This window comes from Salvia splendens, chromosome 3 (assembly GCF_004379255.2).
Source record: "Salvia splendens isolate huo1 chromosome 3, SspV2, whole genome shotgun sequence".
Lineage (NCBI taxonomy): Eukaryota > Viridiplantae > Streptophyta > Magnoliopsida > Lamiales > Lamiaceae > Salvia > Salvia splendens.
This window is the reverse complement of record NC_056034.1, coordinates 8,244,809-8,315,810: the sequence shown is the minus strand read 5'-3', so window position 1 is coordinate 8,315,810 and position 71,002 is coordinate 8,244,809. Positions and strand designations below refer to the sequence as shown.

The 71,002-nt window shown below is 36.4% G+C and overlaps 7 protein-coding genes, 1 long non-coding RNA gene and 1 other non-coding gene across 13 annotated transcripts; 5 read left to right on the top strand and 4 right to left on the bottom strand.

Annotated features, from left to right (window-relative positions):
• The first annotated feature begins 3,767 nt into the window (after positions 1-3,767).
• LOC121794709 (protein DETOXIFICATION 30-like) lies at positions 3,768-8,622 on the top strand. The gene is made up of 8 exons (XM_042192996.1): positions 3,768-4,186; positions 4,262-4,803; positions 6,274-6,360; positions 7,577-7,633; positions 7,745-7,983; positions 8,048-8,166; positions 8,246-8,332; positions 8,418-8,622. Exons 1-8 carry the CDS (start codon positions 3,881-3,883, stop codon positions 8,481-8,483), a joined length of 1,503 nt encoding a protein of 500 aa, XP_042048930.1. The 5' UTR covers positions 3,768-3,880; the 3' UTR covers positions 8,484-8,622.
• On the bottom strand, positions 8,621-9,304 carry LOC121794710 (60S ribosomal protein L27a-2). Its single transcript, XM_042192997.1, has one exon. It carries the CDS (start codon positions 9,229-9,231, stop codon positions 8,791-8,793), a length of 441 nt encoding a protein of 146 aa, XP_042048931.1. The 5' UTR covers positions 9,232-9,304; the 3' UTR covers positions 8,621-8,790.
• An 8,568-nt stretch (positions 9,305-17,872) lies between these two features.
• On the bottom strand, positions 17,873-19,958 carry LOC121794708. Its single transcript, XM_042192995.1, has 4 exons — positions 19,384-19,958; positions 18,583-18,735; positions 18,293-18,498; positions 17,873-18,198 (listed from the first exon to the last, which is right to left on the bottom strand). The coding sequence occupies exons 1-4, from the start codon at positions 19,876-19,878 to the stop codon at positions 17,991-17,993; spliced, it is 1,062 nt and encodes a 353-aa protein (XP_042048929.1). The 5' UTR covers positions 19,879-19,958; the 3' UTR covers positions 17,873-17,990.
• Positions 19,959-20,107: 149 nt separating this feature from the next.
• LOC121794707 (ABC transporter B family member 26, chloroplastic-like) lies at positions 20,108-26,494 on the top strand. The gene is made up of 18 exons (XM_042192994.1): positions 20,108-20,918; positions 21,337-21,464; positions 21,676-21,718; positions 21,973-22,017; positions 22,115-22,237; positions 22,312-22,415; positions 22,752-22,806; positions 22,890-22,960; positions 23,310-23,412; positions 23,862-24,072; positions 24,717-24,790; positions 24,931-24,987; positions 25,218-25,292; positions 25,376-25,450; positions 25,527-25,808; positions 25,879-25,943; positions 26,012-26,072; positions 26,150-26,494. The coding sequence occupies exons 1-18, from the start codon at positions 20,475-20,477 to the stop codon at positions 26,228-26,230; spliced, it is 2,097 nt and encodes a 698-aa protein (XP_042048928.1). The 5' UTR covers positions 20,108-20,474; the 3' UTR covers positions 26,231-26,494.
• Positions 26,495-26,903: 409 nt separating this feature from the next.
• LOC121794706 lies at positions 26,904-33,881 on the top strand. Of its 5 annotated transcripts, XM_042192991.1 has the most exons (13): positions 26,904-27,297; positions 28,215-28,263; positions 28,773-29,153; positions 29,587-29,960; positions 30,036-30,224; positions 30,395-30,586; positions 31,078-31,152; positions 31,226-31,292; positions 31,453-32,509; positions 32,599-32,655; positions 33,025-33,099; positions 33,243-33,315; positions 33,399-33,881. In XM_042192991.1, exons 1-12 carry the CDS (start codon positions 26,968-26,970, stop codon positions 33,310-33,312), a joined length of 2,916 nt encoding a protein of 971 aa, XP_042048925.1. In that variant the 5' UTR covers positions 26,904-26,967; the 3' UTR covers positions 33,313-33,315; positions 33,399-33,881. The 5 variants fall into 5 exon arrangements, 4 of the variants coding, with proteins under 4 accessions (XP_042048925.1, XP_042048926.1, XP_042048924.1 ...); XM_042192992.1 differs by having other exon boundaries at positions 28,779-29,153; positions 33,243-33,881; XM_042192990.1 differs by having other exon boundaries at positions 33,243-33,881.
• An 11,245-nt stretch (positions 33,882-45,126) lies between these two features.
• LOC121793945 lies at positions 45,127-47,146 on the bottom strand. The gene is made up of 3 exons (XR_006049199.1): positions 46,807-47,146; positions 45,845-45,939; positions 45,127-45,763 (listed from the first exon to the last, which is right to left on the bottom strand). It is a non-coding gene; the product is annotated as an uncharacterized LOC121793945 (long non-coding RNA).
• Positions 47,147-49,030: 1,884 nt separating this feature from the next.
• Positions 49,031-49,137, bottom strand: LOC121797559. Its single transcript, XR_006049918.1, has one exon. It is a non-coding gene; the product is annotated as a small nucleolar RNA R71 (small nucleolar RNA).
• A 567-nt stretch (positions 49,138-49,704) lies between these two features.
• On the top strand, positions 49,705-50,984 carry LOC121796516. The gene is made up of 3 exons (XM_042195348.1): positions 49,705-50,064; positions 50,113-50,287; positions 50,386-50,984. The coding sequence occupies exons 1-3, from the start codon at positions 49,705-49,707 to the stop codon at positions 50,982-50,984; spliced, it is 1,134 nt and encodes a 377-aa protein (XP_042051282.1).
• A 15,510-nt stretch (positions 50,985-66,494) lies between these two features.
• LOC121793449 lies at positions 66,495-67,509 on the top strand. Its single transcript, XM_042191454.1, has 2 exons — positions 66,495-66,777; positions 66,904-67,509. Exons 1-2 carry the CDS (start codon positions 66,615-66,617, stop codon positions 67,356-67,358), a joined length of 618 nt encoding a protein of 205 aa, XP_042047388.1. The 5' UTR covers positions 66,495-66,614; the 3' UTR covers positions 67,359-67,509.
• Positions 67,510-71,002: the final 3,493 nt, after the last annotated feature.

Sequence of the window (71,002 nt, the reverse complement as noted above, 5' to 3'; positions counted from 1 at the left end):
ATAGAGCTATACATGAAAAATATATTCTAATTCTACCAATATCTTCTTCATTTGATTTTCCATAATCTTTAATTGATTTCCTCCATTATTCTTGCTATAACTTCATCTCTTGATTTTTTTTATTTTCCAATTAATTGTTTTTTCCACTGCAACAATTTTTAGCAATATGTTATGGTTCAATACTTCAATCTATCAGAGAAGTGCTTATGCTACCCACTTTCTGTTAGTATCTTCCGATAAGTATTGACTATAATCATTTACAACTGTTGTTGCCACTCTCGGGCACAATATGTACCATTTTATATATTCAATGATCGGGTTGAGCCATTGAAGGTTCGCCTAACCCTCCATAGTAAGGCGTTTTATGAAAAAAAGTAGTACTATTATTTAAGATAACATCATCCTTTTGCTTACATATTATTTTAATTTTAATATCTTAATAATAATTATTAGTATTATTTTACAAACGACATAAAAATTATAATTTTTTTTGTTTTATTTTGCTTAAATAAATAAAATAAATAAATCAAACTTTTTTTTATTTTTATTCTATAATTTAACAAAGTTGATTACAATTTTTGAGATATTAAAATCAAAATATATGATACAAAACTAAAAGAATAATGCTAAGGCTAGCATATACTCTGAGGTGAATGACATATAAAATATTGCTTGTCTAATGTAATAAGCAAGATTTGGATTGAATTTTATGAATCTAACTATATAAGCATTAAATCAAAGACTATGCATAGGGTTAGATGGTGCAAAGAAAGGAGTTTAGGATAAACTCTTGATATCAATCAGGCAGAAAATGTGGGATTTATTAAAAGAGTAAACTGATCCTGAACATATGTATATTTTACGATTTTGGTCATATACTTTATCTTTTGAATTTTTGCATCCTGAACATTTCAACTCATATCACAATTGGACCTACACTAACAATTCCGTCAATTTTTAAACTGTTTTAACCCGATTTTGATGGTTTTAACAGTCCCATTCGGGTTAAAACCGTTTAAAAATTGACGGAATTGTTAGTGTAGGAGTAGGACCAATTGTGATCCGAGTTGAAATGTTCAGGATGCAAAAATTCAAAAGATAGAGTATATGACCAAAATTATAAAATAGGCATATGTTCATGGACCAGTTTTGGTCTTTACTCTTATTAAAATGATTTGAGGTTATATGGGCTGGGTTAGGCCTTAGGTTTTTAAACGTCGTGATCGTTCAGGCCTATAGTTATTTGTGAATGAAAGAACAAACCCAAGAAATCATATAAACTGTGCAAGTATTGCACTAAGATTATCAACCCATATAACAGTGCACTTTTCATCCTTGATCTTTTAACTCAATGAGGAGGGAATGCATGCCACTAAACTCTAAACTCTAGAGCAACATGCGCCACAACTCCAATACTCAGACTTCAATGCTCTCAGGGACCGAGCCAGAAATTTATACTGAGAGGCGAGAGGCACAAAAATGTACATAGATAAAATTTAAGAGTTTTATGAGGGGAAATTAGTGAAAAATTAAAATAAATAAGTTTTATAGTAAATAATTATTATACTCCCTCCGTCCCACATTACTTGAGGCGTTTCTTTTCGGCACGGGATTTAAGAAAGTTGTGTTTAATGAGTTAAATAAAGTAGAAGAGAGAATAAATTAAGAGAGAGGAGGGAGGGTAAAGTAAAAGAAATAATAAAGTAAGTGTGATTAGATGATTTTTTTTTAGCCAAAAAGAGAAATGACTCAAATAATTTGGGATAACCCAAAATGGAATACGACTCAAGTAACTTGAGACGGAGGGAGTATATATGAGAGGAAATTGGAAGAGGGGCATTTGCCCATTCTAGCTGTATGCTAACTCCGTCCATGAATGCTCGATCTCACACTGACTAAATATCTGTTTTTTAGTAAGTGTAGTATCTACTAGTTGATCACCTTCCGTCAAGGCCAGAGGCCTAAGAGTTATGCTCGATGGCTCTGAGTGGCCATTCATGTGAACATCTTTTTTGTAGTTTTCTTGTTCATGAAGTTCTTGTTAATGTATTGTTAACAAAAATGAGATTGATATCATTGGAGACATTTACTACTAAAAGTTGAATGAGACTCATTTTTATAGACGATGAATCATAAAAAAAAAAGCAAGACTATTGATTGTGCGTTAGTGAAGTATTTTGTTTTTTTTATTAGGGCAAATTGCCTGAAAAATTATGTACTTTAAAAAAAGTTTGGTTTTTCCCATGAACATTAAATGTTGCATGAAAAGTCATGAGCTTTACCCCACTGCTTTGATTTCCCAAGTCGGATTTTCTGGCTAAGTAGTGTGCTGGAGTGTGTTTAAGTTGACGTGGATGATGGCGTGGATGTTGAGTGTGTGATGACATGACAAAACTTTTTTTTTAATTCTCCTAAACCCTTATGCCCAAATTGCCCTAACATAAAAAACGCGAACTTCAGCCCTAAGATCAAAACGCGAACTTCGAACATCCTATCTTCAACACATGAGAATGAAAGCCTAATTTTAATTTAATTCAAAACGCATAAAACGGCGCTCGTTTTATGTATTGCCGACGATTTGCTAAGTCATACCTCCGGCGTGCCACGTTGGATAAGTTTGGGCCGGAAATTTATTGGGTCGAGTTAAATGGAAAATTTACACAGTCCGATAAACTTTTCATGCAACATTTAAAGTTTATGGAAAAACCAAAACTTTTTAAAAGTTTAGGACTCTATAGACAATTTGCTCTTTTTATTATTGCAAAGATCTTAATTGAATACGATATCTCATATGTTTTATTTGTTTTCATTTATTGTTCATGTCAGCTGGTACCCAATCACGCATTAAATGTCTAGTGAAATTCACAGACAGTAATTGGTTGCTTACTGACTCTTGTTTTATTTAGCTGCAGAAATTCCAGGTTAGAGAATAGTACAAAGTAGATTACGTGAAAACTCCTGTCATATAGTAGTATTAACTTATACTACAAGTAATCAAATAATCTAGAATGAAAACATATTAACAAGTGTTCTAATAAAAAAACATAATAACACGTAATTGCACTCGCGTGTAATTTACTTAATTTACCTGGGTTGGTTGTTCTACTAATTTTCTTGGTCTGTGATTATGTGAAGCTGCAATTATATCATTGCAATATTCTTGTATATGAATCAGATGTATATATATATATACCAATCATTTACATGGATGAATAATTATGCTATTTTAGATTTTGAGGCTTCTGTAAAAGTCTAATTAGTACGCACATAACATTGCTAATGCATTTGTGGTGCAAATTATTGCAACCCATTATGGTATTGCATGTGGGTGATTTATATATGCAACTTTTCAATCGGAAAGATGAATTATGTGCTGAAATTATTATATAGTAGTAGAAAATATACTACTCCACTAGTATAGAATATATTCAAGTTTGATATGTGTATTTTGTTTTAAGTACTAGTACTAATATTTATAGAATGGTGTCAAATTTTTTTTTATAAACACATTGATATTCAAGTGAAAAATGACATTAATATTATACGGTGTAATGATGCCTTCAATTTGATGTTGCTGTTACTAATCTGTCAATTAAATATAATTTGCCCATTAGTAGATCATCTAAAATACGAGCTCAATACTGATAATACAGTAATTTATTCTGTGCACTTTGAAACACACCTCATGACATGAGATTAGAAGATCTAATAATAAAGAGGTCCCATAGTTGCTTTTTTTTGGGTTAAACCAAAGGCCCCATAAAAAAATGATAATGCAACTCAACTCATAATAGTTTTTTTTTTTTACTCAACTATTATGTGTTTCACTTAAATACAGTACGTATAGTTCACTCATATTTTCTTCAACTGAGGAAAAAAAATGGAACACTCAGCCAAACAGCCCCTTCTCGAACACCAAGAACCCGGGCCTCCCGTCCTCGATCACTCTTCCGTCGTTGAAGGCGAAGACATTTCTCCTATCACAAGCCCCGGTCAATTCTGCAAGGAGTTCATAGCGGAGTCGAAAAGGCTGTGGTATTTAGCCGGCCCGGCCATCTTCACCTCCGTCTGCCAATACTCGCTCGGCGCCATCACCCAAACCTTCGCCGGCCACGTCGGCACGCTCGATCTGGCTGCCTTCTCCGTCGAGAACTCCGTCATCGCCGGATTATCCTTGGGCGTCATGGTACGTACGTACGTGACCTTAATTAATTAATTTGAATTTCGATTTCGGAAAAATTGAAGGGTTTTGAGATGATAGATGGGGATGGGGAGCGCGCTGGAGACGCTGTGCGGGCAGGCCTACGGCGCGGGGCAGATCGAGATGCTGGGGGTTTATATGCAGAGATCGCTGGTGATTCTGCTGTCGACGGCGTTCCTCCTGATGTTTCTCTACATCTTCGCGACGCCGTTCCTGCTGGCGATCGGGCAGAAGGAGGTGATATCGGTGGCGGCGGGGAGACTTGCGGCGTGGATGATCCCGCAGCTGTATGCCTACGCGATGGTGTTCCCGATGGCGAAGTTTTTGCAGGCGCAGAGCAAGATCATGGCGATGGCGTGGATAGCGGCGGCGGCGCTTGTGCTGCACGTGGCGTTCAGCTGGCTGCTGATGCTGAGGCTCGGGTGGGGGATGGCGGGCGGTGCGGTGGTGCTGAACGCGTCTTGGTGGTTCATTGTGGTGGGGCAGATGGTGTACATATTGAGCGGCACGTGCGGAAGGGCGTGGACGGGTTTCTCATTAGGGGCTTTTCATAACCTGTGGAGCTTCGTCAAATTGTCTGTCGCTTCAGCCATCATGCTCTGGTAACTACTGTAACTCTTTTTGCTTTTTTTATGACATTTTCCAGACCAAAAACTTTTGTTTTCTTGTCGGTTTATAATTTCTTGATTCTATTTTAGCACATCAATTTAGATATGGTATGAGATGAATAAAATTGTACTGTACTACTAATATAAAAATAGAAGAAAAAAATAAAAATAAGAGAATAAAAGAGTAATAGAGAAAAACGTTAATTATCGCTAAAAAAAGAAAATATTTCACTTGACTGGCTTGGCTGAGGGAGTAGGTTCTTTAAATTAAACTTCCTAGTAAGTAGTAACTAGTATCTCCCATCATATTCTTCTCAATAGTTAATATATCAATTTATTTACTTTTTTTAAAAAATTAGAACATGATCTATCGTTTTCTTCATTTTAAATCATTAATAACACTGATTTTAAAATAAACTCATTCTCTGCTTATAACGTTCTAATATTTTTTATTAAAATATATCATACCCATCCATAATCACATGTGATGTGATGCATCAATTGCAGGCCCACTGCCCTGACTTATTACTGAATGTTGGTTTGATAATCGGTTTTGTGAGTAATTACTTGCAAATCTGCACATAATCATTTGAGTGCTTCCCAGTCTCATGAAATTATTCAATTAACGTAAGTATATAACGGAGGGGCAGATCTTACTGCAATGAGCCTGGGTTCGAATCTCACTGTTGTCGTGTAGTTGCTTCCATCTCTCAGGCACAAGTGTGAGGCCTTGGGAGATGGGCTTCTGGTAGCCAGTGGGTTAGGGCCTCACCCTAACGGGCTACTGCGTACTCTGATTGAACCCCCTCACATGATGTCGGGCCAGAGTGTAGGGCAGCCAAGGCGACAGAATCGCCTTTTGCTGCAACAAATCTATTCTTTATTGGTACAATCCAACTACCCTGTCACCGTACATTAATATACATAATAGGCCCACTTCTTCATTTTATCGTTCATCCAACTCATTGGCACTGTATTTAATGACCGCGACTTTTTTTTAAAAAAAATAAATAAATTACTAATGGTTTAAAATTTAAATTTCAGTTCACTAATTCATAATTCAAGTTTAGCTAAACTCTAATTACGTTGCCGTTTTCCGACCGCATTATAGTTGACAATGATTCTACAAAATGTTAAAACATCGGTCTAATATAGGTGTTGATAGTTGAACTATAATGCATAAAGATGTCGCTTAATTAATTTTCGTTTCTTCTTTGTGATTTAGTTCTTCATTTTGTTGTTTAGTTTAATAATGTCCCCAAAGATAACATTTTGTGATAATATAAGGCCCTCCTCTATTTGATTAACTTAGCTCTTTAGTGTGATATTTTGTTATATACTCTTGAAAATTAACCTAGTTACAATTAAAAGTTTAAGTAAACTTTATAGTAATTTATTTTTAGTGCATTAATTAATAATTTGATTTAATGTTACAGTATATTCTAATTTTACTTACTGGCACAGCTTGGAAACATGGTATTTCATGGCGTTGGTGCTCTTTGCCGGATACTTGAAGAATGCAGAAATTGCCGTGGATGCCCTCTCCATATGGTAATAATACCCCTAATTTATTTTTATAAAAGAAAAGGCATGATTTTTTTGTCCGTGCAAAATAATACTTCTCCTATGTTATGTTGAATACATTTTAGACTTTGTTACTCCATCCGTTCCATTCAAGATGTCCACATTCTTGAATGACACATGATTTCAGATGGAGTAGTTGTGTGTGATAAAATAAAGTGGAATAAGTGATTGAATATTTTAATAAAGAAAGATGAGAGATTTATTTCCAAATATAGAAAGTGGACATCTTAAGTGAGACAAACTAAAAAAGAAATATAAACATCTTGAGTGAGACTGAAGGAGTAGTATATATTTTCTCAATCCACAAAAAATAGTCTTTTTTTTAATTTTGCTATATCCACCAAAATTAATCCATGTCTATTTTAAACTTTCGCAATTTAGTACCCTCACATATCTATTTATCTACAACTCATACTTATGTGGCTCACTATTTTACCAATTTTTTTTCTCTTTCTTTATTACTACTATATTTTATAATTGTATCACGAGAACTATTTTTTGGACGAAAAGAGTATTCGATAATGGTGTTCAAATACAGAAATGACATAATGTAAGATAAAATGGACTGCATAATGACTATTAAATGAGAAAATGATTCATGAGATCTTCGTAGTGTCACTTTCTTTGTGCTAATCAATTTATTAATAACCATTCGTTCTCTTTTAATATATGTAAGGACAATATCAGAATAGATAACTAGGGATCTATAAAAACTAGAAGGAATTTGAATAAATAGAGCAACCATTTGGACCACATGATAAAGACCTTGAAAATCTTTTCATCCGGTATTAAAGTCTTTTTTCTTCTTCTTTTTACTAAGTGATTTTTTGACGTTTTCACTAGAAAAGAAATGTACTGCCAAATTAGCTTTTCCTGGTAGTTGAACTTGATTTTTGATCGAGGCGTCTCTGTTGTTTTACATGGAAAATAGTTCTAATATACTTTTAGATTATCACTATAAGCTTGGGAAAAAGGAAATACCCTCTCAAACCCACCAAAATACATTGAAGGTCTGTTTTAGTGTCTTTGCACTTGAAGTAGGGATCCAAATCTATATATTTAGGACAGAAATGAATTGAGTTTTTGAGTCGATAATATTCAAATTTGAGAGCCAAGGAGTGATAATTAAATACCACTTAATTATATACACATGAATTTTATTGTCAAAGCTTATGTTTTGCAGCACAAACATATTGGGGTGGGCAGTCATGGTAGCTTTCGGATTCAATGTAGCAATAAGGTATTCGTTCATCTACAATAATACACATTGTACAAAACAGCACAAGTTCCTTTTTACATTGTAACATTGTCAATTTAATTATAATTGTATATGATGATGGTGTACGAGCAGTGTAAGAGTGTCTAATGAACTGGGGGCTGCGCATCCAAGAATGGCCAAGTTTTCTGTGGTAGTGGTGGTGGTTTCAGCCTTCTTCGTCGGCCTCCTGTTTGCCACGATCCTTCTCGTGTTCCAATATCAATATCCTTCACTATTCTCAAACAGCGAAGAAGTCAAACAAATTGTGTACCAGCTAACGCCATTGCTTTCATTCTGCATTTTCGCCAACAACATTCAACCCGCTATTTCAGGTGAGTTTTATCATGATTCAAGATTTTGAAGAATAATGTAAACATGATGGTTTTGAATCTGCAGGTGTGGCTATTGGAGCTGGATGGCAATCGTTGGTCGCATTCGTTAATATTGGATGCTACTACATATTCGGGATACCATTGGGTCTAATACTAGGCTTCGCACTTGACATGGGCGTTGAGGTTAGTCAGAATTTCAATAAGAAACCAATTTTCAAGTTGGTATTTGGTAAATCGAGTAAAGAAGAGTGTGCATTTTCAGGGAATATGGATTGGAATGGTGATCGGAACAATTGTGCAAACGCTGGCTCTCTTTTTCATTTGTTACCGAACTAATTGGGAGAAAGAGGTATATGTTTTTGTAACTCTACTGTAATTACACCATTCGCACAAAATGTCTCGAAATTTCATTGCTTGGATTTTTCTGCATTTAGGCTTCTGCAGCAGCTGAAAGAATCAATACGTGGGGAGGAGCTAAAACTATCGACGTTGAGAGATGAAGATCCCATGAATTGTTCATTTACCATTCAGGATCGTTTCGTTTGGATTGATTCATCCTAATTAAATACTCCTAGATCTGTTATGCGATTCTATAATTTCAAATCTATCAATCAAATAGTACTATTAGATATGGAAGTATATCAGATCAGATCCGATCCAGAGCAATAAACTAAAGAAGAACATTACGGAAACCAATTCAACAACATCCATCGCAAAAACCCTAAAAGTCCAAAACTTGATCATAAACCACTGAAATTCGAACATTTCTAAAAGTGAAACAATAAAACAGAAATAGAATCAATAACCTTAAGCAGTGAGAAGCACCGCGCCGCCGGCTTCCTTGATCTTCTTCTCCGCCGTTTTGGAGATGAGCTTGGCCTTGACGACTACAGGGAGATTATCGGGCAACATCCCCTTGCCGAGAACCTTGAAATAGCCGAATTGCGTGACGTCGATCAACGGCACGTTTTCCTTGGAGGCCTTGTCTCTGATTTCCTGAGGGATCAGAGAGACGAGCTTGTCGACGTTGACGATGGGGCAGTGGAACTGGTTGCGCAGTTTGTGAAAATAGCGCATACCGACTTTCCCGAAATACCCTGGATGGTACTTGTCGAATAGGATGCGGTGGTGGTGCATCCCGCCGGCGTTTCCGCGACCGCCAGGGTGCTTGCGATGCTTCCCGATGCGGCCGTGCCCCGCGCTCACGTGGCCGCGCTTCTTCCTGTTTTTCCTCAAGCTGGTCGTCATCGATCGCTGATTCTGTGTGAGGAGAAGCAGAAAGAGGGACTTTGTATTCTATGAATGAGGAGGCGGCAGCAGAAATGGAGATTTAAGTGGTTTAGGGTTGGAATTTTGGGCTACTGACGAAGTTAGGGATGGGCTTTTAACCTTGGGCCCTAAATTTCATATTGTACAATAGATTTCGTTTAAGAACGTCTATTATCATTTCATGGTGGTGTCTATATATAGAGTTGTGATCATATAATAACCCTCAAATCACGTAATAACCCTATAATCAAATCTGGACCACACATATTTTCTAATCTTGTGGTTCAGATTCAAACTTAGATTTACTTCATAAAAAAAAGCGCGAGGTAAATATGGCATTTCCCTCATTTAATTTCTGAATTTCGCCAAATATCACGTAAAATGATAAAATGATATATGTTATGATTATTGCATAGAATGATAGTTTTGCCAGATAGAATGATACTATGAGTTGATAAAATGATAATATGTCATTTCCCTCATTTAATTTCTGAATTTCACCAAATATCACGTAAAATGATAAAATGATATATGTTAGTTTATTGCATAGAATGATAGTTATGCCGGAGAGAATGATACTCTGAGTTGATAAAATGCTACTTTTTGACTGACTGATAAAATGATATATGTAAGGTTTATTGCATAGAATGATAGTTTTGCCGGATAGAATGATACTCTGAGTTGATAAAATGATACTTTTGACTGACTAATAAAATGATATATGTTAGGTTTATTACATAGAATGATAGTTTTGCCGGATAGAATGATACTCTAAGTTGATAAAATGATACTTTTGACTGGTAAAATGATAAAATGATATATGTTAGGTTTATTGCGTAGAATGATAGTTTTGTCGGATAGAATGATAATCTGAGTTGATAAAATGATACTTTTGACTGATAAAATGATAAAATGATATATGTTAGGTTTATTGCATAGAATGATAGTTTTGCCGGATAAAATGATACTCTGAGTTGATAAAATGATACTTTTGACTGATAAAATGATAAAATGATAAAATGATATATGTTAGGTTTATTGCATAGAATGATAGTTTTGCCGGATAGAATGATACTCTGAGTTGATAAAATGATACTTTTGACTGATAAAATGATAAAATGATACTTAAATAAGATTTTACGTATTTAAATGAGCGAAATTTGTATATCTTGGGAAATAAGATTTTACGTATAACTGAACCTCATACATACGTGTAACTGAAACTCATACATCTGTATATCATGGGAAATAAGATTTTACGTATTTAAATGAGCGAAATCTAGATACATAAATTTTATCATGAGCGAAATTCAGAAATTAAATAAGCGAAATGACATATTTACACTCTGCGCCTTTTTTATGAAGGAAAGCTAAGTTTGAATCTACACCACGTGATTTTAAAAATGTGTGGTCCAGATTTAGTTATAGGGTTATTACGAAAATTGGAGTTATCATTATATATATATATATATATATATATGGATGTATTCATTTCCTTTTCCTATATTTCCTCCTTTTTCCTTCTTAATATCAGCCATTAGATTAGAGAAATGGACGGTCAAGATCAACATTGGGTAATTAATCCCGTGTTGCATTATTTGTCCTATTTTGTGCATTATGAGGGTACAATAGTAATCTAATAATGGCTGGAAACCGCTACGAATAATGCACCACATGGTCACGAGTAATGCATATAATTGCCTATATAATGCACAATATGTGAACTGCAATGCATACGAACAATATGTGTTGTGTTATGATGTTTGACACACGTTTCTTGTTTCCCCTAAGGGTTTAATAAGCTTAGGGGCTAGGGTATAGTACGTAGACATGTATGTAATCTTCACATGGTAACGAGTAATGGATATAATTGACTATATAATGCACAATTTGTGAACTGCAATGCATACGAACAAGATGTGCTGTGTTATGATGTTTGACACACGTTTCTTGTTTCCCCTAAGGGTTTAATAAGCTTAGGGGCTAGGGTATAGTACGTACGCATTAATAACAAATTATAAAACGATACGAATAATTCACCAAATTGTCACGAGTAATGGATGTTATTAACTATATAATGCACAATATGTGAACTGCAATGCATACGAATAAGATGTACCATGTTATGATGTTTGACACACGTTTCTTGTTTCCCCTAAGGGTTTAATAAAGTTAGGGGCTAGGGTATAGTACGTAGACATTACTAAATGCACGTATGTAATCTTCAATCCGTTGATTAACCCATATACACAATACCTCTAATAATGCATAATATATTGAGATAATGACAATTAACAGCTACATAATGCACTACCTAAACCAAATAATGCACATACGTATATTCCAATAACAACAATTTGTTAGTAATGTCTACGTACTATACCCTAGCCCCTAAGCTTATTAAACCCTTAGGGGAAACAAGAAACATGTGTCAAACATCATAACATGATACATCTTTTTCGTATGCATTGCAGTTCACATATTGTGCATTATATAGTTAATAACATCCATTACTCGTGACAATTTGGTGAATTATTCGTATCGTTTTATAATTTGTTATTAATGCGTACGTACTATACCCTAGCCCCTAAGCTTATTAAACCCTTAGGGGAAACAAGAAACGTGTGTCAAACATCATAACACAGCACATCTTTTCCGTCAAATGTCAATAATAACCCTGTAATGCATACAACCACCTTCTATAATGCAACACGGAACCAGTTTTATAGAATCAATCTGATCCGTTGATGCCTTAGATCTAACGCGTAATATTAAGAAGGAAAAATGATCTAAGATGTGAAAAGGAGAATAACGCTCCCTATATATATATATATATATATATATATATATATATATATATATATATATATATAGGATTGTGATCAAGATAGAACCATTCTTAAACGTAGAACCATTCTTGAACGTAGAACAAATGCCAAACGGAGGTTGTTAGATCTTTTAATCCAATGGTGTTGATTTGCACAGCAACTTCCCATTACAACCAAAACTATTATTAATGGGTGAATGCAGAGAAGTGAAAAAATAAAGCATGCATGGACTCTTCTTCGTTTCATTCATTCTTCCATCAACATGTGAGTTTTTTCACTATATATATATATATATATATATATATATATGGTGCATTATAATGATAACTCCAATTTCCGTAATAACCCTATAACTAAATCTGGACCACACATTTTTAAAATCACGTGGTCTAGATTCAAACTTAGATTTACTTCATAAAAAAAGCTCGGGGGTAAATATGTCATTTCGCCCATGATAAAATTTACGTATCCAAATTTCGCTCATTTAATTTCTGAATTTCGCTCATTTTATCATTTTATCAGTCAGTCAAAAGTATCATTTTATCAACTCAGAGTATCATTCTATCCAGTAAAACTATCATTCTATACAATAAACCTAACATATATCATTTTATCAGTCAGTCAAAAGTATCATTTTATCAACTCAGAGTATCATTCTATCCGGCAAAACTATCATTCTATGCAATAAACCTAACATATATCATTTTATCATTTTATCATTTTATCAGTCAGTCAAAAGTATCATTTTATCAACTCAGAGTATCATTCTATCCGGTAAAACTATCATTCTATGCAATAAACCTAATATAATCGGCACAATACATAATATACAAACCTACAAAGCAGTAAATGTATCATTTTATACTCTCAGAGTATCATTTTTATAAGGTTACTGTCATTTTATCCGCTTAGATTATCTTTTTATTAGGTAAAAGTATCATTTTATAAAACAAAAATGGCATTTCATACACCAAAAATACCTATCATTCTATCGGCTGAAAGTATCATTCTACCCGGCAAAACTATCATTCTATCGGCTAAAAGTATCATTCTATCCGGCAAAACTATCATTTTATGCAGTAAACCTAACATTTATAAGCTAAAAGTATCATTTTATCAACTCAGAGTATCATTCTATCCGGAAAAACTATCATTTTTATAAGGTTTCTGTAATTTTATCCGCTTAGATTATCATTTTATCAGGTAAAAGTATAATTTTATTAAACAAAAATGTCATTTTATACACCAAAAATACCTATCATTCTATCGGCTGAAAGTATCATTCTATCCGGCAAAACTATCATTTTATGCAGTAAACCTAACATTTATAAGCTAAAAGTATCATTTTATCAACTTAGAGTATCATTTTATCCGGCAAAACTATCATTCTATGCAATAAACCTATCATTTTATCATTTTATCAGTTAGTCAAAAGTATCATTTTATCAACTCGGAGTATCATTCTATGCGGCAAAACTATCATTCTATGCAATAAACCTATCATTTTATCAGTCAGTCAAAAGTATCATTTTATTAACTCAGAGTATCATTCTATCCGGTAAAACTATCATTATATGCAATAAACCTATCATTTTATCAGTCAGTCAAAAGTATCATTTTATCAACTCAGAGTATCATTCTATGCAATAAACCAATCATTTTATCATTTTACGTGATATTTGGCGAAATTCAGAAATTAAATGAGGAAAATGACAGTTTTACCCCCGCGCTTTTTTTTATGAAGTAAATCTAAGTTTGAATCTCAAAACTATCATTCTATGCAATAAACCTATCATTTTATCATTTTATCATTTTACGTGATATTTGGCAAAATTCAGAAATTAAATGAGAGAAATGACAGTTTTACCCCCACGTTTTTTTTATGAAGTAAATCTAAGTTTGAATCTCAACCGCATGATTAGAAATATGTGTGGTCCAGATATGGTTATAGGGTTATTACGATATATAGGGGTTATCATATGATCACGACTATATATATATATATATATATATATATATATATATATAGGGATGTATTCATTTCCTTTTCCTATATTTCCTCCTTTTTCCTTCTTAATATCAGCCATTAGATTAGAGAAATGGACGGTCAAGATCAACATTGGGTAATTAATCCCGTGTTGCATTATTTGTCCTATTTTGTGCATTATGAGGGTACAATAGTAATCTAATAATGGCTGGAAACCGCTACGAATAATGCACCACATGGTCACGAGTAATGCATATAATTGCCTATATAATGCACAATATGTGAACTGCAATGCATACGAACAAGATGTGCTGTGTTATGATGTTTGACACACGTTTCTTGTTTCCCCTAAGGGTTTAATAAGCTTAGGGGCTAGGGTATAGTACGTAGACATGTATGTAATCTTCACATGGTAACGAGTAATGAATATAATTGACTATATAATGCACAATTTGTGAACTACAATGCATACGAACAAGATGTGCTGTGTTATGATGTTTGACACACGTTTCTTGTTTCCCCTAAGGGTTTAATAAGCTTAGGGGCTAGGGTATAGTACGTACGCATTAATAACAAATTATAAAACGATACGAATAATTCACCAAATTGTCACGAGTAATGGATGTTATTAACTATATAATGCACAATATGTGAACTGCAATGCATACGAATAAGATGTACCATGTTATGATGTTTGACACACGTTTCTTGTTTCCCCTAAGGGTTTAATAAAGTTAGGGGCTAGGGTATAGTACGTAGACATTACTAAATGCACGTATGTAATCTTCAATCCGATGATTAACCCATATATACACAATACCTCTAATAATGCATAATATATTGAGATAATGACAATTAACAGCTACATAATGCACTACCTAAACCAAATAATGCACATACGTATATTCCAATAACAACAATTTGTTAGTAATGTCTACGTACTATACCCTAGCCCCTAAGCTTATTAAACCCTTAGGGGAAACAAGAAACATGTGTCAAACATCATAACATGGTACATCTTTTTCGTATGCATTGCAGTTCACATATTGTGCATTATATAGTTAATAACATCCATTACTCGTGACAATTTGATGAATTATTCGTATCGTTTTATAATTTGTTATTAATGCGTACGTACTATACCCTAGCCCCTAAGCTTATTAAACCCTTAGGGGAAACAAGAAACGTGTGTCAAACATCATAACACAGCACATCTTGTTCGTATGCATTGCAGTTCACAAATTGTGCATTATATAGTCAATTATATCCATTACTCGTTACCATGTGAAGATTACATACGTGTCTACGTACTATACCCTAGCCCCTATGCTTATTAAACCCTTAGGGGAAACAAGAAACGTGTGTACAAACTTCATAACATGATACATCTTATTCGTATGCATTGCAGTTCACATATTGTGCATTATATAGTCAATTATATGCATTACTCGTGACCATTTGGTGCATTATTCGCAGATACCAAAATGTGGCAGTTACTTTTCCGTCAAATGTCAATAATAACCCTGTAATGCATACAACCACCTTCTATAATGCAACACGGAACCAGTTTTATAGAATCAATCTGATCCGTTGATGCCTTAGATCTAACGCGTAATATTAAGAAGGAAAAAGGATCTAAGATGTGAAAAGGAGAATAACGCTCCCCTATATATATATATATATATATATATGCATTAAAGAACAAAATTAGTATCGTAGATTTGTGCAAAAAAAACTTTTCCGTCTTACAATTGAGTATGGTAGGTTCTAGCGTAAGAGCATCCCCAATCCCGTCCCCAATTTTGGCCCTAAGTCCCCTCCACATCATCATTCCCCTAAATTTGAGCATCAGACATCAACTCCTCTAACCTTGCGGGCCCCATCCCATGCCACAACTATTAAATTGTACTATTAACAACTTACAACCTATTTTACTCGTGAAATTAAAAATGCCTAACATATTCAAACACGAAAAAAGTTGTTCCTCATTCGGAAATAGAAAATTACAACATAGAAATTTAAAAATACAAAAAAATAAATAAAACATAACGTCAATGCTGGAAAATGTTGGTGCGTGTCCAAATTTCTTCAATTAGATCCGCTTGGAGGCGAGTGTGTAGTTCTTATTGGCGCATCGTAGCTAAACGAGCCATGACATTGCACATGTCAGGAGGAACACCATGCACGGGCGGGGCGGTGACAATGTAGCTATTGGCTGTGCTGGAGAGCGGATCGTCGCACCACAAAGTGACATTTTCTCCCTCGTCCTCAACGATCATGTTATGCATTATGATACATGCATACATGATGTCACTGATTAGTGGACAGTGCCAACCACGAGCCGCTCTCTTCACCATAGCCTACTGTGCTTGGAGGACTCCGAATGCACGCTCCACATCTTTCCGAGCCGCCTCTTGCTTTTGGGCTAACAATGCCCTCTTTTCCGTTGTCGGACATGTGATAGTCTTCACGAACACGGGCCATCGAGGGTAGATCCCATCTGCCAGATAGTACCCCATACTGTACCGACAGTGGTTGGCCGTGAACTCTACGTCCGACGCTCGCCCGTCACACAAGTCGTTGAACAATGGAGACTCGTTCAACATATTGAGGTCGTTGTTCGACCCAGTGACACCAAAGTAGGCATGCCAGATCCACAATCGTTGGTCGGCAATGGCCTCCAACACAATCGTTGGATGTGTGCCCTTGTGCCAGCTAGTGTATTGTCCTCTCCAAGCCGTTGGGCAATTCTTCCACTGCCAGTGCATACAGTCGATGCTGCCCAGCATCCCCGTGAAGCCGTGGGTCCGCTCGTGCATGTTCACCAACTTGCTAACGTCATCGGTCGTTGGCTTTCTCAAGTATGTATCCTTGAATGCTTCGACTAGTGCCCGACATAATCTAGCTAGGCAATCGCGTCCAGTTTGCTCGCTCATACGGAGGTACTCATCAAACATATCTGCAGTCGTTCCGTAAGCGAGTTGGTGTAGGGCGAATGTGCATTTCTGCAAAGTCGATATACTTTGCCGCCCAACAGCATCAGTGGTTTGCATGAAATACGAGTCATGAGCTACAACTGCGTTGACGATGCGCAGGAACAAAGGCTCCGCATCCGGAACCGACGACGTAACATCTGATCACTCCATCGAGGATCTCTAGAGAAATAATCTGTGAAAAACCGCAAACCAGCTTGTTCACGGTCTTGGTGGATATACATCTGAGTATGTGGTACCCGAACGTGTTGTTTGTTCCACGCTTGAACAGCAACTTGGCAGCGTTCCACCTCGTTGTTGATTTCTTCTTGGATTGCCGACATCGCCGCCTCTAACATTCGAGCCATTTGAGTTTCGATTGCTCTTTGACCTTCACAGCGAGGAGGCATTTTTTCGAATTTTATAGTGTGAGAGGGAGAGAAATGAAGTTGAATAGATATGAAAATGGATAGAGTGGTATTTATAGATAAATTTTTGAATTTAATAAAAAAAAATTGAATTGCGGCCTTGTCCGACCCGAACCCCATCTAACGCTGGCCGGACCGCATCGCATCCCGTCCCGAGACGCCTAACCCTGAGCCGGGCCGGACCCCGAGCGCGGCCCCGAGATGCTACTGCGTGACCGGTACGGTCCCAGGCCGGAAAACATCATTGTTTAAAGCGCTGGGCTGCAGGCCGGACCGCACTGGGGATGCTCTATGTTTTACAGTTTTGGTCCATAACAAATAATGATAAATTAATAATGAAGTAAAACAAAACAAAACAAAACAAAATATTGAAAGCAGAACGGAGTACAAGTACATGATCAAGCGTAACATAAAAGCATAAATTCCACTATATTACAAACTTAAAGAGTAACAAATCACGTATACATACAGATACAGTGAAACAGTAATACAAGAATGGCATCTGTACAAAATATATAAGGCTTCATCTTTGCAGAAGAAGAGCGGCGCCAACAAGACCTATCCACAGAGTTAAAGAAACCCAGAAAGCACTGTTCTTCTCCAGGCCGACGGGCGGTTTCCACACCATAAAATCCCCCAAATAGTCCTTGTCTGATGGAAGCTGATTACTCGTTGAACCACTCATCCTTTCATCCTTGTCTTTGTTTTTATCACTCCAAGTTGCCGCATAACTGATAATAATGCAGTCAAATGCAATCACAGGTTCATGTATATCAGATATTCTGAGAATATTTCAAGAAATTTTTCATGAATAAAAAGGCTTACCTATCATAAGTAGAACCTATGAGTGGGATTGTTACCATCTCCTCCTGCGATATCTTCAGCTTAGGCGCTTGCAGTATGTAGCGCAGCTCTGCAGCCTGGCGTCGGATGCTGACACTGGGATGTCTCTTTTCCAATTGCTGGTACAGGTCAATGCAGTCTGCGTGGCGGTTATTAGCCTCGTAAGCCATAGCTAACCATATTTGTATCTGATGATGAGAACCAAGGAAAGTTAGTTTAAGAAATGTGGTGGAAAATCTGAAGTTGGATGCTATATAGAGAGCATTACCAACCTCACCGCCAAACAGAGTAGGTCGAGGGATGATTGTGAGGGCGCCTTCAAGAAACTCGATGGCGCGCCCATACATACCCCTTCCGTATGCCTTCTGACCCAAATCGAACATTAACTGAGCTGTTTTCCTTCGTTCTGCTTGCTCCCTTGCTACCTTTAATATACACCCAATTCAAAGCTATTGCAACATAAAGGCAAATACAGTACATTTTACTAAGGTAATGTGCACTAGTATTTAGCTGCTCTATTTGGAGAAGAGAAAAAAGAAATTGACTGAGGTAATAATATTAGTATACAGAAGGATGATAACTATGAGCTGATTATTCTACTTCATTCTCATCCACTGCTCCCTTTAGATAATCAACAATTCGATTGTATAACAAAAAGAATAATACTATTATTCATCCAAGACTCTTCCATCTATCCATTGCTCCCTTTAGATAATAAACAATTAGATTGTACAGCAGATAGAATAATAAGTACTACTACGGAGTATTATTCATCCAAGACTCTTCCATCTTAACATAGTTCATTCACAATTGACTTTCAAGTAAAACAAAAGGCCTCTAAATTCTTCATTCCAACAATCAGCCACGGCACACCAAGTTAATATCATTTATAGTAATCTAATCTAACGAAACCAGTAAGATGAAAGTTCCAGTATTGAAATCTGAAGAAGAAACTACATGAAGTATTTTCAAAGAAAGAATTGGCAAGTAAATCATTACTGTATTATCTGGTGCAGCAAGGTTTTATGAAAAATTGAAACAAAGGATAACGCATACTCTGAAAAAAATCGAACCTTTTCAAGTTCCTTCTTCACTCTCATCCGCTTCTGCTCTTCAGTCTCCTCATCCGGTTCGCCATTACTATCGCCCTCGCCATACTCTTGATCAACTTGGTACTGCAGCTCCTCGGCCTTTTTCTCCAACTCTCTCATTTCTTCGATCTCCTTAACTCTCCTCCTCATCTCCTTCTCCCAGTTGAAACCACCGTCGTCTTCGAGCTCGTCCCCTAAGCCGTTGCCGTTGCCGTTCTCGTCGTCGCTCGAATTCTCGTATTCCACCTCATTCACCTTGGATTGGTTCGATTTCCGCTTGTTCACGTGCTTTTCTCTGTGATCGAACACCGATTCAAACGCCGCGTGGAAATTGGGGTTCTGGTGGAGATCCTTCCTGAAGAGGTTCAATACTGCGTCGGAGGGGAGTGGCCTGGGCCGGCGATCGGGGAGCGCGGTCCGCGGCGGCGACGTGGAGAGGTCCAGGAATGGAGAGACGTTTCCGAGCACTACGGCCATGCCAGCGGCGTCGAGAGGAAGGAAGTTTTGAGATTTATCTGTGTTGCTTTCTGATGGGAGAAGATTTCTGTTGGAAAAATATGGTGGAGATATTTCAGGACCAAGGACGGAAAAGGGCTCGCGGTTTTGGGTTGGCAGCGTGGGATCACAGGGGCAATAACGTCCAGAACAAAAAGAGAGGCGTGGCGCAGTGAGATGCCGTGTGGTGGCGGCTCAGACACGGAGATTCATCATCTCTACGGTTAAAAGTTCAAAACTTTCTGGTAATTTCAAATCTACATTGATATGCTAGTTAGTCTACTATTCGCCGCCCTATACAATTTCAGGATCACGCTAAATTTCTCCAACACGATTTAATTTAAATTCCTACATCAAATACTGATATGTACAGTACTTAATTCTTAGCGTGCACTTCTTTAAGAGAGGCATTGCTTCATTTCATTATTTTCCTTACTTTTGTCTGTACCTGCTGCCATTGTGTGTGCGTTGTCGCAAGGCAACGTGTCCACACAAATTCATCTTTGATTAAATTTAATACCAGAAATCGTTCTTGGAGGACTATTTTCCCACTTGTAATTTCTGATTGAAATTCAGTCATGGCTCTCTCTCTCTGCAACTCCCAACTCCTCCATCCGTTCCCCGTCCAACGGAGGAAGTTTTTAACCAAAATTCATTCCTTAAATCAAAATCTTAATCAAGAAAAACCCCAATTTAAGCGCTTCGCCTCTAGTAGAAGATTCCGCCACATTTCTACTGTGAAATCAGCTTCTGTAAACGGGTACCCAATCACCAAAGAGGATGGGGTTCCTTCCGCCGGCGGTGAGAAAATTGAATTGACTGAGAAGCTGAAGAAATGGGTCAAGTTTGCGCGGGAGATCTTTCCCGGTGGGGATTGGTGGAGGCTTCCGACGGAGGATATTGGAGATGTAATGGTGGCGAAACCCGTGACTGTTTTTCGTGCACTAAAGAAAATGTGGGACTTGATTGCGGAGGATCGATGGGTTATATTTACCGCTTTTGTTACACTCGTCATCACAGCAGTATGTGCAATCTAGTATATTATGTTTTCAATGAACGACTGGTTTTGCTGAGTGTCATTACAAAGATATGTGCTTAAGCTGTGGATGTTAGGTGGGTGAGTTAGTGCGTTAGGCCTTGAAATCGAGTTGAACTTGTTCGTTGTTTTGGTACTCGAATGAGTTGCTTATGCAGTGTTCTCTGTTGCTTGAGTGGAGATGGTCTTAAACAGTTAAGAGTGGCAAGTTTCTCCTTTGCTTATTTGAGTAGTTGATATAAGAATGCTATTATCGTTAAGGTTTTGAAATTTACTTGTTTTCTATTATTCTATACGTATTGTATACGTGCCAAGTTACACCTGTTGTGTTCTTCCATTACCTTCGACATTGTGTCTAATTTGCAGAAGTTTTATCATTGCTGAATTTCGTTGTTTTGGCTCAGCTTTCAGAGATATCGATCCCACATTATCTGACTGCGTCGATATTTTCTGCCCAAAGTAGCACCATTGCCCTGTTCCATCGAAATCTGCGCCTCTTAGTTATGCTGTGCATCACTGCAGCAATATGCAGGTTAAGATCGTTTACGGTCATAAGCTCCCTTCTTCATTAGATACTTGCTCTCACCTTGTTAAATGTCCTTTTTTCCTTCATAGCATATAGGGCAATTGTATAAACTCCACAACACAACATAATTATATATCTTCTGTAACAAAAGTGCTGCACCCTTTTCTGGACTGATATCTACACTACTAATACCTCCGTTTCTGGCTTATACTTGTAGTGGTGTGCGTGGTTGCTTGTTCGGCATTGCTAATATGATCCTTGTGAGTTCCCTCAACTGTATTTTATCTTTCTACAGCTTCTATTCTACAGGAAACTTTGTTGCTTTTTTTATGAATGTTGTATTAATGTATTACTAAGCTAGAGGAAACTTTCCAAATTGTTGATGGAAACCAAATGTAAAGAATGGACATGCACCCCTTCTATTACTCCACTAAGATTTTTAGTTCCTCATTTTGTCAATGTCCTCGTTCTAATCTAGTTATATTGATTACATAGTATAATTTATGTTGTCCAGGTCAAACGAGTGAGGGAAAGACTATACTCAACTCTACTTCTGCAGGTCCATATTTAGCTTTAAATAAATTCAGTTACGCAGCATTAAACCTAATTTGCATGTTGACATCATCATTTGATTTTTTGAATATATCCTTTTGTAGGACATATCTTTTTTTGACTCTGAAACAGTTGGTGATTTGACAAGTAGGCTTGGTTCGGATTGCCAACAAGTATCACGTGTGATAGGAAATGACCTGAATCTGATACTGCGCAATGTTCTTCAGGTTTGTCTGTTTTACATAGAAACGCTTAGTACAGTTGGTCTTTAATATGAGGATCTCATTACTACCCTCTGTAGGGTTCAGGTGCTTTGATCTACTTATTGGTTTTGTCGTTGCCACTTGGACTATGTGTATTGGGCATCTGCGTCTCCCTCTCAACTATTATGCTGATATATGGCCAGTAAGTATCTTCTGCATCCTTTTATTATGTACATCAGATACTTTTATCTAAATTCTCTTGGGATATACGTAGTTATATTTCTCGTCAACTAATAATAAATTTGCTCTGGTAACAAGTTCTAGCCTTCAGCTATATTCTCCTAGATGCAGTAGTAAGTTATGGAATTTTCTTGATATTGGGATGGGTCTGAGATATGGCCTTGTTATTGGATTTGTAGCTGGTTTCTTCAGATCATAGGATTTTTAACTCTTAACAAAAGTTACTCTTTTATTTAGGAGTCCATGTTTTCATCTCTTTTACTTCCATATTATTTAAATTGTTCTCTCTCTTGTATAGGTACCAAAAGAAATCAGCCAAGTTAACTCAAGAGTTTACTGCTTCAGCCAATAATGTAAAACACAAATATTTCTTTTCTGGGTCCACAGCCATGCACTAAAGTTCTCATGGTATATGAATTTCTTTGGAATGATATAGGTTGCCCAAGAGACATTCTCTTTGATGAGAACTGTTCGGGTATATGGTACAGAGCAACAAGAACTTGGAAGGTAAATTTCTTTATTATAGATTTTCTTCATTCTCGAATTCATCTTTGTAATCCTATTCTTAACTAAGTCAAATTTTGTTGGGAGTCTTAATCAGTGTCATCATTTTCTCTCCAATGTCAAAAGTCACAATTGTAGTAAATGGGGTAAATTTAAAAGGGGGGTAAATTAAAAAGGGTGTTTATGTGATTGTGAAAATGAAGGACTAATAACAGTTGGTAAATTAGTTATTCTGGAATCTGGATTCATTTTTTTCTTTTGGTTATCTACACATTATGTAATGTAATGGAGTTCAATAATATCTGCTTTGAAATTAATAAGTTCCCCAATCTTTCATTATCTTGGTGACTAGGTACGAAAGTTGGCTGGAGAAATTAGCTAGCATAAACTTGCGACAGAGTGCAGCTTACGGGTTCTGGAACTTCGGCTTCAACACTCTATACCATGCAACTCAGGTTTAGACAATTTCACAGATAATATAAATGTAATTTTCAGCATTTTGGCTCAGTGTTCAATCTCAATTAAAGTCTGAACGTTTCCTTTTCTATATTCATCATGAACTTCCATAATCCATACATCTTTTTCCACCACTTCTTAGTTTATGTGTCGTGTATCTCAAGTCCCTTTCTGACTTTGGGCCGACTCTTGAAAATGTCTTTGATGAATGAAGTTTTATTGGTTTATCTTTTCTTAACTCCTTTGAAGTTTCCATTTTATTGTTGTAGCTTGTGGGTTTCTCTCCTATAAGATATACGGTATATCTTTATGATTATAAAGTAATAAGGTTCTGATGTAGCATTTGAGTTAGTCAATTGCATTTGATATGAATATTATCTGGATCATCATAGTAGATATCATTTGGGACTAGTAAATTTGACATAAGTTTTCCTGTGTCATGTTGAAGGTCATTGCTGTGGTGATAGGAGGAATGTCCATTCTGAGTGGTCAAATTACAGCGGAGCAACTGACAAAGTTCATTTTATACAGTGAATGGCTAATCTATTCTACATGGTGGGTCGGGGATAATTTATCAAATTTGATGCAGTCTATTGGAGCAAGTGAAAAAGTTTTTCACCTGATAGATCTTTCACCCTGCGATCAGTTTACTGCAAAAGGCATGTACTTTCTCTTAACACATGAGTATTCAACTACCATATCCCCCCACCCCATAAAAAATTTCCATTTAGTTTTAGAATTTTATTTTGGTTTTGCTTTTTAGGCACTGTTTCGTTTGAATTGGCACTACACACTGACTGTGCAGAAGTGTAATGATAATGCAGAGCTCAACATTTAGTAGTTTGAATGAGGATCTAGGCATTTCTTAATCAGTGAATAGTGGAGCAGATGCATAGAGTGCATAGTTTCTTAATAGATGGTGACTTGAGGATTAAGTCCCTCGATATATTTTTATCACGCCGCACAAACTTATATTAATCTTATAAAATCAATGTTTGGACTTTGGTTTGCTTTGTGCTAATGTAATGCATAATACCTGGGATGCCTCAAAAACAGAAAAATCAAAGTTCTCGGAGGATTTGTGTTGCTTTCTGAAGTTGTTGGTGAGATTCTCAGTTTACACCCCTACTCGAAAACATGAACATTAGTGTCACCTGCTCCTAACTTTAGCCTTTAAGATAGAGAAAGATATCACCCGTAAGAACTCCTTTAGACGTCTCACAAACTACACATTCTCCATTGTTTTCATGTCAAATATCTAGGTTAATAGCATTTACTTGGATTTTTGCTCTAATATATACAGGCTTAAGGCTACAAAAGTTGATAGGATGGATTGAGTTTGTGGATGTGTCCTTCCACTATCCTTCCAGGCCTTCGGTAAGCTTCACATCATTGACCTTATGTATTGTTATAAATTCTAAAATCCAAACTATGACATAGAATGCTTTGCAGTAGCACGCCTCATTTGCCTCGAACACTCTACATGCTGCTAATATCTTGTTACCCTTTTCCCACAGTTGTCTATACTGCAGAACTTCAACATGACAGTTCATCCTGGGGAAGTAGTTGCCATTGTAAGATAGTTTCTTATTGTTTCATTTGTGTTATGGTGTGCGATATACAGTAATTTTTTGGATGTTTTTCTTCTCATCTTTAGCATGTTTAGTACAGTTCTGTTTCAGTTTGTATCAAGTGACATCATAATGGCATTACCAAACTGTTATTTTCCCAATCAGTATTTGTCTTTTACATCAAAATAATGAATTTTGGGCCCGGATGCTGTGTAATGCTTCAAAGTTTTCAGGTTGGCCTGAGTGGTAGTGGGAAGAGCACCGTAGTGAACCTTTTGCTCCGTCTTTATGAACCAACAAATGGGGAGGTCAAAACATTATAGTCTGTCTCATCCATATTCTATTTTTTATGATATGCACGTTTTAATGTCGTTCTTATTTCCAACTTCAGATACTTGTTGATGGCCACCCAATGAAATCACTGAATGTTAAGTGGTTAAGAGAAAGGGTCGGATATGTGGGACAGGTACTACACCTTGTGTTCTACTAAAAATTTAATGCAAGCAGAATTATTTAATTGTATATATATTGTAAATATATAGGAGCCCCGACTCTTCCGCATGGATGTAAGTTCAAATATAAAGTATGGATGCCCTCGAGCTGTTACTCAGCAGGATGTGGAATTGGCTGCCAAGCAGGCTTTTGCTCATGATTTTATACTCGCCCTGCCGAATGGCTACCAAACCCTAGTTGATGATGATTTGCTCAGCGGAGGACAGAAGCAGCGTATTGCTATTGCTAGGGCCATCCTTAGAGACCCGAGCATTCTGATCATGGATGAAGCTACGAGTGCTCTAGATGCAGAAAGCGAACACAATGTTAAGGTAGACAAAGTTAGACATACATATGCATAATAACACAATCTTGCTTTGCTGATTCTGGCATTGTCAACAGGGTGTTCTTCGCACTGCGAAAACCGAGATGCAAAATAAGAGGACAGTTTTCGTGATCGCACACAGGTGAGTTTGCACGCCTTTGCAGGTGGATTTCCTGCAGTTTTCCTTTTCTGATGAACCTTTTTTTGCAGACTATCGACAATCCAAAGCGCAGACAGGATAATTGTAATGGATAGTGGTAAAATCGTTGAGGTACGATGTTTTAACGCTATTTGAGACAGGCAATTGCTTGCAGTTAGTCTGAGCATTGCTATTCTTCTAATATTCAGATGGGCAACCACACGGATCTGCTTATGAAAGATGGTTTATACGCACGATTGATAAGAAGACAGGCGGACGCAGTTGCCTGATCTTGTAGAGCACATATACTTCCTATAGATCTTATACGAAAACAGAGTAGGACGACCAAACTCGAGCACGAACAACCATATCTGTCGTTGCTGGCTGGTTGAAGAGGAAATATTGACAATATCTGGCAGCGCCATTGGCTAACTGAAGAGGAAACCTTGAGCGCCTCAAATCTTTATAAATGGGGTTTGAGATACAAAGAAAGTGTATTCTTTTGCTCGACTTCTTCCATTGATATGAAAGGAAATTATGATGTTTTTCATCTATTCATATTGCCTCTTTCCATCAGAGGAGGTTGGCTGGTTGAGCATTTCAATATTTTAACCTTTTTTTTTCAGATGATTCTTTCTTTCCAAACAAAAAACAATATTGAATATGTCGTGTTTCATCGGTAATTTTTTATTTGAGGTGAAGGGTTTTTGAGTAATAATTGAAAATTAGAGATGATGCAAACGCCCATAAATAAGTTGAAATAGAATGGCTTCATCCCTAATTTTCACACCAACTTAAATACTACTAATAAAATGAAAATATATTGCTATAAAAAACTGACCATTCCCTCAAAAGTAAATAAATTTTTTAATGAAATTAGAAATTTGTAAGAAAATTGTAGTAATACTATCTATTTCCCTCATTTTCTGCCAAATTTATATTCTATGAATCGAAGTGCCAGAATACAAATCCAGTTACAAAGATAAAACCCTTAAAACCCAAATCATACTCGCGTCAAAAATTGGACATGGACTACCAGCAGCCCCACGGCTACATGAGGCATCCCCCGCCACCGCCCGCGGCGGATCCGTTCCAAAGACCACCACTCCCCCCGCCCCAATCCAATCATCCGTGGCCCTATCCCCCTACCCAATTTCAATACCAACCCCAAACACAACACTCCCCTTCCCCTCCTCCTCCGCAGTGGCTACCGCCGCCTCAGTCCTCTGACCATCCTCAATACGCTCAACATCCTTATCAGACGCATCAGCCTCCGCATTACCATGCCCACCCTCACTATCCGCCTCCGCCCCAGCTTCCGCCTAGACCGCCTCACGCTTCTCAGTCCTACCCTCAGGTATCTTTCGTATTCGATTTGATTTTGAGAAAAATGATTGGACTATTTTTTCTAATAGACATGCCTAGCGTGTTGTCTCCGGCTTTGTTTAATGATTGAATGATTGAACTAGGTTTTATAGTGCGTTTGAAGTCCATGAATTGGCTTTGAGGATATTGAATAATTGTGCAAGCAGTTTTGCTTTAGCCTTTATGTGCTTTCCATATGATTTTTTGTTACAATTGAACTGGTCTCATATGGATATGAGAGTAATATGTCATTGTAATTGTAGTATTTGTTTACCTTTATCAACTAGAATTGTTTCTACTTTCATTTTCATCGCATAGTGGTTGAATGCAAATTTTTTTGGAAGAATATGAAAAGAGCCTCATAACCTCAGTTCTGAAATTATAAGGATGTATGATGACTGACTCATCGTAGAAAATTGATTATTGGCTGAGGTCATGTAATTTCAATCCTATAGCTGATGCACCGTCTGCTAATAAACCAACTATTTTCTGAGTTGTAAAGAAAATAAATGAGAACATCCATGAACTGGTTGCTTTTTAATGGTAATGAAATGATGAGATAATGGTGATATCAAATATTCTAATAATCCATTTGGAGGTCATTGTAATGTAAAATTTTTTATTATCTGACAGGATTTTGCGTTAACCTTCTACGAACCGAAAAGACTACTATCTCTGTTGTCTAACATTTTGTATTAATGCACTGAAAATAACTGCTGTAACCTTTAATTCGGGCATTTTCAATTTCTTTAAATATTTATAGAGTGATAAAGTGCCCATTGTCACTTTTGTTTACAGCAGGTAATTTTCTGCTCATCTATTTCATTTTCTAGCTTACTTATGATTGATCTCGATGAACATTCTCGGACCACATATGTGATTTTTAACATTGCATGGTTATTATTGTAGGACTGGGGAAGTGGCGGTTGGAGTCATCATCAAAATTGGCAATACCCAAGTTAGTCCAGGATATGCTATCTTTTGCTGGGAATGTTTTGTTCATTTATGCTTTAGGCTAAGATCTATAAGTGTTTCTTTTTGGTCTTGCACGGAACTTTCTTCATAGAAAATTTGTATCATTGCAGTTGCAGGGTTCTTTCTGAATTATTATACGACCAAACTATAAAGTTCAAACTTGATCACGACCAATAAAACACATTAATACCTAGTTAATTTTCTGATTTCAAAATATGGCTAAAGTGGAGCATAATTCTAGGAACTGATGTTAGTTTTGTACGATCGGAATCAGTTAATGTCTACCACTCACTTTTGGATCTACTCTTCTGGAAAACTCATTCTCAAGCTTTTATATCTTAGACGCAATCCAATTCTTATGTTGGGGAAAATATTGATTTTTTACACAATTTTTTTCCCATTCACCTCTAATCCCGCTTGGAGTTCTGGTCAGCTGAAATGTTTGATTAGCATCTTTCTTTGTGAGTCTGCTAATTTAAATCGCATTTAAAGCTGCAGCTAATAACAATGAAGAAGACTGGGCAGCTAGAGCTAAGGCATGGGCTGCTGCTAAATCTGCCTCGGACAATCAACACACTCCATCACATTTTGGACCAGGTGGGAGACCAGAAGAGCAAAATCATTTCCACGAGAAATATCCTCAACAATTTCTTGATGGGCATGTGCCAGTAGCTCCAGCATCAAACTATCATCAATTCCCAGTTGCAATGGGGTCGTCAAACAGGACAGGTGTAGATGTACACACTCCATTTCCTGCTAGAGATGGAGGCACAGCTGGAGATTCAATTCCACCTTTCCCTCCACAAGAAAAATCACCTATAAGTCCAATAGTCCATCAGCAGGAGGTACCTTCTAGTTATTCTTCTGTTGCAGGTAAAAACTTAATTAGTATATCAGTTCTGCTGTGAATCTGTGCTAAGCTATTGATTCTCCTTGCTTTATATGTTTCGAACAAGCATGTGAAGTATACCATTGCACTTTCAAATCTTAGACATGCATGAGGTAGAGAAAAGCAACAACTAAACAGCTTAAGTTGGGAAGGGTGTCCTACTCCTAGACAGTGATTATAGCCATTCATTAGGATCCTCACTATAGTCTGGGAAGACGTTGTAGGCCTACTTGAATGCTTAGGTAAAGACATGAAATTGTTAGTAGTACTATCCACTATCAAGTGGATAAACCAATAGGACGGCAACAGAACTATCAGGGTATTGGCTTTATAAATCTCAAATTGAAATCAGGCATTTACTGTTATCAAAATTTTCTATTATTATGAAAAACGTTCCTTACTTGTTTTTTATTGCAGGTAATGTGGAGTCTGTGGATAGATACGAAAAGCTCAATAGCTCTTCATCTACTCCAGTTGCCTCTTTTCCGCCACATCATTTTCATCATATGCCGCACACAACTGGCAGATGGATGGAAGAACCTCATCATGTACTTAATAGCCAGCCAACTGAGTCTGTAACTGACATGAGCGATCAACCACTGAATTTTGCACCACATTACAATCGTGATCCTGAGACACATGTCCAACCCAACTATGCTCACTCTTCCTGCGATTCTGTTAGAGGCGGAGATCCTACTGTGGCTATGTCTTCAAACTATGCGTGGCCTCCTCATGCTGCACCTGGGGCTGCTTATCCTCCACCACCTCCGGCAATGCCATTAGGGTCACAGGTTTTACATCGAGCCTGCATATGCTTGTAATTTATATCCTCACTACACTTACTAATGTCATTTGGCTTCTTTAAGGTTGATCATCCAATAGCTATGCCTTCTCCAGTATCTGGACATACTGCTCCAATATTTCCTCCTGGTCCTGGTTTCCAGCCTACTGTTCCAATGGTAGGTAGTGGTGTTTTTGGGGTTGGTGCAGGAGTAACACCTCATCCCACCACATTTTCAGGAGATGCTTTTGGTTCAGCTGACCGTCCTAAAAAGGTGAGTATCACCATATGTTGTTAGGAACTATAACCTTCTATGATCGTAGATTAGATAGTCATAACAAATTGTTAATAACAATATAATTTTTCTCTTTCCTGATTAACATGTTGTCAGCTTGAGTTTAACAACTAGTCCAGTCACTTAGAGATATTTGTTTTGTATCATAGGCATCCGTACCTAACTGGCTTAGGGAAGAAATCATTAAAAACAAGGCTGTTATCACAAGTTCAAGTTCTGCCCTGAATTTTCCCAAGGAGGAATCACAATTCATGAATGATGATGATAACGATAAGCCTTCTAGGAAGGGAGATCAATCAGACCACAAAAGCAACGATTCATCAACAGAAGATGAAGATGAGGTATCCCCTCTCTAAATGTTGACTCAGAGTTCTGTGGTTGATGGATGGCCATATATTCCATTGTATCTTATGTTCTACCTCTTCTTTGAGTTTTAAATTGCACTATACACTCGTGTCTATTTATCAATGAAAATTTGTTTGAAGTCTTTGCTATGTCCCAGTCACTTACCCACCCACTTTGCTATGTCCCAGTCACTACCAATCCCACTCTGTGATTTATAAGTTTTTACTAGCTTGAGTATCAATATATTACTCCGTGCCATTCAAAGGGAAGCATTTCTTTTTCAGCAAGGGATTTTATGTAGTGTTGTTTAAGTGTGTTAGGTCCAGAGAAAATAAAGTAGCAGAGAGAAGTAGAGAGTGGTGTTTCCATTTTTAGAAATGTGTCACTTTGAGTGGGACAAAGGGAGTATTATTCATTGTACCTGGTCTTGATATCAAAAAGCAAAAATGAGTTCCAGATTGATGCTAATACTTCTTCCTCTTTGTAGGATGAGGTTGAAGTTGCTAGAACTGCAGCTATTAACCAGGAGATAAAGCGTGTTCTGACTGATGTTCTTCTGAAGGTTCCAGATGGTCCATTACTATTAAAGTTCATTTTGCCTTAGAAGCATGTTTTGACCATATGGTATATGGCAGGTTACTGATTATCTGTTTGATGAAATAGCTACCAAAGTTCTGAAAGAAGATGGTCCCTCTGTTGAAGGTGGCTGACTACAAGTGGACAGTCTTTCCATATCAAATTGATTCCATATGCCATGTTTTTACATGATTTTCAATAGGATAGTTTTAGAAGAACAACTCGATGCTTTTTCATATTTTCTATTTGCATGATAAAGTTTCTTATGTCCTTTTCATTTGTGTAGTTAATCGAGATGGTGACTTGTCAAACCACCACTTATTGCCTTCTGCTCCATCAGTTTCAACACCCAAGGCCTCTGCCAAGATTCTGATCCCAACCAAGGCCAAGGGAAGTGACAATGAGGATGCTAGTGAAAGATCTACTTCTGGTTCTGCTGGAGATATACTGGGGCTGGGTAATTATGCCTCGGATGAGGAAGATGAGATACAGAATCCAGGCAAGCCAGATTTAAAGGACGGCTCCATGCAACAGAGCAAGCTTTTGGACTCTAATCCTGTCATTGAGAACAGTGGTTCCCAGGAACAAAGAAATGTTCCAGCTAGTGCTGCTGAAAATCTGCCAAATGATAATATGGCTGCTAAAGAATTTGCATCAGATAATAGTCTGCATTCCTCTAAGAGATTGTCTGGCACTGTAGAAAATGAGTACCAGCAAGGTTATGATACTTCTATATCGAGCAACTATTTGACTGAAAAGGCTGTTGAGAGAGATGAAATACCAGATGGGAATTTTGAAGCTCAAAGGTGGATGAACAATGATTCCCGGACCCAAAATACCCGGAGCGGACCTGATAAAAATTATGAGCTTGAAAACAAAAGAAGCTCAATGAAGAAAGAGCAAAAAAAATCAGAAAGTTCTAAGGGTAAACTGGATAAGAAGGGAGATGAAGAACATAGAAGACATGAAGAAAGGCGAGCAAGAGCTGGTAGGAATGACCATCATGATAATTTCAAAGATAAAGTGAAGGAGAAAGGTAAGACTGATGAAAAAGCAATTAACAATGAACCAAGGAGGCGGCCCTCTTCTTCCGATGACAAGGAAGGGACAATTGAGGCACACAAAGATAAAAGTAGTAGTAAAAAAGACAATGATGGGAAAAGGAAAGAGAGAACAGGGGATGACAGAAAAGAACGATCTAGACATAAAAGTGGTACTGAACCCAGTAGACATAAACGGCGCCGGTCATCTTCAGTTGGTGCCAGGGATAGAGGGACCAAGGATAACTCCTTGGATAGTCGTGCAAATGAGTCAAGTGATGAGTCATCAGATGATTCTAGAAGGTGTTTTTTCTGAGAGAAATTATTATCATCTTGTTAATAATCCCCACATACTTTGTTGAAATGTATATATAATATAATTTGGTGGCCAGGAAATTACATCACTCGAGAAGACATAAATCTCCATTGCCCACCAGGACAAGAAAAAGGTACCTCTACCTCAAAAGTTTACTCTAACCAGTCTTCATGTACATTATACCATCTATATTTCCTGATTTTTATGTTGGGAAATATTTTAGTCCTTTCAGGGTACATACTTTTATTTTCCTTATATTTTTATTGGTCTGTCTCCGTCCCTCATTATGACCTCTTCTCAACATATTGACTTGATTTTATTTCTGACAAATTGTTAACATCTCTTGCTGCTGCTACAATCTCTAGCCTAAAAAGAGATTTTGGTAATGTGAAGGCATGAGCTTTGTTTAGATCTATGGTTGGAGTCTGTCTTAAGCTAGAAATTAGACAAGTAAATCTTATGTTCTATTCTCACTGGCTTAGTATGTAATGTTTCCTTCTAGACAAGTTTTGCGGTCACCCCATAGCAAGCATTCTAAGCCCAGGAATTCTCCCTACTCTTCTCTTGAGAGTACCAGGTACCCTCTAATCCGTTTTAGTTGTATTCTGTAATTATTTATGAGACTTGCCATCCATCAACTCAGCAGTCTGCAACTCAGGTGAAAAGTATTGTTTGCAGCAATGACATTTACTGTTGCATTGGTATGATTTGAAATTTCAGGGGGAAAAGATCACCATCACTGTTGCCATCAAGATCGAGATCCAGATCGCCTGTGCACCGCCGACGATAGTAGGTTTGAAACTGGGTGAAGCCCGACTTATCTCCATGCTAAGCCATATCCTGCCACCATGAATGATGATATGAAGTCACACACAGGAACAATGTGGAGAAGCTAAGGTATCAGCTCACAACCTTTGATTGGGTGGGAATTGATTACTATCTTGGAAGAAGTCAAGATACGTCTGCAGGGTTGCTATGTGGAGATGGCGACATGATGCTGTAAAGCCACCATTCAGCATTTTCTGGACATAGACTCATGTTTCAAATGGTGTTATGGTACTATAACCTGTTGTCTAGTATCAGTTTCTATTATAATTGGATTACCTGCCAGTGCTGGTCTTGATTTTGTTGGTTGATGTCCATCAAATCAGCTACACAGCTTCCGAGTCAATGTTCATGGTTTTGATGCAGGTTCAACCTTTGTTTAAGCTGTAGTATTAGCTGCTGCCTTATTCCTTCAATGTAATCAAACTACTTATGCAATCTTCACTTTGTATGTAGAATATGTAGAATCTCGACTGCACAATACCTTTTCGGCACATTCTTACATCGGTTTTATCTACAAAAATTGACATAAAACTTGTCTAGTCCAGCAATATAATTTCTTGTGTTCACTTATTTAAAGCCATGGCTAATACATATTGCGTCACATGATGAACTAATCCTTAACAGAACTTCAGCAAGTCATTTTAGGTTTACTGTCAACTTCTCAACGTTACAATGTGTAAACATTGGAGCATGTCGAAAAAGTTTCTTGAATCATGGAATGGATGTGGGTACAACAATTGAAATACTAAATTTACATTTCTCTAAAATCAGTTTGCAAGTTGCAACCTAATGAAAACCTAAATCCTAAGAGCTCTGTTAAGTGCAGATGTAGTTTAGATGACTTGCAAGTTGCATTGTAATGATGTCTGATCTATACACGTCTGTATGTCCTGCACTTAAACGTATCTTTATCTTACTTGGATTGATCATTTTTTCTGTAATTTGATCTTCTTTCCTTTTTCGTATCCTACTGTCTCTTCGATCTACCAATTTGTTCTGTATCCAGTGTTGGCCTTGAAGCAGAAGATCTCGATTCTCTTCGGCAAATTTCTTGGTCAATCATCAGATCTCTTACCTTATCAAAAGTTAGTTTTGACTCTTCGACGCTTACTCCTGTCATTGCACATACCCAACTGTCTGTCATTGCGCAGACCCAACTGTCTGGCAGAGACGATAGTAAAATAAGGCCACAAATCTCGTCATCGAATTTGACATCAGCCATGTTCAATTGCACATTAGTCATGTTGAACTTGTTCAGATATTGTTGAACGGGTGTTCTCTCTAGCATTCTCAAATTAAACAATCGCCTTATCAGATGTACCTTATTTGATGTGGATGGTCTTTGATATATCTCTTCCAAGGTCTTCATGACCTCCTTCGTCGACCTTGCTGTAATCATGTGATATGCCACATCCTTGGACAACGACAAACGAATTGCGTTCATCGCTTTTCTGTCCAACAACTCCCACTCTTCTTGTTCCATCTTTTCGGGTTTAGATTTTAAGGGCTGATACAAATCTTTGTCATACAGGTAATCCTCAATTTGCATCTTCCAAAAGATAAAATCAGATCCATCGAACTTCTTCACAACGGTCTTCTCGTTGATTCTCATCTTGATTTCTCTCCCTCGAGCCATACTCGTCAAGCTAGAGATTTCAATAGTATAACTTTTGGATACTTATTACAATGTGAGAACATCTATATAAGCATTGTAGAGAACCCTAATCCTAGTCAAAATAGGAAACATCAGGGACAGAGCCAGAAAATTGTAGTAGGAGGGGCAAAATATTAACATATAATAAATAAATAAATATTAAAATATAAAAAATATAATAAAAAGAGAAAAAATTTTGGTGTTGGGAGAGGGCCTCAGTTATTGCGGCTTTTTCAAAAGGAACACATATTTTTAGATTTCTTTTTTGTTATTTTCTATGGCTTATATTTATATATTTTAATTTGGGCCTTGGATCTCCCCTATTTTGTTACTATTTTGTTACGTGTGATGGTGCAAGCTGTGTTTTTCATAGGAGAGGGGCAAGTAAATCTATATTTTATTAAATGAAGGGGGGCAAATTATCGTGAATACGTGAGTATTAGATTAACATAATGTATATATGTATATATCTATTGGAAATTGAGGTGGGGCATTTGCCCCTTCTAAACATATATTAGATCCGTCCCAGGGAAACATACCCTTAAGGAAATACTATATGTTAAGGAAACAAATCATATTTAGAGTAGGAAACATATATTATGCCTAAAATACAGAAAATCATAAATCTCCATACTCGTGTGATTCATATACATATCTATATAGTGTGGTTCATGTACATATATATATATATGTCATTATCTGTCTTGGGTGAAAGTAAAAGAACATAAATGTCTTGGGTGAAATTAAAAGAAATTTAAGAATGCGTGCATTTGCTTTGAAAAATTAGTGGCACAAAAATGCATGCTAAAAAGTTGGTACAAAGTCACATGCAACCGAATATATGATTGTTGATGAAAGATGAGTCATCACATGTTGTGCTGATTCAGCCATTTTAGTTCTGTTTTTTTGGTTCATTTCACTTCCACAACTCTTACCAGATTTAGATTCTGTATGTCTCGGTTGATTGATTATATGATGCATAAAATATTGGCTAGTACAAATAAAAGTCATAGTATATTGAACATAATGACAATTTAATAACACATAATGCACAACTTACAAAAAGTAATGCACATAGTATATTGCTGAATTATGATAATTTCTGGATGAATAATGCAAAGGTTTAATTTTCTGATGTGTTATGTTGTTTGGTCCATATCAGAGAAGCAGCTTAGAGTCGACATAGACGATGCCCTCGACGACGTTATTCCCGTTGCTATGGCAAAAAAATAAAGCGCTAGGTTGGCCAAGATAGGCCCTAGTACGTCTGGGAATAAGGGGGAGCCGAAACACCAACAAGGGATAACGGATCTGTTGTTTACTTAACTGCTTGAAGCAGTTGAATCCACAATAGAAAAGGGATAATGGATCTGTTGTTTATTTTTTTTGTTAATTTCGTAATTAGGAGATTAGCCAACACTTTGCATATTTATGTTCTGTGATACATTGTTTGTCAAAAGTGGATGAAGCTAAGGGATATGGACATGTGCATTATTTCAATTAAACCTTTGCATTATTCATCCAGAAATTATCATAATTCAGCAATATACTATGTGCATTACTTTTTGTAAGTTGTGCATTATGTGCATTTTTTGATTAAAACGAACGTTACATTATTTATCGAGAAATTGTCATTATTTTGATTGTTGTAGGGAATACGAACTATCAACGGGCTGATGAGTACTTCAATGAGTTAACCTCACAGTTATTAGAGTAATTCAGTGTTATAGAATCCAATAACGAACAAAAAATTCGGTGCATTATTCGTATCAGTTTAAACGTTGTTATTAATGAGTACGTACTATACCCTAGCCCCTAGACTTATTAAACCCTTAGGGGTAACAAGAAACGTGTGGCAAACATCGAAACAAGACACATCTTATTCGTATACATTGCAGTTCAAATATGGTGCATTATATAGTCAATAAAATGCATTATTCGTTAACATTCGGTGCATTATTCGTATCAGTTCGTTTCCATTCGGTGCATTATTCGTATCGGTTTAAATGTTGTTATTAATGAGTACGTACTATACCCTAGCCCCTAAGCTTATTAACCCCTAAGGGGAAACAAGAAACGTGTGCCAAACATCGAAACACGACACATCTTATTTGTATACATTGCAGTTCACATATGGTGCATTATACAGTCCACAATATCCATTATTCGTTACCATTCGGTGCATTATTCGTTTCTATTTAAACATTGTTATTAATGAGTACGTACTATACCCTAGCCCCTAGGCTTATTAAACCCTTAGGGGAAACAAGAAACGTGTGTCAATCATCGAAACACGACACATCTTATTCGTATACATTGCAGTTCACATATGGTGCATTATATAGTCCACAATACCCATTATTCGTTACCATTCGGTGCATTATTCGTTTCTGTTTAAACATTGTTATTAATGAGTACATACTATACCCTAGCCCCTAGGCTTATTAAACCCTTAGGGGAAACAAGAAACGTGTGTCAATCATCAAAACACGACACATCTTATTCGTATACATTGCAGTTCACATATGGTGCATTATATAGTCCACAATATCCATTATTCATTCCATTCGGTGCATTATTCGTTTCTGTTTAAACGTTGTTATTAATGAGTACGTACTATACCCTAGCCCCAAGGCTTATTAAACCCTTACGGGAAACAAGAAACGCGTGTCAATCATCGAAACACGACACATCTTAATCGTATACATTGCAGTTCATATATGGTGCATTATATAGGCAATAATATCCATTATTCGTAACCATTCGGTGCATTATTCGTATCAGTTTAAACGTTGTTATTTATGTGTACGTACTATACCCTAGCCCCTAAACTTATTAAACCCTTAGGGGAAACAAGAAACGTGTGCCAAACATCGAAACACGGCACATCTTGTTCGTATACATTGCAGTTCACATATAGTGCATTATATAGTCAATAATATCCATTAATCATTTCCATTCGGTGCATTATTCGTATCAATTTAAACGTTGTTATTAATGAGTGCATACTACACCCTAGCCCCTAGACTTATTAAACCCTTATGGGAAACAAGAAACGTGTGGCAAACATCGAAACACGGCACATCTTATTCGTATACATTGCCGTTCAAATATGGTGCATTATATAGTCAATAATATCCATTATTCGTTCACATTCGGTGCATTATTCGTATCAGTTTAAACGTTGTTATTAATCACAAAACAATTCATGTGAAGCTTAATATGCATTATATGACATACGGTGCGCATTACCCTTCAGACATAGTGCATTACATCTTCATATTTATATATTACATGGCTTTGTCTCTCACCCTATACTAAATCAACAATCCCCCACAATTGGACAACCACAGGCCATAACAAGAACCCTAACGGACAATAATTGAAACCTGGCCAAATAATTTTTTGCAATATATCGCAACACACGAAATACGTGCTCAATAAGTATTGGGATAACAAATCGGATCTGAATTGGTATTGATACCTCCGATACATAAACAAATACACGCCTACGTGACAAGATAGATTGCAACGACCCAAATAACGTCAGCGTGAGTGCGTCTGGAACGCTTGAAAACTAAGAATTAGTCAATAAACAAATACACGCCTTCTTCCATTAATGACAAAAAAAAAGATTGCAACAACGCCGTCGTGACAAGATAGAAAAACCGAAACTCCAGCAGCCGAGAGACGAAAATTACAACGACCCAAATACTAAAATAAGAATTGCAAAGATGAAAGACTGAAAAAATTGCGTCTGGAATGCTTGAAAAAAAAGCAAAAAACAGCAGATCTTCAAGGGAGGATTTCATGGAAATTTCCATAACTACCAAGATATTGTTTCCCTATTCTGGCCTTCCACGATTAAAATTGGATTAAAATGTAATATTTAAGTTCAATATTTTCGGCCTTAGGATGTAGAAAATACACACGGTTGAGATCAAGAAGGAAAAATGAGGAAATATGAGAAAAGGAAATGAATACATCCCTCTATATATATATATATATACTAATTAAATCAATATTAATGAATACCCAGAAAAGATAAAAACCCTATTTTTTCATATTAAAATAGTAACTGCAAAATCATAATGAAATCTCCTATATATATACTAATTAAATCAATATTAATGAATACCCAGAAAAGATAAAAACCCTATTTTTTCATATAAAAATAGTAACTGCGAAATCATAATGAAATCTCCTATATATATATACACTAATTAAAACAAACAAGTCACTATTGTAAATTGAAACAACGCACAAAAATGAATAATAATCATATACTCCCTCCGTTCCATAATAGATGTCACACTTTTCATTTTAGTTTGTCTCACAAAAGATGTCACATTTATTTTTTTGAAAAAAGTTCTCTCTCACATTAACATATATATATATAGGGGTGCATTATAATGATAACCTCAATTTCCGTAATAACCCTATAACTAAATCTGGACCACACATTTTTAAAATCACGTGGTCTAGATTCAAACTTAGATTTACTTCATAAAAAAAAGCGCGGGGGTAAATATGCCATTTCGCTCATGATAAAATTTACGTATCCAAATTTCGCTCATTTAATTTCTGAATTTCGCTCATTTTATCATTTTATCAGTCAGTCAAAAGTATCATTTTATCAACTCAGAGTATCATTCTATCCGGCAAAACTATCATTCTATGCAATAAACCTAACATATATCATTTTATCATTTTATCAGTCAGTCAAAAGTATCATTTTATCAACTCAGAGTATCATTCTATCCCTCAAAACTATCATTCTATGCAATAAACCTATCATTTTTATCATTTTATCAGTTAGTCAAAAGTATCGTTTTATCAACTCAGAGTATCATTCTATCTGGCAAAACTATCATTCTATGCAATAAACATATCATTTTATCATTTTATCATTTTACGTGATATTTGGCGAAATTCAGAAATTAAATGAGGGAAATGACAGTTTTACCCCCCGCTTTTTTTTACGAAGTAAATCTAAGTTTGAATCTCAACCGCATGATTAGAAATATGTGTGGTCCAGATTTGGTTATATGGTTATTACGATATTTAGGGGTTATCATATGATCACGACTCTATATATATATACATATAATATTTTCTTTCTCCACTTAACTCACGAAACAACGTCTTCTAAAATACCGTGTCATTATTCAAGTGTGACATCTATAATTATGGAACGAAGAAGTAATATATAAATTATATATACATATCACTCGATATGAGTTTAATTCAAATTTAAATAGATCACGATTTGATTTTAACCCGGTGTACTCATTCAACAGATATAGCTTTGCTCCCCATAAACTTATTTATAAAAACAATGGTAGAAACAACCGATATTAACTATTAAAGCGTGTATACATTAGTAAATTTTATTTTTTAGAAGGGAAATAAACTTCATCAATATGCAAAATCAGCAGAAACGTTATTTCCAAATGGGAAATCAATGTCCCCACTGCTCAGATTTTTTTTTCTTGGTATATTTGATATAATGCAAGAAAAAAATAATTTTGCCAAAAATATTCCTGAAACTTCGGATAACATTTTTTGTCGATATTTATTAAAAGATAAATGATTAGGAAACCAAGAACATGCATCTTCTTGTATATGTATATTTCTCCATTCACAATCAAAGATGAATATGGATAAGCTGATGTATGCTGTCACCTTCCTAACCAAATTTCTCAAAGATAAAATGATAGAAAACGAAATCGAATATGTTGGGCCCACAGATGGGACCCGCATGCCAGTTTTTCGCATGTTCATATGGGGCCCAATTGACACGAGGATAACTTATAAACATTTGTTTTGGTTTATTTTGTTTTTGGATTGTTAGGCTGAAAAAGAAAAATTATGAAAGAGAATGTACTAGTAGAATTGTCCTAGCACCTTCCTTATAAATATCATTTGAGATCCGTCAAATACGAGTTAATATCAATCGAAGTATTTTTTTACTATTTTCAAGTTTTTACGAACGGAAATACCCTCAATACCTTGAAGAGTGTATATTTTTACTAAACTTATCACATACTCATATTTTTTTATAAATATCTTTACTATACATTTTTTTATGAATTTTCTAAATATAATTTGACCTTCAATGTTATCACTTAATTTTGTGACATGCAAGAAAAGTTCGTTCTTCAACTTTTTATAATTAAATAATTTAAAAATTTGAGGTATGAATACTCATAAAAATTAATGTTACAATCAATAGACGATACTTGAATGTTGATATATTGAAGAAGGAACTTTTCTTGTATGTCACAAAATTAAGTGATAATATTGAACGTCAAATTATATTTATTTTTTTTTTCAAAATTATATATAGTAAAGATATTTATAAAAAGAGTGAATTGCACCAAATGACCCTAACTTTTGTACTTGTTACACTAGTAACCCCTAACAAAAAAAAATAGCACCAGAGGGGCCTAACGTTAAATATAATCACGAATGAAGTTTTTTCGGACCAAAACACCCTCAGGCCCTAAAAGGGAATTTTTTTCACTCCATTATATTGCTGACATGTGATTTCTGCCACATTTCTGTCAGCAACTTCTTATGTAATTTTCTAATAAGTTTTTGTACTTCATACGTAATTAAATTTTTATCATTATTTACACTTTCTAGTTTTTTTATAATATACATATTTATCATTATCTGCATTAATTAATATGAACATAATAAAATGAGACCATTTCTTCCGTATAAAACTCATTTTCTGGTATTTTTCAGTGTTTTTATTTCCCGTAATTTATTTTATTTACATTGATTTATGGATCAATTTTATTTATTATGAAAATATCCTAATTTTGCAGTATTAATTTATAAATTTACATTGTCTTATTTCAAATACTATTATTAATTTATAAATCATGAAGGATTAAATAGCTAATATCACATGCTTGAAAATTTTCAAAATATTACTCATATTTCAATTTTATCATGAATGGCAAGAAACTATGCAAATTTATATCTAAAGATTGAATGTTCATATGATGTTAAAAATTTCAGTTTGAGCTAAATTAAAATTACATCAATAAAATATCAATCATAAAAATCATCTTAAAGTTAGGCTTAAAGTAACAAATTAGTTCGATGATATAATGAAATAATATTTGAAATGTTAATGTTTGCAATAAAATAATTATTGTATCATTTAATTAAATGTGAAATATTTTTTATTATGTGTATTATTGATTCGGATTTTATTGCATAAATAACTTCACTTTTCCATATTTTTGTTTCTCAATGAATTTCCTACATGATATAACTAGAGGGACATAAGAATTTTTTTTACAAATATTGACAAAACTTTAATCACGTATGAAGTACTAGAACTTATTAAGAAATCACTTAAGAAGCTGCTGACAGAAATGTGACAGAATTCATATGTCAGCGAATTTAGGGATTGACAAAAATTCTCTTCAAGCTATTTGGGCATTTTCATCCGAAAAGTGGCTAAAAAAACTTCATTTGTGATTATATTTAACGTTAGGCCCACTGATGCTATTTTTTTTGTTAGGGGTCGCTGGTGTAACAAGTGCAAAAGTTCGGGTCATTTGGTGCAGTTCACTCTTATAAAAAATATGAGAATGTGATAAGTTTATTAAAAATATACACCCTTCAAGGTATTGAGAGTATTTTCGTCCGGAAAAACTTGGAAATAATAAAAAAGTACTTCGATTAATATTACTTCATAGTTGATGGACCTCAAATGATATTTTCAAAGTTCACGAACCTAAAATGATAGTTTGACAAAGTTCGTGGATAAAAAAGATATTCCCTCTAAATTTTAAGCCTAACACAAACTTTTACTTTGAGTGTTTTTAACGTTACCGAAATTTCTTCGATGAAACTAGCATGGAGTTAATTGTCAGCAAGCAAAATAACCCATTTTTTAATTAGAAAATATATATTTCAACCCAAAACAACTGTAATTAATTATGAATGTTTGCAAATTAGACACAATTTTTATTGATTTTATTAATACAAATAACCTATTAGAAATTTAGAATTGACTACTTTGAATAATAATTTATAGGAAAAAGGATTTGGCATCGGTTTGTTTTATACTAATTTCTATCACTCTTAAAAAAACGTGAACTGGTTTACAACTCTTTTTTCAAAGTATTGCTTAACCTATATCCATGCAGGAAAATTTCGTCGCAACTTTATTCACTGAGGCCTAGTTTAGTATAGTTGAGTTGGGATTTTATATCTAACTAATGTCACAACCGATGATACATGGATTGCTTTAATTTCATCACAATAAATTTATATTTTGTATTAATTACTTAAAATTAGGTACAATTTTATCAAATAATTAAAAATCACAAACGTATAAAATAATTTAAATGTACAACTCCAAAACTTAAAATTAAACAACTTTAGAAATCAATCAAGCGGATACACATATTTATGATATAGGGGATGCACTTCAAAAATATCACATTTCAAGTTCACAACTTCCCATCAATATAGGCCATTTGATTTCAGTCACGAACGCACATGATTTTGCCACATCACCTGCTTGGAATTTGATTTAATATTCATATTTGCATGTACGAAGGATAAGCTTGGAAGTTGGAATGTACATATTGATCAGCTATACTAAATCCCTAAACTGCCGTCATTTATGTAGGAGAAATGGGAAGTTACAATCTTTACTTTTTTTTATATTTTTTTTACGGTTGAATTAATCAATCTTCACCAAGATTTCATCTTTTCCATAGTTGAAGAAGATTTAAATAATCTGTTCAGTCGAATTATACGATACAGAATATACAATCTCTATACTGCCAAAATCTATAATCACCAAGAATGGCATCATTGGAATTTGACAATTCATGCGAAGGTCAGTTGTTTATTTTGGTTGATTCACGTTCAGTTGGTGTTCTAATTTGCTCTTCGTTTTTTGACTTTTGTGATTGAATTTAAATTTCAGTTTTTTATATTTTTTCATTTGCCTTTTTAAATGAATATAAATTCTAGAAGAACGCGTTTATGAACGTGAATCTGAATAAATTTACGATTTTATGCTACAAGATGTCATAGGCATGTAATCAGAGTTGTTCGTACATATGTTTATGCAACAGTACAACTTTCGAAATAAACACACATATTCCAGAAAATCGCAATCTAATAGAATGCAACATATACGACTTTCGATGCAATATTTGGTAGATATTGTGCATTTGATATCATGTAGATTTTATGTACTGAGAATTATGTTTCTGTTTCAATGCGGTGCGTACCTGAGTGTCCAGATGAGTTGAAGTCCGTTGTAGGAAAGAAATTCAGAACTTTAGACAAGTTGACATTGACTCTGAAGTGATGGTTGAAGCCGATCCGAAGCAGCTTGCCGTGAACAAAAAGTACGAAGTACTCTTGGGATTTGGTAGAAAGTTGGAAGCTAAAATTGAAATTGTACTTGCATTCACGAGGGCGTTCAAGAGCTTGGGAAAAGCATTGAATCAGATTTTCATGTCCTCTCACTTGTTAAGAAGAAGAGCATGATTGAAGAATTCTATGGTCGTCCTAGGCCAGTTGAAATTGATGTTCATCCTCCCAAAGTAGTCAGGACCAAGGGTTCATGCAGTCGAAAAAAGTCCAATAAAGAGGCGACCATCTTCATGGCTAGTAAACCACAACGAAGATGTGCAAAATGCAATGAATTGGGTTATCATGACTCGAGAAATTGTAGCAGACAAAGCAAGGGCAAGGGGAAGGAGAAAGTTAGAAGAACGGTTTTTACTTGCTGAAACTATAAAGTTTGAAGAACAATGTTATTTTATTATATTTAACTTGCATACGCTGGTTTAATTATACATTTTCGAACAAAATTACATTGTACCAATGACTCTTTACAGTTTTTACAGTGCAATTCCATTTGAATTGGGATAGGTGAAAGTTTTTATCTCACCATGAAATGATTATATTTGTTACAGTCAATATTTACATTACTGTCCATGCAAAGTTGCATTAATGTCATTACAAAGTTGCATTAAGACAATTAAAAAAATTAAAAAATAGACAGCATAACACCTACACAAAATAATTGCATCATAAACATATATGATTTGGCTGCATAAAATAGACAAATAACATTAACAGACATTCGCATTGCTGTCAAAAAAATGATTCACAATTCAAATACAATAGAAATCTCCAAGTCAAAAATAAAGATCAACTAGCAGTCCCAAAATCTATTTTGTCATAAACCACTGTTTCCATCACAAACTTATAACATAAACCTAATTGCATGTTTAACAAGTATCAATTGCATTGTACGGTAAAAAGTTGCTTCACAACATGGTATCCAACAGATAACAGCAAGCTCTTGAAAATCATAAAACTCTCGTGCGTCACTATTTAGTATATGTTGCTATTATTTTCTCAACATCAATTGGCCCTTTCTTCTTCCCTTCCTCATTGCACTGTTGGGTAAGATGCAGGATTTTATACATCACTGCGTTTGAATTCCCAAAGAGAAGCTCTTTGCTCATTTTGGCTCTCAAGTACTGCAATGACAGCGAGCTTCTAGGAGTAATCCGCACTTCCATTCATTTGCTTTTTGGCCCATGAATGTCTCCATGTGCCTCATTAGGTACACTCCACTGTCGACCTTGTTTGTGGCAGTTGTCCACTCTATTGGCAGCACTGTTGGTTCAACGTTTCTCAAAGCAACAACTTCTTTCATATTCCCACGGGAGTCCAACATATGTAGAAAGTATTTCTTCTGCATTGAAGACAATGGTTCAAGGTGAATGAGTTATGGTCTTTCAAACATATTTGGTTACCTTGTTTTCAGGAACTTTACCGTTGTCACCGGGATCCTTAGAATTCGCCGAATCTGTTGAGCGTCGCGATCAGTTGCCTCATCAGCTAAATTCTTTTCTTTCCGTCGCTTGTTCACTAAGGGTTTAAAAAAAACTCGAGTCAGACCATAATAGTAAGCAAATTTTTTAAGTAAGCAAAGTATCTCAATAAGAAGCAACATTTCAAATAGCTTAAGCAAAGCTTCCCTTAGCCAAATTAAGCATAGCCAAGCACAAAGTAAGCAATATTTTGTACAAACAAGCAACATTTCGAATAGCTCAATCAAAACTTTCTAATGTGCACAAAATATCAAACAAAAATAAGAACATTTAACAAGGAATTAATTACAGATTCTCGAATAGAATAATCATTATACAGAAAGAATTTAGTAATGCACAGAATAAACAAAACTTGTTTTAGCCAATTTAAGCATAGTTAAGCACAAAGTAAGCAATCGTTTGTCCAAAAAAAATAACATTTCGAATAGCTCAACCAAAACTTTTCAATATACAAAATATCAAACAAAAATAAGCACATTTAACAAGAAATAAGATAAATATCACTACAAATTAAGCAATGTAGAAAAAACAATAAGCAATTTGTTGTAGCCAAAATAAGCATAGTTTAGCACATAGTAAACAATCATTTGTACAAAATAAGCAACATTTCAAATGGATTAAGCAAAGCTTTTGAACACACAAATATCACCCAACAATAAGTACATTCAACAAGAAATTAAGCAAACAAAAAAACTAAATTAAGCAACAAATCAGTCGCAATAAGCAAAAGGAATACAACGATAATAAGCACAAACACCATACCAAATTGAAATAACAAAAAACATCTAACCAAACAAAATAAAGCAAATAAACATAAATTCACGAAACAGAGAAATATTCAACAAAACATGAATTCGCAAACATAAATTCATGAAACAAGAACCGAGAAAAAGCAGTAAATTACCTATTCGCGAAGATTCTTCGACGCTAGGCTCTATGTTGTTTGAAATTGCTCGTCATTTAGCCATTTATCGAATTGGTGGTCGGTCGATGCAAGCAGTTCACGCTCTTTTGGAAAAAAACTGGACTTTATTGCCGCCAAGATTGTGGTCAGCGGCGGGATTGGGCTAGGGTTTTGATTTGACAATGTGTTTTGGAGGTTTTCGGAAGTGAACGCAACGAAATTGAGAAGTTGAATAAATTGGAAAGAGAGTGGAAATGTTTGAAATGAGAGTAATGAGCAGACGGATCGTGTAATTGAGTGACCCCTGAAATCTCGCGCCTCTAATTCGAGGAGTGGGTTAAATACACGAACCGACTAATTTACCCTTAAATGCAACTAAAATACTAAAAAATGCAATCCCAGTCGATGAAATCATAACCCCACATCTGTATATCTAACGGTTCATATTAGTAGGATATTATAACTAGATAAGTCTATATGGATTGTAGTGTTCCCTTATATGGAAGTTGCATTATTCTCTTTATAAAATTATTCAAAGTACCAGTTACTTATCTCTGCCACAAAACAACCATTACAGTTTTATATTGTGTACTTGTATTCCCTCCGTCCCATAATAGATGTCATACTTTCCTTTTTAGTTTGTCCCATAAAAGATGTCACATATCCCTTTTTGGAAAAAGTTATCTCTCACATTAATATAAATATACTATTTTCTCTCTCCATCTAACACACAAAACAACATTTCTTAAAATCTCGTGTCATTCTTCAACTATGTCATCTACTATGGGACGGAGGGAGTATGAATGGAGTATATGATATTATGATTGGCCTATTCTGCACTCTCTTAATAAAAACTACTACTTCTATATCGTTTTCATATAGCGATATACTCTCCAATGTCCCATTAACACGAATGTTAGCATGAAAACGATTTATACCGTGATGATGAGATATTTAAAAATAGGTTTCTTTGACTAACAGCTTTTACAACTTTTCAAGGGAGCAAATCTGCTTTCTATGTTCACTAACGTGTACAGATGTAACAAAATGGGGACAAAATTGAAGTACAAATGCAAATTCATCAAGTTATGGATTTTTCAAGTGTGATACGCGTAAATTTTGTCGCATTATAGATATTTCTAATGGTATGTGAATAATTTTTGTAATGGATGGACCTAAGAAAAAACATCAATTCTTCTTGTTAATTTGTTGTGGAGTTACTTGTATCAATTGAATTTACCTGCCGCCCATTCCCCATTTTCTTCTGCCCGAATATTTGATTTAATAAAAAAGAAAGAAAATCAATTGATTGTTAAATACTCAAATCTTCAAAATCAATCATTAATTATAATTGAGCGCGGCTCAAGCAAATTACCATTGGATAATTGTTAATTACAATCATTGTGATATTATTATAAAGGAATTCGCATATATACTTTTTAGGTGACAATATTTTTTATTTGAAATATTTTATGTGAACATTTAGATAAAATATTAATTGTCTTAGGTCGGAATAATCAATTCTATATGCGTCCCCATGGCCGTAATCAGAATTTGTGTGTTACTTATAGTCCACATTATTTTCTAAGATCATTGACATATCACATATCATCATATTATTGTTAATTCAATATCTCAAGATCGACGTTGATTTAGTCCATGAATGCAAAACTAAAATGAGATGGTTTTGCTAAGAGTTGGCCTTAACAAGTAGTACTATATTCGATATAGAAGTGTAATCAAATATCAAAACATTATAATTATATTAATATTTTTAATTTTTACAATAAAAATAGATTTTTTAAATCCAACTTATTGTCATCCTTGTCTCATTTCAAAATACATTAGTTTAGAGTTTAGTGTGATCCTTGTCTCATTTCAGTATTAACTTTATTCTGGCAAGTGTCTCATTTTATGGATCCATATTAAAAATTGTGAAACTATTCATTTTACCTTTAATATGAAGCAATGGAGTACTATCTTTTAGGGGTATATTTATAATTCAATTTACTAAGCAATAATTATGAATGATAGAAACAAAATTATTCCATTTCTTATAAGCCGATATAGACTATTCGTGGAGTGGGTAAGTAAGAAATTAATCACTAATTATAAACATGTAAATATTATTTTTTTAAAGGGCATAATAAGCATAGTAATTTGAAAGTCATAAGGTTATATAAGTTCAACATCTAGTTTGGTTTTCCCTCTTAGCTCTACTCTCAACCTACAAGCGGAGATCTCCCATTGTAAAATGAATAGCCAAGAGTTTATGTTTGAAGCATGGGAGAGATTCAACGCTTTGTTGAAGAAGTGTCCCAACCATGGGCTATCTCTGGGCCATCAAGTGAGCCTCTTCTATAATGGATGCTCGGAATTAATCAAAAATCAACCAGACTTTGGCTTCGGGGGATCATTCTTGGACAAGGGGGTGGATGAGTGCAAGAAGATGCTTCAAAGGCTTGCATACACTAGCAAGGGTTGGAGCTCGGGTCGAGATGGTTCAATGCCGGTAGCTTCGGTCATTGATTCGGATTCATTCAATCTCCTCAACCAACAAATGATGATTCTCAATCAAAAGGTGGATAGCATTAGTTTAGGGTGGCACCTATTGGAGAGCCTCAACCGCCCGTTGAAGATGTCAATTATATACATCAAGGAGGAAACCAAGGGGGTAATCCAAGGAATTTCAACAATTATCGCCCTAATAATGGGGGTGGTAATTATCAAGGCTACCGTCCACCATTCAATGCGCATCCAAACCTCTCATACAGAAATCCAAGTAAAGCTATCCAACCACCTCGACCTTCCGGATTTGGAGCATCAAGTGGGGCCACCAATGTACCTAGCACCTCAAAATCCTCGAGTGATGTCACAAAAGAGCTTCTAAAAGCTCTCATGGAGAAGACTGATGGGATCATGACACACTCCACTATGAGGATTGATAAAGTTGAGACGGCGGTAGTGGAGGTCACCACAAGATTGGGGGCCTTAGAGCACCAAGTGAGTCAAATTGCTCAAGCTGTTGGGCAGATACATCAACCAGGGCAATTCCCAAGTACTACAATTCCAAATCCGAAAAATTGCAAGGCAATCTACTTGAGGAGTGGGACAAGCTATGAGAGTCCCCCTATGCCTGAAAAGGAAGCCTTTGTACAACCCGAAGAAGAGAAAGAAGATGAGGAGATAGAGGTGGAATCACCTAATACGCCACCCGAGATTCATTCCGCAGCAATTGCTCCTCCCAAGCCAAAAGAGGTTAGATGAGAAGTTTGCAAAATTCCTTTCCCCCTAGTGGTGCAAAAGAAGAAGTTAGATGGGAAGTTTGCAAAATTCCTTGAGATCTTCAAGAGGGTGCACCTCAACATACCTCTCATTGAGGAACTCCAACAAATGCCCAGCTATCTCAAGTTTCTGAAGGAGATTATGTCCAAAAAGAAGAAGTTGGTTGATTACGAAACCGTGAGCTTGACCGAGAATTGTAGTGCAATCATCCAATAAAAGATGCCGGCAAAGATGAAGGATCCGGGAAGCTTCAACATCTCTTGTGTGATAGGGAATGATAACATAAATCTAAAGCCTTGTATGATTTGGGGGCAAGCATAAATCTCATGCCCCTAAGCTTCTTCCGGAAGTTGAAGTTTGGTGTCTTGAAGCCGACCACCATCACCCTTCAAATGATGGACAAATCCGTCAAGTTCCCCAATGGACTCCTTGAGAATGTATTGGTTAGGGTGAATGATTTTATCTTCCCCGTGGACTTTGTAGTCTTGGATATGAAGGAGGATCCTAATGTCCCACTCATTCTTGGAAGGCCATTCCTTGCAACGGGGAGAGCTCTAATTGATGTCACCAAGGGTGAACTCACTTTTAGGCATGGAAACAAGACGACCATCCTTTCCATATTGGACAAGATGAAACGCCATGAAATAGAAGAATCCAAAAGAGTGGAAGAGGTGCCTTTGGAGGTAGAAGAGTGCAAGGTGATGAATGTTGCATATGAGCAAGCTAAGGATGATGAGGTTGAGAAGCATTTGGAGGAAATTTTGCTCCCCAATTGGTTCTTTGAGCTTGAGGATGAAACAAGTTTGGGGGAGAAAAAGAAGGAGGTGCCAAAATTGGCAAATGGTGAATCTCATGGAGTTGACTTTGGAGAAAATGACAAGCCTATTTGGTGAAAAAACGGCTAAACAAGCTCTATTTGGCCGCAAAAGCTAGGACAAGGCCGGATGCGGTAATCCGAGTGAGGTTGGATCATTAAGTGAAAGCTTGAAGACCGTCGGGCAAACGACGTTAAACAATTACGCTATGGGGGAGGCAACCCCTAGTAGGTACAAGTTTTAAAGTTAATTTTGTTTAAGTCAATGTGTTTTTTTTTCTCATTTTTAGGAATTCTCTTAGTGTTTATTTTGTTTTATTGTTTAGGGTATGTTTGATACCCCAAAATGCTTTTGAATTGAATTTGTGTTTGTTTTAGTGTTTTGGAACAGGAAAATGGGAACGAAAGGGTGAAAAATGGAAGGAGCAAAAAAGTTGGGCCGCAATACAGATACTTCGTCCGGCCGAGCGTTTTCTAATTTTCAAATTGCCTGGTAGGGCGTTTTGACTCCTATATAGAGTAGGCGCGCGATTTCAGCCTCATTTCGCCCGGTTTGACGCGAACCCTAGCCCCCAAATTCAAATTCCGGCGATTTCCTCTCAATTCCTCCCTTCCAATCTCACTTCTACACTCTAATCTATCTTCTACTCGCTATTCTACACATTTTTAACTGTTTAATTGGTGAAATTTTTGCAAAACCAATGCAAGAACTTAAATTTCCGAGTTCCACCTAAATTAAACCCAAAAGGTATGATTTTCTCCCTCTATTCTTCATTACCCATGGTTTATTGTGGCTATTTGTTTGATTGATGGATGAATTTGAAGAATCTTGAGGATATTTGTGTTTTATTTTGGTTAAAAGTAGATGTGTTAGTTGAATTGTTGAAATTGGTGTTGATGCATGTTTACATTGTATAGGATGGACTTGAATGAATTGATATGTTGCCTTTGTTTGATATTGATGCTTGAATCTTCTTGTTGGGATAGAATTGAGATTGTGAGGAGTCGTTCTGTTGAAAAGAGGTAGAGTTGTGATGTTTGGAGGTTTGAATTGTTGATAATTGTTTTAATTGGATTTTGGGAGAAAATTTGGTTACAAGCATGTGGATTAGTGAGGAATATCTTGGTCTTTGAGTGAAATTTACAATCTTTGCATGCTAGGACAAGTTGTAGGATGAATTTGAACATCACTTGTGCTTCATATTTGAATTTTATGCTTAATGTTGGGTATGTGGTTTGATTGTTGATATATAAGCACATATTGGGGGGGGGGGGTGATGCCTACACTTGTGTTTTGAATGATTAGTTTGATGATAGAGGTTAGTGAAAAGTACTCCTCGGTGTTAATCTGTTGTATGCTAGACTTTGAGCTAAGTTTGGGGGAGTACTTTTACTTTGTTTGGTTGATAGATTTTCTAGGTTTTGGTTACATTGCTATCTAATGATACCTATTTGTAGGTACAAAAATGGTTCTTGTTGCACGGAAATGCGGGGTCAACCTTAGAAGCGATGACGAGATTGACAAATGGAAGGCCTTGGCCAAGCTAGACTACAATGTTGCTAAGCAACCATGCCGAGACCTGCTTCAAAGGCTAGGTCTCCTCCAATGCTTTGACGAATTTTGTGAGGTGGGGGAGCTTACCTGGATATTCACTAGGGAAATTGTCTCCTTTTATCGCCTAACATTAGAGTTCTTGACTACATTGGAGGTGGTGATGAATAGAAGAGCGATTACATCTATCAAGTTTCGACTAAGGAACGAGGAATATGAGTTGCCCATGGGTGAGTTGAAAGAGATTTATGGGATCACTTCTGATGAGTTCGAGATGCCTTTTGAGTTCTGGAATAGCAAATTCTGGACTGAGATCACCCTTGAGACCGAGGGGTTCAGGGCCAACAGGGCTAAGAACTCAATGATCCGCAACCCAGTCCTCCGCATGATCCAAAAGGCATGCAATAGCCATCCTTTTGCCCGAACTAAGGCGAGTAGTGTACAGAGAGATGAGCTATTCCTACTTTTCTGCCTCGTCTATGGGAGGTCGATGAACATGGCCCACTTCATTGTCAAAAATGAGGAGCGAACCTCCAAGAGGACGGTGTGCACCATTTGTTGTGGAGCAATATTGGGTGTAATTGCGCAACATCTGGGGGTCAACACTAGGGGCTTCCAACAAGATCAAGGGGCCACCTTGCTTGACATCGAGACCCTCCGGTGGTCTCACGACATCGGAGTAGAGTGGGGTCGCCGTGTCTTCTTCCTACAAAGAGCCGGTGATCATTTTCCTCTTTCGGACCCCATAAACACATACATCAATGGGGCCGTTGATAAGAGGAATTGGAAGATGAACTCCCCCGTCCACAAAGCCATTGTGGCTGCCCACCCGACTGAGAGATTCCATGATTTTAGCCCGGAACCAAATGTTCACATTGAGCATGCGGAGTTTCCGGAGCACTTGATGGTGGAGCAACCGGATGATAGAGCGGGAGATGTGGAAGTGCACGAAGAGGAGGCCGATGAAGAAATCCCACATCATGATGGATATGGAGTAGGGACGAGCACCCAAAGGACACAGAGCCGGCAAGAGCGCGAAAAGGAGGACTATAGCTCCCTCAACGAGAGGATGGCGCGGATGGCCAAGAGGAGTACTGAATGAAGCACGGTGGAACCAATTCACTGAGTTCAACAATGCACAGTAGGCCAACCTCAATGCCCGACTCGATGAGTTCAGAGGCTACTGGCAGCATCCGCCACCTCCTCCGCAGTGAAGGTCCATGGGAGATCCATTCTCTTTCAAACTTATCCTAGCTTTGCTTGGAATAAGTTTGAGGGGGTGTCTAGTGGATTTCCTTTTACTTCTCTCTCTTGTTGATTTGATTTGATGATACCCCGGCCTGTACCCCTATTCTTTTGGCTATATTTGATTATGATATTTGGGCATATAACCTAGCTTATGATTTTCTTTGTTTTTGGATTTTGGGGAATGTTTTCCTTGTTCCACTTGTGTTTTTGAGTTTATGTTTTTAGGATTGTTTTTCTTGTGTTTATGTTTTTAGGTTTATTTTTCTTATGTTCTTTGTGTTTTGAATAATCTCCCTTGGGTAGGATGACAATAGGGTGAAAAATTGAAGTTTGAACAAGTGTGAGACATGTTGGAGGAGTTGCCAATGATGATTTTGTGCAAAAAAATTTCAAAAATCTTGTTGATATGGCTAAGTAAAGTGTAATTATTCAATTCAAATTGCCTAAAGTGAATTGCATGGTGCCTTGTCCTTTGCCAAAAACACCTTGTGAGTACTGAACTATTTTGTTCTTAAATGTGTGTTTTATCTCAAGCATGTCATATGTTTCTAGAACTTGCTCGCGATCTCCTTGAGTCTACATAGTGGTTATTGAGATAAGGGAGGATGTTAGGCCTTCTTTATTAGCCAAATCTTATTCCTACTCGTTATGTTAATTATCCTTGTTAGCCCACTTTGAGCCTATAAGCCTTTTCTTTGACAAACCAAGGGGTTGGATTTCTTTTGTGTTACTTTTGAAAAATCAAAGAGAAATGAAAGTTTGGAAGTAGTGTTAACAAATGAAAAATAAGCTTGTTGAGGTAGAAAAGAAAAACAAAGAAAAAAATAGTGATAATACCATGCAAAGCATTGAGAAACAGAAGAAGAAAAAAAGAGAAGAAAAGGAAAATGAAAATGAAAAGAGTCAATAATTGGTATTTGGTGAAAAGGGGTATCTTGAAGGTTGAAAAAGAGGTGAAGAACAAAAGTGGAATGTTGATAGGTGAGTAGAGTCTAGGCAAAGCCTAAAGGTAGCTAAGATTGGGGAAGAAAGTTGGTAAAGATGAATAAGTTATATCTTGGGGATTACAGTCACTTTATCCAAAAAATTACCTCACCTATCCAAAGAGCCTACATTACAACCTATAGAAAAGACCTTTCGGACCTTAGATCTTTAGTCACACCGTAGTAGATGAGAGTGTAGATTTCGAGCAAGCTTATGGTAACCTATGCATGACTTGATGATTTGAGAGTTATGTCATGAGCTTATACACTTTGAGAGTGAGTGAAATTTCTAAAATGCACGTTGCATTTTCTCCTTGTGAGGGCAAATTGGCAAGGTTGATTACATGATAGTAACTTGAAGCTATATTTTATAATATATTTTACATGTTTACAAGGCCATTGATACTTGTTCTTTATTTCATTTCTACTGAGGCAATGATGACACTCCAACATCCTTACATGAGTTTGTGATTCTTGCTTCTATCTTCTTGTTCGAGGATAAACCAGTGTTTAAGTTTGGGGGAGTTGACAAACTCATAGTTTAGGATGTTCAGGTGGGTGATTAACACATGTTGTTGAATATTTTGAGGTATAAAGTCTAGGTTTCATCCACTTATTTGCTATTTTTAGAGTTAACGAGTTTGTCGGAGTCTTGATGCAAAAATAGGTCTAAAACGGGTAAAACGGAGCGAACGAGCTGATTCCAGAGAGTTCGCCTGGCCGAGCGTTTTCCAGATACAAGATGCCCGGTCTGGCGTTCAGCCTAGGATTCCAGAAAGTTTGCCCGGCCGGGCATTTTTCATCCGACAAAATGCCCGGTCGGGCGTTTGAAGATAATGTCGCGGTTCTTCCAAAACGCCCGGCCGTGCATTTTCCCACTTACAAATCGCCCGGCCGGGCGATGACGCTAGATGCCCATTTTTGCCCATTTTCACTGCGAGTATAAAAGGGTTCTCACACATTTTCGAACCCTAACCTCACACACATTTTCGAACCCTAACCTCACACATTTTTCACTCCGAGTATAAACCTAACAATAATTATTATACAAATAAATATTTTCTATATACAAATCATATTTCTCAATAATTCTTTGTTTTTATCAATCAAGAATATATTTGAATAATAATTTTGTTTATATATATCATACAAAAGATGAAGAAAAGTAGAAGTCAAAAGAAAGTTTTGTATCTCACATTGGAAAAAGATCAATGGATGCTCTAAACATGTAGTTATTAAAGAAAATACTTCAACATATTGTGTCCCACATCGAAAGTGAAACATAAAACATTCAAGGATGTCTCTATAAAAGAGAAACAACCAAGAATGATTTTGTCCCACATCGAAAGTGAAACATAAAACATTCAAGGATGTCTCTATAAAAGAGAAACAACCAAGAATGACTTTGTCCCACATCGAAAATGAAACATAAAACATTCAAGGATGTCTCTATAAAAGAGAAACAACCAAGAATTGTTTCATAAATTCACAAGCCCATCAAATATATATGGGCTAGTATGAATTTCTTGTATTCATTTATTTGTAAAAATTGTTTTTAAATACAAAAATCAATTTTTATAAATAATCTTTTTTTAAAAATTCGGTTGAACCGGCGGTTCAAATCGGCGAACCGCCGGTTCACGGTTCAACATTACTTCGACCCTGAACCGGCCCGTTGGAACCGGCAACCCGCCGGACGGTTCAAACCGCCGGTTCTGGTCCCGGTCCCGGTTCATGAACCGGCGGTTAACCGTCGGGCCGGTTCGGTTTGTGCACGCTTAGATTGTATGGATTTAATCTATGGTTGAATGCTTATCTATCTCATTTTGTTGGTTTTGTTGATTCTTGAGCTTTTAATATCTAATTGGTTAGCTACCAATTAGATACATCATTTTTGCCTAATTGTTGTCATTGAGAAATGAATGATTAGGATAGATGTGTAATCAACAACTCCGTGCATTACATGTGATCGAGAGATGCATGAGCTAGAGAGAGTGCTTGGGTCCGTTGTTTTAGGGAGTCAATCTCGAATTGTATGGAGGAGACTCCTTGTAACGGCCCGAAAATTTTGAAAATTTAAATTAGTTCAAATGCGTTGGAGGTCGTAAATAAATTAATTTATAGGTCTTAATTAGTACTATAACTTAGTATGTTGGGTTGGTAAAAAAATTAATTCCAGAAGTGTGTAGATAGTTCTTACAATGTGAATTATTTGTTTGTGGTGTTTATTATTAGAAGTATAGAGAAAGAATAGAAAAAAAAGAGTGATTTAAAGAAATTGGAAAATTGAATGAGATTTTTATACCTATTTCTCCCTTCTGGAACTTACGGGAGTCCTCTATCCCTCCATCACATTTCTACACCTCTATTTCACCATGGACACACACGCACACATTCCTCCGGGGAGCGCTGCCGCACCTCCGGCAACCATCGCCTTCCGTTCAGCGTGGCAACCCTCCGTGTCTCCCTCTCTGCCTCGTCACATCTCACCTCCCTACACACCAAAACACGTACATCTCTCTCTCTGCAGCGGATGTCCGACGGATTTTCCACCACCACCGTCCCCGTTTTCCGGCAGCTGTGAGTTGGAATTGTCTCCCCTTTGTGTAACACGTGCAAGGAGGAACATGAACCAAGGATTTCGATGTCAAGGCTCCTTGGACTCGAGGTAGTGTATTCTACATTAGGTATGGAAAGAATATACTGATGTGTTATGTTAGTAATTATTGAAAATAAGTATTGATATGAAAATGAGTATATTTGACTGTGTTTACGCCCCGTGCTTGAGTGTGTTCTGTGGGTACAATTGGCATGCCATAGGACAGCAGCGCTGCATTATCTGTAATCTCTCGTCTTCTGGATAACCGAAGCGAGGATCGTCTGTTATCTGATGGGCCCCTATCTGATCTGTCTGATATGCACCCTAATGGGTGATCTGATTATCTGTCTGCACCCTAATGGGTGGTCTGGGCGGCGTCCTCTCGAGGACCATGGCCGCGTCTGTATCTGATTCTGTTTCTGATCTGGTCCGCGTACCCTAGTTTGTCACTAAGCACTTAATGGGGCTATATGTGTTATGATATGTGAGAACAATGGTGATTGTTATGTGTTATGATATATCTGGTACATGAGAGCAGATTTTGTTATATGTGTTTGGATATGTGAAAACTATATTCTTATGTGAAAAACGATATTATGTGATGCTAAATGATATATTCTGATGCTAATGATCCTCTGATGCAAAAAGGGTGAATCTGGTATTGTTTGATATGATTTGACGTTCTATGAAGTTATGATGTTGCTCGACACTAGCAACTGATAATTGATCATATTTATTGGTATATTATGTGATTATATGATTATGCCTTCAGTAAGTCCCAAGAAATCAAAAGAGGAAAGGTCAGACTTTTATTGTTGGTTATTTTGATATGTATATGGTTATGAGAATGTTGGCGATCTGTATACGCGTTGGTGTATAATTAATATTGTGACATATTCTGTGGTTAACTCGATAATTGGTGATGTGCACTTTACCTTGTGTTCTATCTTATTGGTTTATGAATTTATATGTGACTATGTATCTGGTAAATTCCATGAGATCCAGGAATGATGACCTAAACTTGTGATTATGATGTTGGGGGTTTCTGATATTAGACATATGTAAATAGATATGATGAGGTAGGCTTTGGAGTGTTTTCTGGATTAATAATAATGAAAACACATAGGTTGCATAACGTTTACTTAACTCCGGAAATTAGGCTCTATTGTTGATTATACTACTGCGCTTGTTGAAGCTCATTCCATTCCTCTTTTTCCCCCCTGCAGATTAATTCTTTCGATGTACAGCTGCTCAAGTTGGGTCACTAGCCAGCCTTTTTGTGTTCAAAAAAAATTCTTTCAGATATTCTAGATGTGGCATGTTTAGAAAGTGTATTGTAGTTCGGACGTTTCATTTACTTCGCTATCCAGGTTGTATAAATATATATATATATATATAGACTTTCGGAAACAGGTTTATGGTCTAATTTCAGACGATATATAGCAGTTTTTTTTCGTTTGTCAAGTAAAGGAAAATAATCTCTCTGTATAAAAAAAAAAAGAATCAATGATTTTCTATTAAGTCGGGATTGGTACTGAAAGGTGACATCACTTATTCGATTATTGAATTAATCGGGTAAGGGGTGTTACATGTTTTGGTATCAGAGCTCAGGTTTAGGCGGTCCTAGGCTTGAGACGTGTTTAGATGTGTCTAGAAACATGCCACATAGGATTTTGATTTGTCATTGCTAGTGGCCTGATGTGTACATGTTTTTCTGGCTTCAAGACTTGACAACTTTTAGTTTCTGAGTGATATTGAAAACCCTTCTGTATTAGGTTCGAAATGGTGAATTGAGGTTGAGTAGACCGATATCGTATAGTCATTTGGCCGGCTATTGAAAAAAAAAGCTTGCATCTGTTGCTCTTTAAATGGGCTCTTCAACTTATATTATATACGATGCTAGGCGTCGTCGTGTTCTTGCTTTATGTCTTCCTCAAGTTTGGCTTGCCCTCGCTTTCTGAGTAGAACTTTCTCAACAACACCACGAAAAAGTCCACTCTGGTTGCCCACTGATCTGATCATCCATCAAAACTAGGCTTTAAAGCTCCTTTAACTGATACGGTGTAGTAATATGAATATGCCAAATGAGAGTTATCCTTCGTGATCTCTTCCTTTGAGAATTGTTGTTTGGGACCCTCCAACGTGTTTGCTTTTTTGTTGACCCTATAAGATAATTGAAGGAAGTGATTTTTCCTGCTAGTATTGTTACCTTGGAGAATTATCTTCTTTGATTAATTCCTAATAATTGCATCCTTCCGGGTCATCTAAACATTAAGTGTTTACTTATCTACCACCACTGTGTCATTATTTTCTATACCGAGTCTGGAGCCACTTGCAGTTTATGTGAAACATGATTCTTACCCTTGAAACTTGGGATACTTTTGGTTGAACCTTCTGTCCTTTGTGATTTATTGTCTCTAATGACAATAATCCTTTACTTGTGTGCTTTTGTCACTAAATTTTTGTTGAAGAAGTTATTCAAGCTTATGTCTTTCATTTTGACAAAACCTCTTCGATAGCTGTTTTTAAGAGATGACACATTAACCATAGTATCTTTGATTGACCCATTCGATATAAATTATTGACGTTCTTTCCTGCCGAAATTACACTGATTCCTTCTTTAGCCCTATTGTTTAAATTGTCTTCTATCTCGAGACCTTTCTGCAACTTGAGATTTGAGTTGATGTTTTACCATTATCTCCAACGACTCTGCTTCAATCATCATCTCTATGAGTTGTTTTTCTTTGAACTATCTTCGAAACATATGGAGCCAGCCACGATATGATTCGTATGTTCCTATTGAACCTTAACCATGATGTTTGTTAACTTAAGACCAGATGTGGCTCAGAGAATATGCCAATCAGTCTCTGTTCTGTTGAAATTTTTACCACTTCAATCATGCTTTTTGACTTTCAGATTATTGACCATTCGCTTATGTCCTACAGATGCTTAAATTGTTCTGGGAGGTAATAAATATCTGAGCAAAGTTTCCATGTGACTGAGAAAGTAGTTAAGTGGAACTAGCCACTCCATGTAACTCGAATCTCAGTAGCGTCCTTCTTCGACAAACCGATGGGTTTTAACTTTGAAGTCATTTCATTGGACTTATTGTCAATTCATCCTTACCATCGGTTACCTTTTCCAAGCCTGTTCGGTAATTATTTGATGAAATCTTTTGATCAGTCACTCTACTACAATGTATTAAAGAGATCATCTATTTTCTCGTCATAGTTGTTTCATGTTGATTTTCCATTCCATGGAATTTGTGGATCAACTCTTCCAATTGGTATCTTCATGTCTTGATCCGAAATATCTTTTTGTGATATCATATTCGTTGAACATCTGAGATGGTCAATCTCTGAATTTTCTTTTGAAGATCAAGTTTAACCACTTATTATTCACTTGATGCATCCAATAAGTTAATGATCCATTTTTGCCTCAATAATTTCCTAAATCATGTGAACCGTATTAACCAATCTCTGTGTCAATCTCTGTCTCCTGTCATCTAATATTTCTCGTACATCTGCACTAGAAAGTCATGCCTTAATGGATTCCTTTGTATCTGAGTTTGGATCACCTTGTCCAGGATCTTCTGTTTTGGCTTACTAGAAGGCAATATGTGTCTCCATACATATTTCTTCCGTAACGTGTAACCTTCTATAATTCGATACTGTTCTGTACCCTTGCCTATTGGAGTTGGTGATATTTTTGACCATCTGATGTTAGTTTCTGCTACCAGAACTTCTATCAAAGATAAATTGATTGTCTTGTTGGTAAGTTTCTTATGATCCTTTCTGAATAATCCACTCGAGATATCGAGGTATTTTCTAAACACTCTCTCTCTGGTGAATAGTGTCTCTATGTCTGCATTTGAACAGGATGTCTTATGGCTCTTATATTACAAACATTGCTTTTGGTGAAGTACGGTTTGCATTTCTCTGTCATTGAACAATCCAATCTCATTGACAATCATACCGATTCCTCTCCCCAAACTTATATCACGTGTTATCTTCGAATCAATCATTTACTTTATATAAAGTTCTCTTTCCTTTTTTTTTTGAGTACGAATTGTTCGATCGGAAATGGAACTGACTTAAGATTTTCCTACACTTGTTATGTTATGAAAGTTCTTGAGGTTCATTCGAATCTGAGTTGCGATAAACCTATAATTTGTGCTCACTGATATTAATCCTTGAGCCTACGATGATTGGATCTGAGATTATCTTGCAAAACTAATTGTTGGTGAGAGATTGTGACTTGTGACAAACTGAAGATTTAAAACTCTTGAATTCAAGTTGGTTTGGTTACTATGATTTAAAATCTTTGAACTACTGAGATAGTGATTGGCTTACAGAAACTTCACTACATGCTTATGTGATCATTTGGGATTCTGCTATCTGATGTTGATGAGATTTGAGGGAAAAAAAATCATATCAATGCCAATTGTTCTTTTTGTCTTTAGTGTGGTGGGCTTGGCTAGGACTAACTTTTGCATGAATTGGATATAAAATTTCCTTGAAAGAATATGATATGAAAAAAATATTTTGTCTCTTCGATTCAGGTATCAATTTCGAGGACGAAATTTCCTAAGGGGGGAGAGTTGTAACGGCCCGAAAATTTTGAAAATTTAAATTAGTTCAAATGCGTTGGAGGTCGTAAATAAATTAATTTATAGGTCTTAATTAGTACTATAACTTAGTATGTTGGGTTGGTAAAAAAATTAATTCCAGAAGTGTGTAGATAGTTCTTACAATGTGAATTATTTGTTTGTGGTGTTTATTATTAGAAGTATAGAGAAAGAATAGAAAAAAAAGAGTGATTTAAAGAAATTGGAAAATTGAATGAGATTTTTATACCTATTTCTCCCTTCTGGAACTTACGGGAGTCCTCTATCCCTCCATCACATTTCTACACCTCTATTTCACCATGGACACACACGCACACATTCCTCCGGGGAGCGCTGCCGCACCTCCGGCAACCATCGCCTTCCGTTCAGCGTGGCAACCCTCCGTGTCTCCCTCTCTGCCTCGTCACATCTCACCTCCCTACACACCAAAACACGTACATCTCTCTCTCTGCAGCGGATGTCCGACGGATTTTCCACCACCACCGTCCCCGTTTTCCGGCAGCTGTGAGTTGGAATTGTCTCCCCTTTGTGTAACACGTGCAAGGAGGAACATGAACCAAGGATTTCGATGTCAAGGCTCCTTGGACTCGAGGTAGTGTATTCTACATTAGGTATGGAAAGAATATACTGATGTGTTATGTTAGTAATTATTGAAAATAAGTATTGATATGAAAATGAGTATATTTGACTGTGTTTACGCCCCGTGCTTGAGTGTGTTCTGTGGGTACAATTGGCATGCCATAGGACAGCAGCGCTGCATTATCTGTAATCTCTCGTCTTCTGGATAACCGAAGCGAGGATCGTCTGTTATCTGATGGGCCCCTATCTGATCTGTCTGATATGCACCCTAATGGGTGATCTGATTATCTGTCTGCACCCTAATGGGTGGTCTGGGCGGCGTCCTCTCGAGGACCATGGCCGCGTCTGTATCTGATTCTGTTTCTGATCTGGTCCGCGTACCCTAGTTTGTCACTAAGCACTTAATGGGGCTATATGTGTTATGATATGTGAGAACAATGGTGATTGTTATGTGTTATGATATATCTGGTACATGAGAGCAGATTTTGTTATATGTGTTTGGATATGTGAAAACTATATTCTTATGTGAAAAACGATATTATGTGATGCTAAATGATATATTCTGATGCTAATGATCCTCTGATGCAAAAAGGGTGAATCTGGTATTGTTTGATATGATTTGACGTTCTATGAAGTTATGATGTTGCTCGACACTAGCAACTGATAATTGATCATGTTTATTGGTATATTATGTGATTATATGATTATGCCTTCAGTAAGTCCCAAGAAATCAAAAGAGGAAAGGTCAGACTTTTATTGTTGGTTATTTTGATATGTATATGGTTATGAGAATGTTGGCGATCTGTATACGCGTTGGTGTATAATTAATATTGTGACATATTCTGTGGTTAACTCGATAATTGGTGATGTGCACTTTACCTTGTGTTCTATCTTATTGGTTTATGAATTTATATGTGACTATGTATCTGGTAAATTCCATGAGATCCAGGAATGATGACCTAAACTTGTGATTATGATGTTGGGGGTTTCTGATATTAGACATATGTAAATAGATATGATGAGGTAGGCTTTGGAGTGTTTTCTGGATTAATAATAATGAAAACACATAGGTTGCATAACGTTTACTTAACTCCGGAAATTAGGCTCTATTGTTGATTATACTACTGCGCTTGTTGAAGCTCATTCCATTCCTCTTTTTCCCCCCTGCAGATTAATTCTTTCGATGTACAGCTGCTCAAGTTGGGTCACTAGCCAGCCTTTTTGTGTTCAAAAAAATTCTTTCAGATATTCTAGATGTGGCATGTTTAGAAAGTGTATTGTAGTTCGGACGTTTCATTTACTTCGCTATCCAGGTTGTATAAATATATATATATATATATATATAGACTTTCGGAAACAGGTTTATGGTCTAATTTCAGACGATATATAGCAGTTTTTTTTCGTTTGTCAAGTAAAGGAAAATAATCTCTCTGTATAAAAAAAAAAAAATCAATGATTTTCTATTAAGTCGGGATTGGTACTGAAAGGTGACATCACTTATTCGATTATTGAATTAATCGGGTAAGGGGTGTTACACTCCTACTCTAGAGATTGATCCACGTGTTAGAGGCACCCGAGAGGGGTCTAACCAACCTTCCCGACTTTCCTAACCACCCTTGAGGCCCAATAGATGAGCATGACCCTTAGTTGACAGCTTTGATCCATTCTAACGGATCCATTTCCCTATCATTTCCCAATTTGTGTGAAAACCATCGTTTATTTGTTTTGCTTAGTTAATTGTCTCTATTTGCTTACTTGTTCTTAGTTCTTAGTTTAAGAAAACCAAAAACTCATTTTATTAGTCTAGATAGTGTTCAAAGTTGCTTCATAATACTCAAACCGGATTTTAGTCTTCGTGGATCGATAATTTTAGCTTGTCACGTGCTACTTATCCCGTACACTTGTGGGTGACGTTTTAATTGCAAAAATAGCATGAGTTAGTCATAAGCCTATAAATTTTGTATTAATTCAAAATTACAGCATATTAGCCTCTAATATCATAGAACTTTCAAAAAATTAGGTTTTCCCCCACGTACTTTCAACTTGGTAAATAATATAACGAATTTTACGTGCATTCACTATTTCCCACTAGCGAAATAATTCTAGCTATAATAATGGAATGAAGAACAATTTTGGAAGGTGTGCTTCAAGAAAAACTATCCTCAAAGATTGAAGAACTTGAAACTCTTGAAGTTATTGTCGAGAAATTATGAAAAAAATTCGTATCACGATATTATCTGTCCGAATTTTTTTGCCGGTATGAAATAAGAAACTCAGGTAAAATTTGTGATATTATTTGCCAAGTTGAAAGTTTATGGGAAAAATTCACCTTTTTGAAAGTTCTATTATATTAGGGGTCAATATCTCATATTAAAAATCAAGTTTTTTTTTATAAAAAATTCATGTATTTTTATAAAAAACCAGAGTTGCTTAAAATTCACAATTTGAAAGTATAATATGTATACTTGTAGTCAATTAATTCATAAAAATAAGCCTTTTCAATATTAGTCAAAGAAAATTCAACTATTGACTGATATTCTGATTTCGAAGAAGTAAATTTATTTAAATGACTGAAATAATTTTTGGGATCCACATGCAATGTGAATATGTCCAGCGTTGTAAACAAAAATCTCGCCATATTCAATTATTAGTATTTTCTTTCTAAAATCATTCTAATTAAAAATAGTCGTTTTTGTGTAATTTCACCCCACCACCCCAACCAACAAAAGTGCTAAATCCGCACGTCATTTTCCAAAATCCAGTCGGGTATTTCTCATTGGTGATCAAATAGTATTAAAAAATAGTTTAATAAATTAATGAAAAAGATGGCATGCAATTTGACAATTTGTTATTTCGAATTCGAATTTTGTTCATATTTTTCTAAAGGAAAAATAAAAAGAAAAAAGCTAAGAAACGCAAATCATCTAATTTATCACGACAGTTGTTGCTGGTGGCCATCAAATTTTCCTTTCAAACAATTCGGTCTTCGTCATCTAGGACCTTCTTTGAAAATTTATCAGAAATGGTGTGTGTCATAACTCGTATATTATTAGTATAAATTATGTTTACTCTTCTTCGTTTTCTTAGGTAAATATTCTTTTTGGTTATTGGTATTAAATTTCAATGTTAGATACTCTCATACTCCACATTTTGTTGTAGGATATTGTACTAAATTTCAAATTTAGATAGTTGTAATTAGCTATGCTATGCTTGATTTTATGTAAATAAATTGGTTTGAAAAGACTGGTGGTGTACAATTTTCAAAAGTAGAAAATGCATATTATTAAAAATAAATATAGTAATAAAACAAAATTAGCAGGTTTTTAAGTCATTATATATATTCATTGTGTTGTGGTCCATGCGGAATCATTTTTCATATCCGAAATTCTTGGATAAAGTACTGTTTCATATTGAGCATTACAGTATGTATTCTGTATTCATAATTATTCTAAAAAAGTAAAAATGCAAAAAAGTCCTTCAAAATAATCATCAAATCTTAATAGTAGTAGGATTATCTATCGTAAAAGTTCTCCATTTTCCAATATCTCTAAATAAGTACTTCATCTGTCTTTATATAGTTGAGTCGTATTCTTTTTTTGGCTGTCTAAATATAGCTAAGTCATTTTCTATTTTAATAAAAAATACCGATTTTTCTTCTCTCTTATTTTACTCTTTATTACTTTATTCTGTTTTCATCTTTCTACTTTTTTCCTTTCTTACTTTATTCTTCATTCACTTAATTCGCTTTTAACACAATTTCACTTAACTCGCTTTTAACACAATTTCTTAAATCTCGTGCAAAAAAGAAACATTTCTACTACAGAGGGACAAAGAGAGTATCTTTTAATCAATATTTGTCATTCAACAAAATAAAAACATTAGCATACTACAAATATTCTATAACTCTCACTCATATTAGAGATATTAGAAAATTAAAATATTCAATAAGATACGTATAAAAATAGGAGCCAGAAAACTCTATAAATAAGTGTTCGATATTTGGTAGCTTCCAGAGGCTTTGCCACTCCTTCATTCTTCTTGTTAACATTCTGTCTCTCATCACCACCTCCACCACCAAAAAGCAGACAATACCCATAGAAATCCCCCACAACACCACAACTATGGTTGGATCTTCACTTCCTTCTCACAATCTCACTCCCAAATCCATCAAGTTTCTATGTAGCTACGGCGGACGGATTCTCCCCCGTCACTCCGACGGGAAACTCCGTTATCACGGCGGCGAAACTCGCGTCCTCTCTGTTCATAGCTCTATTTCTTTTTCCGGTGAGCAATTTATTCAAATGCTTATAATTGGTGAATTTTCGGAAATTTGTTACACAGCACATCTAGCATGAGTGTTTCAGATTTAGGTTTTATTTGGGGAAAATTCTAATATGAATGAAATTATAGAGCTGTTGGTGAAGATGGGAGAGATGTGTGGATCATCGGTGAGTTTGAGGTGCCAATTGCCCGCGGATGATCTGGACGCTTTGATATCGATAACCTCCGATGAGGATCTAACCAATCTCATCGAGGAATACGATCGGTCGTCGTCCTTGAAGATCAGAGCCTTCCTCTCCGCCCCCAAATCCAGCAAAAAGGTGTCTCCGCCTACCTCCTTCAGCAGCCACTCGAAATCTGCCTTCGGTATGTACACCGGCGGCGGAGGTTTACCTCCGAGGTGCCCGATCTCCGGCGGTCGGCAGTTCAAACGGATCTCGTCAAAGCCGCCGGCGTATCCTATTATTGTGGGACAGAAAGTTAGCGGAAAAATTCCTCACCAATTCGTATATCAGTATCAGATTGGGCAGGGGAATGGTTGCCGCGTCGGTCGCCTCATTCACAACGGCAACCACTGGCAATAGCCGGAAATCATTAATTATGGAATATGGTAAAATTGTAAATGTGATGATGTATGATGCATAGACAGTATATGACCGAGTCAAGGTCAAGGGGATCCTATTTTTACTGATCCCCAATCTTCTTGCCAATTGATGGAAATTTTATGCCCATAAATCTTCTTTGTCGTAACATCACAATTCTACCATTTCACACACTTTAGATTCTCTTATTTCATAGTAAAACTAAAAATGTATTTTTGCAGTAATACGGGTTTGTATCGAAATAAACAATTAACCCACCCTACTTCTATATTGCCTCCGTCTCGGAATAGTGAAACTTTTTCCTCTTTAATTCATCCCTAAAAAGTATAAACTTTTTAATTTTAGAAACTCCTTTCTCGAGATCCATTCTTCATTAATAATAGATGTTTTCTTTTCTATCATACTCCATAAAAAAAGAATTTCCTAATTGAATGGATCTTATTTTTTTCATATACTATCATGATATTGAGTGAACTGGCTCATTAGTTTCTACCGTTCGAGGTTGCAGCAACACAGATCCCTAACAAAAAAAAATTCCCAGATGACCCTAACATTTAATGAATCATGAATGCGATTTTATTAGTCTCTTTTCAGACGAAAATGCCTAAATCACTTGAAGAGCAATTTAATCAAATTGTTTCTGCCAGACATGCACACCCTTATGTCATACCTGCACATCTGGAGAGAGTAAATAGTTCAGCCTAGCAATAGGCTAGCAATAGCTTAACCAACGCCCTAGCCCAACAAATAAATTGACAAATACGAAATTAAAATTGAACATATTACCGAAAAAGTGCAAACATAATTTTCATACAATAAAAATAATAAACACATTACAATCAAAAAAAGGTCTACTACAATAAAAAAATGATTAAACAACCATTCAAACAAATTACAAAGATATCAAGGTGCAATCCTACGTGCCCATAACTCTTCAATTATATCATGCTGGAGTCGAATATAGGCTTCTTGCAAGCGTATATCAGCAAATGCTTGGACCCTTTCAGCCTCACCTCGGGGTATCCCCATTCGTATGGAGGCGGTGGCCACACAGTTGCTTTGTCCGACACCATCTTCATTGGCCCTATCAGTGAGTTCTGCAACTTCATTTTGGACTATCATGTTATGCATGATGATACATGCGTACATGACATCAACAATGCAATCAGCATACCACAGGCATGTTGGACCCTTCACCGCAGCTCATCGTGACTAGAGCACATCAAATGCCCGTTCCACATCCTTGCGCGCAGCCTTTTGTCGTTGCGCCAAGTAAATTTTCTTAGGATATGTTGGCATCTGATCGTCTTCACAAATACGGGCCACCTGGGGTATATCCCATCAGCCAAATAGTAACTCATATCGTGCTGGTTGCCGTTGGCGACGAAACTGGTGGTCTGACCCACGCCAAGGCACTGCTCATTGAAAAGGGTGACGACTGTAGGACGTTGATGTTGTTGTTCGACCCAGCAACCCCAAAATATGCTTGTCAAATCCATAGCCTGTAGTTAGCTACGACTTCGAGGATCATCGTGTGATTCTTGCCTTTGAAGACGCTCGTGTACATCCCTTTCCAAGCGGCGGTGCAGTTCTTCCACTTCCAATGCATACAATCTATGCTGCCCAACATTCCGGGAAAACCGTGCAAGTTCATCAGACCTTGGCGTCGTGAGGGGTAGGCTTTCGAAGATATGTATCCCTGAATATGTGGATGACGCCCCGACAAAAATTCATTAGACACTCACGGGCAGTCGTTTTGCCTATGTGAAGCTACTCGTCGAACATGTCGGCCACGCCTCCATAGGCCAACTGCCTAATTGTAGCGGTGCACTTCTTTATCGGCGATAGACCAGTCTACAGCTCGCATCCTCTCTGAATCGGAAATACTTGTACCGAGCCTCTAACGTCGTCACGATATGCAGAAAGAGCGGTCGGTGCATTCTAAAACGCTGACGGAAAAACGACTCCCTAAACCGTGGCTCCTTAGTGAAGTAGTCGTCAAACAACCGCTGGTGGGCACCGACGTGGTCCTGGGCGACTGTAAGTCAATGATGGATGGGTCGAGGGGCCACCGGCTGCATCTGTTGCTGCACGTGCTGTTGCACCAACCGATCTATCTCTGCGGATGTCTGGGCCCATAACTCGGTCGTCAATTCGCTGCATTGGATCATCATCACCATCATGAGCCATTTTTATCTACAGATAATAAGAGAGGAGGAAGAGATACTCGTTAAAACAAGTGGTGCGAATGAAATGAAGTGCAACGAGTCGTATATATAGATTTGAAATAAAAAAAATTAGGGCGTTAGCCGATCGCTCGCAGCACAATAGGCGGCAAGCGATCGACGAATGATCGGCTAACGCCTAAAGTCCACGCCCGACCTCTCATCCGTCAGGCTCTCGTCCGTCCCGTTTGCCTAACCCAATAGTGGACTAACGTCATGCCTGAGCCGCTGGCTAGGGCGGGCGTTAGTCCACTATTGTGGATGCTCTTAACTCATAAAACAACACTGCATAAAATTCCATGCCAGAAACCAAATGTTGCATATTTATTGGGACGGATGGAGTGTTAGGGTTTTGTATACTAGAAATCACATTTCGAGTGATTGGATACTGTAAAACTCTAATGGTTATTTTTCAATAAATGCAACAGATTATTTTTGTCATAATGTTGTTATGTTTTACATTTAATGGTTGTTTATTGTATATTTAAATGTATGAGCAAACGTAACAAAGTCTAAGTCTTTGTTTTAGTAGACCGGTTGTGGGCGTCGTCCAATTTAAGGTAACACGGTCAGTTCTAAACAAAGAAAAATAAGAATTTCACAACCTAGATAGGCCTAGACTACCTATCGCGAAAGGTTGCAATGTCAGTCCGATTATTTCTAAACCTTATTGAAATAAGATGACGTTGGTGTGGTATAGCACTGAATGGATCTAACAGCAAGACGAGTCTTTATGCTATCTACTGAAAGACGAGGTCTTGAGAATTAATTTCTTAATCAATGTACGTTAGCATTGAGCATACGATATTGAGTATCCACTACTTTGACTTACCAAAGGTACGGGTTTTTCGTAACCCAACGATCCAGGTATATTGGGTAGTGGTGATCATTATCTAGAGGTGCTAGGATTGCTATTATGTTGAAACGTGCGCGAGGAGAGTCTCGTTTGATAACATCCACAAGAGGAGCTCGAAACGAGGTTTAATTATTCGGAACCTAGCTAGTTGGAGTTTGATTACTCTATGAATAATAAATAAGAGTTTTTTGCTAAGTCCACTCTTGGAATTCGAAATATGTTAATTAATTATGTCTATAGGAGACATTAATTAATTAATGGATGTTTCCATCTTAAGCGCGGGAAATAAATCAAATACAATTAAAGGAAACCCGGAATACTTGTAATTTCGGATTTGGAAGGCAGTGCAATATTACATCTGTAGTGGCTACTCGTAATATTCCAATATAAGCTTATATTAAATTGTGGGTTCAATTTAATTAGTAAAAAGCTAATTGGGTGAGGCCTGTTCCAGATTCTTCCTTAGATCCCTGACTGGGCCCAATATGTAACTTAAACAAATAGAAGAATAAAGGAGACAGAAAACACAATAATTAATTTGTCAA

Bases quoted from the DNA above. Each gene is read 5' to 3' on its own strand.
- LOC121794706 (XM_042192991.1), top strand. From the start codon at position 26,968: ATGGACTACCAGCAGCCCCACGGCTACATGAGGCATCCCCCGCCACCG. The intron at 31,153-31,225 runs GTTCCAGATGGT...GGTATATGGCAG, and splicing joins TGACTGATGTTCTTCTGAAG to GTTACTGATTATCTGTTTGA. The intron at 32,510-32,598 runs GTGTTTTTTCTG...TTTGGTGGCCAG, and splicing joins TCATCAGATGATTCTAGAAG to GAAATTACATCACTCGAGAA.
- LOC121794709 (XM_042192996.1), top strand. From the start codon at position 3,881: ATGGAACACTCAGCCAAACAGCCCCTTCTCGAACACCAAGAACCCGGG. The intron at 7,634-7,744 runs GTATTCGTTCAT...GTGTACGAGCAG, and splicing joins GGATTCAATGTAGCAATAAG to TGTAAGAGTGTCTAATGAAC. The intron at 8,167-8,245 runs GTTAGTCAGAAT...GTGCATTTTCAG, and splicing joins CACTTGACATGGGCGTTGAG to GGAATATGGATTGGAATGGT.
- LOC121796516 (XM_042195348.1), top strand. From the start codon at position 49,705: ATGGAGAAGACTGATGGGATCATGACACACTCCACTATGAGGATTGAT. The intron at 50,065-50,112 runs GTTAGATGAGAA...GTGGTGCAAAAG, and splicing joins CTCCTCCCAAGCCAAAAGAG to AAGAAGTTAGATGGGAAGTT. The intron at 50,288-50,385 runs GTAGTGCAATCA...ATAAATCTAAAG, and splicing joins CGTGAGCTTGACCGAGAATT to CCTTGTATGATTTGGGGGCA.
- LOC121794710 (XM_042192997.1), bottom strand. From the start codon at position 9,231: ATGACGACCAGCTTGAGGAAAAACAGGAAGAAGCGCGGCCACGTGAGC.
- LOC121794707 (XM_042192994.1), top strand. From the start codon at position 20,475: ATGGCTCTCTCTCTCTGCAACTCCCAACTCCTCCATCCGTTCCCCGTC. The intron at 22,807-22,889 runs GTAAAACACAAA...GGAATGATATAG, and splicing joins TTACTGCTTCAGCCAATAAT to GTTGCCCAAGAGACATTCTC. The intron at 25,809-25,878 runs GTAGACAAAGTT...CATTGTCAACAG, and splicing joins AAAGCGAACACAATGTTAAG to GGTGTTCTTCGCACTGCGAA.
- LOC121794708 (XM_042192995.1), bottom strand. From the start codon at position 19,878: ATGGCCGTAGTGCTCGGAAACGTCTCTCCATTCCTGGACCTCTCCACG. The intron at 18,499-18,582 runs GTTGGTAATGCT...TCTCATCATCAG, and splicing joins CTACTCTGTTTGGCGGTGAG to ATACAAATATGGTTAGCTAT. The intron at 18,199-18,292 runs GTAAGCCTTTTT...CATTATTATCAG, and splicing joins ATAGGTTCTACTTATGATAG to TTATGCGGCAACTTGGAGTG.
- LOC121793449 (XM_042191454.1), top strand. From the start codon at position 66,615: ATGGTTGGATCTTCACTTCCTTCTCACAATCTCACTCCCAAATCCATC. The intron at 66,778-66,903 runs GTGAGCAATTTA...ATGAAATTATAG, and splicing joins TAGCTCTATTTCTTTTTCCG to AGCTGTTGGTGAAGATGGGA.